The following is a 61,172-nucleotide window of genomic DNA, read 5'->3' on the forward strand; positions in this document are numbered from 1 at the left end:
AAGAAAAGGCCTAAAAGACATGCTCAAAAACTATTATATAATTTAGACAAATGTAATAACAATAAACAAAATAAAAGTCTTAATAGAAAAAGTTAACATATATTAAGTTTATAAAATTGCCTTAAAAATATAAGAAATGAAGTATTAGGAGACGTAATATCTAAAAATTAACATAACATTTTAAAATTGAAACAGGAAACTAAAATTTGAACATTGATTCATTGAAATAAATATACACACAAAGAAGTGCAATAATTCTCAAAATTAATCAACCAGAAAAATGAAACCTAACAATTAAAAATTACACTAACTTGCAATCTAAGAATCAGTGAATATTGTATGTGCTTGATGCCTTGATCCACTGCTTGCTGAGTTGCTGACTTAGCTATTACTAGTCTGCTAAAGAATCAATAGTCTCACAGGTCTACCGAAGAGAGGCGGATGATCTCTCATGGTGCTCATGAAACAAGGGAGGTCGATGGTCTTACACAACTAATTTAGTATGTTGGCTTTTTTTTTTTCTTTTTTTCTTTTCTTTCTTTTTTTTTCCTTAAATTTTATTAAGGAAAATTGATTTTTATTGGTCCTAACTATTTCATTTTCGTCAGCGCTGGTCCCAACTTTCATTTTGGCTGGCAACGGTCCCAACTTTAACATTCGTTTCTTCCACCAGTCCGCGACTGACGGAGTACTAACTCCGTTATGTTTTTGCTGATGTGTCCATCTGAGTTGTCAAAAAAATGTTACGTGACAGCCACCGTGGATATGGATTTATACTTACTTAATACATTCTTATATCATCCCAAATTCTTCAATGGCTCAACGAAATCAAAATCCCCAATTAATGTCCAGAACCTTTGTGAAAGTATTAAACTCGTCTTCGAGTCTGTTCTTCGACTCTTCATTGTCAGTGTCAATGTCTGCAATTGATAAGTCAACGGAGCCCCAATCAGCGCCGTAGAGGACGGAGGTGGGTCTGATGTGGATTAAGATGACGGAGTCGTCGGGACCGAGGTACTGGTTGACGGCCCATTTGACGGCGAAGGCGGACTCGTAGGAGAGGTAGACGGCGATGCCGATGCGTTGGTGGTGGGGGGTGGCGGGAGTGGTGGTGGGACGGTGGTGTGGGGAGGTGGGTTTGAGTTTGATGGCGGCAATGGGTCGGAGGTCGGAGTCCAGTAGGGGTTTCTGATTCTCCGGTTGCATGGTGGGGTTAGGGTTTTGACTGACGGTTGACTTAAGATTGAGAATAAATGATCGTTCAATTTCATATCTACGGTGGCTGCCACGTAACTTTTTTGACAACTAAGATGGAGACATCAGCAAAAACATAACGGAGTTAGTACTCTGTCAGTCACGGACTGGTGGAAGAAACGAATGTTAAAGTTGGGACCATTGTCAGTCAAAATGAAAGTTGGGACCAGCACCGACAAAAATAAAATAATTTTGATCAATAAAAACCAATTTTCCTTTTATTAAATGTAAAAGTTAATGGGTTTAAGAAAAAATAACTAAACAGACCATTTTTTCCCCTTAATTTTGAGTAGATTTTATTTATATGTATCTCATGTCATCACAATCATAACTCTTGTCGTCATAGTTGTAACTTCCACCGGCTCCTAGACATCACCCTATGGCCTTAGGACTATTTCTAGGGCTGTAAACGAACCGAACAAACACGAACAAGACCTTGTTCATGTTTATTTGTTAAGAAAATAATGTGTTCACGGACACTAACCCAACGAGATTTTATGTTTGTGTTCGTTCATTAACGAAATTAATGTGTTCACGAACGGTTCACGAACACAAATAAAATTGGCAGAACCTATAGATTGAGACCAATGTATTCATCAATGTGAATAATGAAAGCCTGTAAACGAATCGAATGAACACGAACAAAGGCATGCTCGTGTTCGTTCATTTAACTTTAAAAGAACACGGACACTTAATCGAACAAATATTTATGTTCATGTTCGTTTATATAAAAAGGGACATTTGTGTTCGTTTGTTTAAAATCTAAACGAGCATAACTGAACAAAGATAAACGAACATAAATGAAAAAATATAAATGAATACAAACAAACATAAATAAACTTAAATGAACGCAAATTAACAAATATAAAAACTTTTAATCAGATTACCTATCTAGATGATATTTAATTATGTTCTATAAATACATAAACAAACATAAACGAATGTTCATGAACATAAATGAACGAACAGAACATGTGTTCATGTTCGTTCGTTTAATTAAACGAACACAAATTAAACGAACACAAATTTTTGTTCATGTTCGTTCGTTTATTAAATAAAAGAACATAAACGAACTTTCCGCCGAACGATTTACAAATAGTTCCCGAATGTTCGGTTCGTTTACATGCCTAACTGTCTCCGTCTCTTGCTGCCAAATAAAGTATAATTTGGACACCGAAGCTAAATTAATAAAAATCAGAAAAGAATCTAATTAGAAATAAATTGTGAATTTTAAAAATTGTAGAAAATAACAGTACCATCTGCTTTTATATGCTCCTTAATTAATTATATTTTTGTTAATAACAAATATAAAGAGTGACATATATATGGGTTGGAGGGTGTTTTATAAGATTGTCATAATCTAGAAAACGTTATTTGATTAGTTTTACTTTATAATTATTAGTATTGTGCTTTGTAACGCATCAATAATGCATAATATGTTATGTAACCTTCATTTTTTCTACATGGCTTAAAGTTATAGGGTTGTTTCCTTCTTTTCTTTTCTTTTTCAAACCTCTATTCGTCGTTTTTACTGTCAGACATTGATTGTCACAAAACATCTTCACGTTCTCTTCTCCCTCTAAACTCACCTTCAAGATACATTGTACACATATATTAAGTAGGTTTTATTTACTTTTCTAGCGTCGTCGTCATCATGTCTTCACAGCCTCACAGGGCAGGGGTGTAGGGGCGCCTCTGATAAGGGGGCATGGTGGTCAACAGTCCCATGGCGAATCATCTAGACAGGCCTGAAAGTTGTAAAAAAGTTATATATTATATATATACATGTATATTTAAAAAACTGTATTTTTAATAAAAGAAACAACACCAACCCATTTTAATAAAAGAAATCACAATTACTATTGTGTTATTTACTTTGTTTATATATAAGTTATCGAATTTATATTTTACTTAAGGCCCAAATGTTTACTCACCTTCTGTTATAATCTTTTTTAACGATTCTCAAGAACGGCTCCGCACAGAATTAACTCAATTTAACGATTCTCAAGAACGGCTCCGCACAGAATTAACTCAAGTTGTCACAGTTGTAGCTCCCATCACCATGGCCCTTGCCACCACCCTATGGACTATATTTGTCTTCGTTGTTTCCTGCCACGAAACAAATTACAATTTAGACACCCAACCTGAATTTTATAAACCTTATATATAAAGAATAAAATAAGCACAAATCCTAAAATTTTAAAAACCATAGTAATTAGCAATACCATCTCCTTTTATTAGTTATATTAATGAATGTATTTGATTTTATTCTATAACATTAAGATCAAGAAAATATTAGCGTTTGTAGTATAAATTACGGTAATCAGAAATATTATTATGATGTACCAATGGGGTGATGGTCCTTTGCTAAAGGTAAGGCCTTTAAACATATGTGCTTGATGAAAAGTTCTTGTGTTCAAGTCCTACACACAACAAAGATTAAAATAAATTCGATGTTTAAAAAAAAATAATATATGATAGCCTATGTTGTCTTCGTTCTTGTACATGGTATTCGGGTTAGATCGTCGCCTCTAGTAGGGATGCTCACATTTCCCAAAGCTGTTCGTTGTCTCTATTAAGGCACCATTCAACACACGTTATATCCTCCTAGCAAACAGTCACACAACTTCCATAACTATTGCTAATAAAGTCGCACAATATATTATCAAGAGAATATGTATATTTTTGTAAACAATATTATAATACTTATCCGAACACGCTAAATTACAATATTTTTCAATGTTCGCGAGACTTAAGCCTTCAATCTTTGAAAATATAAACTCTTATCCAATTTCTTAGTACCACTAGGCAAAGACACATTAATACTTTTTAGTTATAATCTCAATAAATTATATGGATAAGTTATATATGTGGTTACATGAAGAAGTTATTGGTTTTTCTACCAATTAAAGAAAAAAATTGTAAAGGATAATTACATACCAATTTAGAGAAGATATTTGATGTGAATGCAAAATGGATTAGAGCACACAGTAGCTTCCTCATACAGATCTCCTTAGTTCAAAATCATATTTGTCAGTCGTCACTAACTTAAGGCATCTTTAAAACCTTCAATTACCTTCCATGTCTGTTAACAATTTAGTTTTTTAATATTAATTTTTTCATGTTTTATTCTTTTGTGTTTCTTTCGTTTACAAAATTCGCAAAAGTTAGTTCAATGAACAGTGAGGCGTTAATACAAGGAGTGCGATCGAGTTCAAAAATTCATCTTCATTATGAGAAATTACATGGAGAGTCAAGTAAGATATAAACTTAAAATTTTTACTCAATTAAGAATGAGATTTTTTGGGTGATTTGTGTAACTTTGTTGTTGTGGCTGCTCTGGCGACTTGTTGGAAGCTATGCAGTCGATGTCGTCGATATATCACCGATATATCAGTGATATATTGGTTATCGGTCCCTTGGCGATATATAAGTCAAAATATCGGTTCAAAATATCGGTACCGATAATATCAACGGTATTGACCGATATTGGACTAATATTTGACCGATATATTAGCGATATTCCCGATATCAGTGTTTTAAGTCTTAATTATCAACTTTTAGTGTTTAATGTTATTGTTTTAAGTCTTAATCAATTCTTACTTGTTACCATTGTTGGTGTTTTGCAATTTGCAAAAGGTTAATTTGTGTTAAATTGCTAATATATATAGTGTTAAATTGCTATATATATAAATTTTACATGATACTAAAATTACCAATATCCCACCGATATCTCACTGCGATAACCGATATCTCAGATATCGGTCCTTGATCGATATCCGATATTTTTCCGCATTAACTGCTTAGGTTGGAAGTTGGTTAGCCCTTCAAACTCCATAGCATTTCTAAAATTTTATATTTTAAAGTTGAGATGATCATTGTATATTCTTACATATGACAATAGTACTATATGTCTATATGCATATTGGATATCTTTAACAACCTTTTGAACTTCGAAAAAATAAGTCATTCAGTAATAACACTTGTTTACATAGGATAAACATAAACTGCTAGGTAGTCAACAAATTAATTAATGCATTGTTAAGAAATGTGGGTAGACAGCAACTAACAGATTAAACAATTATCTAACAAAAGCATGGATGTAAAAATCTCGCCTAAGCGTTGCTTAATCGCTGATTAATCTCTAGGTGGTACTCACCGACTAATGCCGATTAATCACTATTTGGTCAATATCGGTCAAAATTGAAAATTTTATATATAGAAATTGGTATATCATATATGTATATTTGAAAATTTATAAATATATAAGTTTCAATCTGTTATTAATCCTGATCAAATCGCTAGTCTCCACCCTACCGTCTGACTAGCACCTTAGCAAGCTACCCATAAGACTTTTAAGCCATTAACTAAGGAATAGTATTCTTGGAAGAGTTTTGAGTGGGTGACTTATTATGTGAATAACGTGTGGTAAGCTTTCACATTCACAATTTGTCTAACCTTCTATGCGAAAGGACATAGCAACTCACGGTAGATTTCCATATTGACGGAAGACTATTACTCCAAGATAAACACACTGACTATTACTCCATGTTAAACACACTGACTATTACTCCATGTTAAACACACTGTGTGGTACCATGCATTATCTCCCTTACAAATTTTCAAAAAGAAAAAAAGAGAGATTCTTTTAGACTTTTATTTCCATTGAGTAGTTCTATTAAATATATTTAAACACGTCATGGACTTTGCTTCATAATTCATGCTACATTTGGTCTTAAACTCTTTAACTCATAGGTCTAGAGTTGCACAAATCCGTTAAAAGCCCTACATCAATTCGGGTAGGAAATTAGGAATTGAGCCGGTTTCTAGTAAAATTAGTAAAAACCGGTTTGTAGGTGAAACCGGTTCGGTTTGAAATCGTTTTCATGAGGTTAAGAACTTAAGTTGATGGAACTGCTTAATTCCATGATGGAACCTAAGAACCTGAGAATGAAGGGGGAATTGATAAGGGAATGAAATGGATCATTACCATTTTTTTGTCTTGTTTGGTTAACCTATGGGATTGAAATGAATTATTACTTTATGTTTTTTGGTATTAAAAAATGTATAATGAAATAGAAAAAATAAAAACACTCATATTTCAAAATATTTTTTTACCAAAAAAAAAAAACTTGCAATGGCACCTTCAGTGACGAAAATGGTGGTGGCAGTGGTAACGGTGGGGGGTGGCGGTGGCGGTGGCGGTGGTCATGCAGTGATAGCATTGGTAGTGATGGCAATGGTGGGTGGCGGCGACGGTGGTGGTGGTCAGGCAACGACAGTGGTGGTGGCGGTGATGGTCAGGCGGTGGCGGTGACAATGTTTGCGGTGGTTACGGTGACGATGGTGGCGGCGGCTGTGGTTGCGCTGGTGGTAAGGTGGCGGTGGCGGAGGCGGTGGTGGTGGTGGCGGTGGCGGTCAGGTGTTGGTGGTGGCAATGGTAGTGGTGGTGGTGGTTGTTGTTTGGTGGTGGTGTTGAGAAATTAGAGTGAAGGAGGAATGAAATGAAAAATAAAAGGGGGGGTGGAATGGATGGTTTTGATGGAATGTGTAATGGATGATTTCATTTTGTTGAGCAACCAAACACCACTTTTTTCATTACCATGCAATTAATCATTCCACTCCCCCTATCATTTCTGCGTACCAAAAACTACCTCTAAGGGTTTTTTCGCACCTCTAGTCCACATCCTCCTACGAAGATCCCTAATATCACTACTTCGGCCCAAAGTAACAGTCTTGGGCTTTGATATTAGAGAAGAGAAATCATTCCCATCATTATACAAACCCTTGGCCCACAATAAGATTTCAAGTTTTCAACTAGTTAGTCCAAAATTTAGTTGAGATTTAACTAACTGAGCTGAAAAGTGACTTGGTACATGTTCTAATGCACAAGGTACTAGTTGGGCGCGGCTTCAAGGAACGTTGCAGTTTTGCAACGAGCCGTTTTAGTGTTATCCCACATTAGACATATAACTTCGACCAGATTTAAGGGGGGTTCTCTCTGCTTCACTAAACAAAACAATATTTTCTGCATTTGGCATTTGAACAAATTGGGTTGAGACTTTAAAAGGTTGAGCGTTTTTTACATTTTAAAGAGTTTTTGAGAGATGGATAAGCGGTGTAATCGCACCTAAACATTTAATACCTACTTATACTATGTTAGAGTGTTAAATTGATCAATAACTGGTTTCTAACGGCTAAAAACGAATATATTTCCGTTAGGAAACGATCAAAATGTTTAAACCAAATGTTAACATTAGTAACCAGTTAGCCGTTGATCAACCAAAACATTCAGTTTAGGTTAACTGACTAGTAATTGGTTGAAGTTTAAATATTAATTATTGATTCCCAACCATCAGTACTTACAATTGGTTGGTAACCGGTTTCTTCAATTCCTGTTATCAACATATTTCTTTTTTGGGTTGTTTTGGTTCTGATTTGGTTATCAACAAGAATTTGCACCTCTAATGGCAAATACTTGGTTTTATAGCGGTGGAACGAATAGACATATTTTTCTTACAAAGTAATGCAGACGATGAGAAATGGCGTAGTCAATGGTAATGCACACGTAGCATATCTATCTAAATTAATAAAGATCAAAGGCATCGGATATTGACCAAGAATCTCGATCATCACTCTAAGTGTATAGCAATATATATCTATATTATGGGGGTGTTTGGGATACCTTATTATGCCTCCTCATAAGTTATAAATTTGTAACTTATACCTTATAAAATCTAATTTTTCCAAACACATTATAACTTATAACCCATAAGTTATAAGCTATAAGAAGCTAAAATAAGGAATCCCAAACACCCCTATATATATATATATATATATATATATATATATATATATATATATATATATATATATATATATATGTTACGTTTGAGTTTTTGTGTGATATTAAATTATTTCTATTAATGAATATAGTTTGGACTAAGAGAACAAAACACAAATAATAAAAACAAGTACTTTGATTAAATTATTACTGGGAAAAAAAACACATTTGGACTTACAAACGACTTAACGTTTGAAGCTCAATTATTCATTATTGCACCTGATAGTTCAAGTTTATTTATACGTTACATGATATATTAACCGGCCAACAGCATATATCAAGTAGTCCACTAGTAAGGAGACTGGCCAATGTAGTTACCACGAGGATTATAACTACAAATAACGAACCACCAACCATTATTGGCACATTGCACCCTAGCGCACCCAAGTTGATTAGAATTACGCCACACCACTTGAGTATAGTGCCCACAAACTTTTCCACTAGCACACGTATTGGAATTGTGATCATAATCGGCTTTTTCATTTACCCATGAGTTCACAGCTGCAGTACCCGTGAACGCACCACTACCCGCGGCAAGGTTCTCACCATACGGTCCACCAGAATGGACGAGATTGCAGTCTCGTGCCCTCTGGTTAGCATAGTTTTGAGCATACGCAGCCAAGGTCGTGCTCCATACCATGTTTCCAACACCGACTTGGGCTCGTGCCGCATTATGAGCATTTAAGTAATCTCCTGGGCTGTTTTGTGCATGGGTGCTTTGAAACATAGCTAGAGTACTTAAGAAACAAATTGCAAGTTGAAGTTTGAAAGACCCCATAACTCTTGTTTTGTTTGTTAAACTATTGGTGTTTGAGGATGGAGATGCATGAACCCGAAGTGCCTATTTATAGGATTTTATCGCTAGTGGAATGACAATTTGACAAAGGTCAGTAAGTTAAGCGTGCCATTGTAAGCGAACTTCTAGATAGGCATAATTATGAGAAAATAAATTAAAAAAAACAAAGAAATCTTGGAATAAACCCAAATTAAAACTACATGAAAGCACCTAACATAAGAAATAAATATTGCAACAAACAAACACATGTAACTTTATTCTTTGCCAATGTATTAGAGAGGACAGCGCATCAATATGAGTAGGATGCATTGTTTTATTCCATAACAAAGCTTTGCCACATAAAATTGATTAATTTTTACATTTATTGTACTTGGAGAACTAAAAAACAAATAAAAAGTTCTAGGGTACTTGATGTTACCCGTGAATTCTGGTTTGTGAGTACTTGAGGATAGAAATGAAGTGAAAGTGCAGATTGGACGATGCATGGGTAGTACCCATGAGTGTCCCTTCCACCCTTATAATTTAGACAAATGCAATAACAATAATTAGCAAAATTTTTATAAATTTGACTTAAAAAGATAAAAAAAAAATGAGGTGTTAGAAGACATAATATCATAAAAGTTTTAAAATTGAAACATGAAATTAAAAATTGAAACATTGATTTTTTGAAATAAATATACACATAAACAGGGTCGTCTCTGAAAATTTAAACACCTCAGCCGCAGGCCGAGTTGAAATAAAATGGCCCATAGGCCCTAACAAGTAACGAAATGTATAAGCTAATTCTTCAAACAATGATTAACGTTATTTGTTTATTTAGTTTTCAAATTTAGTTTCCATTAAATTAATGGATTATGAATAAAAACGGTTTTGGGTCCAATATATTTATGATTATTAAGATCATACCTATTTTATATATAAAAAAGATTTAAAACTATATATAAAAAAATTTGACCCCCAAAAATTACATGCCTCGGCCTCAGTCGACCGCCCAGCTTGTCCTACTTAAGGGCCAACCTTGCACATAAACAAGTACAATAATTCTCAAAATTAAATAATCTGAAACATGAAATCTAACGATATATATATTAAAACATGAAATTTAAAAATTACACTAACCTACTATCTAAGAATCGAAAATATATCTCATGCCTTTACTTCATAGCTCTTGTCGTCATAGTTGTAATTCCAGTCACATGCCCCTTGCCACTACCCCAAGGACTGTCTCCGTCTTTTGCCGCCAGAGAAAATAGTTATAACTTGGGCATTGAAGTTTAATTTTTTAAAACGGGAAAAAATCTAATTAGACACGAATCGTGAATTTTAAAAAATGTAGAAAATAACAGTATCGCCAGCTTTTATATATTCCTTAATGAATTATATTTTTATTAATATTAAGAGTGGCAAATATGTGGATTAGAGTTTGTCTCAATAGATTTTCATAATTTAGAAAATATTGTTTGATTAGTTTTATTTTCTAATTATCAGTATTGTACTTTCTAGCACATCAATAATACATAATATTTTATACAACCTTCGTTTTTCTGCATGGCTCAAAGTTAAAAGGGTTTTTGCCCCCTTCTCTTTTTCAAACCTCTACTCGTCGTTTTTACCACCAGATTTTTATTGAAACAAGCCATATTCATGTTCTTTTCTTCTCCCTCTAGACTCACCTTCAAGACACATTCTACCAGGGCCAGTTCCGAGAAAGCAAAAAAACTTTTGGGTCGAAGGCGAAAATCTTTTTGGGCCTTAAGTAAAAAAACTTTTGTATAAAAAATGATTAACATGTCTCAAATGAGGGTAGAACCCACAACCTCTTGATTGTAAGTATTACCCGTTTGCCACTAGATCAAGCAATGGTTATGTAATTGTGTTTAAACATTAAATATACATATTGTTTTTAATAAACATACATATAATTTAAAAAAAAAAAAATTTCGGGCCTAGCAGGGCGTCGGGCCTGTGGTCGTCAACCACCCAGCCACACCCATGGGCCGGCCCTACATTGTACACATATATTGAGTAGGTTCTGTTTATCAGTGTTGAGCTATTCTACAAAGGCTAACAAAAATAAGAATTGTAAGAAGTTATAATTAATGGACATGTGTCAAGTGGAGATCAAGTGATAAGGGCATAAAAGTAATATCATATATTTTCTCTCTTCACATATAAGGCGTATGTCAAATCCCTAATCATTTTAAAACGCTTATAACTTTTTTATATGATATTTTTTTTTAAAAAAACTCCCCTTAATAACAAACTTTTTTTTATTTTTTATATAAGTATGACTTTGTTATAAACATAATCTTCTAGAAAGTCAACAAATAAATTAAAGCATTTTTAAGAAATTTGGGTAGACTTTTAGCAGAACAGATTAAACAATTACCTAACAAGCATGGTTGTAAAATCTTATTTAAGCGTCGATTAATACTCGATTGATCTCTAGTTGGTACCCCACCAACTAGTCGCCCATTAATCGCTATTTGGACAAAGTCAGTCAAAATTAAAAGGTTTTATGTATAAAAATCTATCTATCTATATAAATGGCTACCAAAAAATCATATGTGCCATTCTCTGGTTGCTCTACATCCTCTCTCAAGCCACCAGATTGCTTGATTTATAATTTAAGACTTTTCATGCGTTTGACCCGAATTTGACAGTGTTGGTCTCACCAAACTCGATAGTCCTTAAATGGGTTATAACATCTAATTTATATGTGAAACTCTTTCATAATTAAAAAAATATAATAACTTTCGCGGGTCAATGGTCTAACGAAACCCGGATAACCCTTAACGGGTTATAGCATCTTATTTATTTATGAAACTCTTTCATCATCAAACCCTAATTTAATTTCTCTTCTCTACATATTCTCGATCTGTCGCTGGTCTATCCTCTTCATCATCTGTTAACTTCTTATTACCACCCACCATCATCAACCTCCCCTCTCATGCATCAACCACCATCGCCACCTACATCAACCGCCCATTTTTCATAAGACAAATATTTGTGTTTATGTTTGTTCATTTAGAAAAAATCAACATGTCAGTGTTCGTTTGTTAAAAATCTAAAAAACTACAAATTGCAATTGAAAGAGCCCTAATGTTAAAGAATATAATGAACGCAACACACTAATATAAATGTATTAAATCAAAACAAAACTACGTTAAAAAATAATACAAATCATCACAAAATATAAAATAGCAAAACGATTAAAAACAAAACATAAATAAGCCCCCTTAACACGGGAGACTCAGACTAGTTGTTATATATATATAAAGAGAAAGAAGAGTGTTCAAATAAAAATTAATTATTTTGTGAGAAGTGTGAGAATGCTTTAAATAAAGCATACCAGCTAAATAGAACATTGTACCATGTAAATAGGAAATTATACACTTTTAGCAGCTACTAATGTCAACCACTAGATACTAGATTCAAGTGTCTAGATTTATTCTTATTATTCTTACAAAACTATTGTTTTTTACATTAACCATATATATAAATTTCAATTAGATTAATCCCTATTAATCTGATTAATCGCAGTCTACACCACCGTCCAACTAACGCCTAGCGAGTTTTACAGCAATGCTAACAAGCAGGGGTGTCAATCGTACTTGGTTGGCGGGTTAACGGGTTGAATGTGCAACCCAAACCTGACCAGATTATTCTTATAATTTATTTCAACCCTAACTCGCACACATAAAAATTTGGGTCGACCCAAACACGACGCATTTACCAAAAATAATAATATACTTTAGAGTCGGTAGAGTAAATGAATAACATGAAAATTATAAAATTTTTGAAAATGAATTGAAAATTACAAGTGTATTAGAAAAAACACCAATACAAATATAACTATAAAAGGTTTTTTTAGTATTTAAACGGCTTAACGGGTCAACACATTTTTATACGGGTCAACCTGAAATCGACCCGTTTTTTTAAACAAGTTGTGTTAGTCAACCCGAACCTAACTCGTTTTTTTTTTCTTGAGCGGGCCATGTTAGTTAACCCAAAACCTTTTGCTTGTATCGGGTTCGGCTCGTATCAACAATTACCACCCCAACTAACAAGTGGCCTGTAAGCTAGTCATTAACCAAGGAATAGTATTCCTTTGGAAAAGTTTTGAGTGGCGGACTTATTATGTGAATAACAATTGGTAAGCTTTCACATTCACCATTTGCCTAACCTTCTATGCAAAAAGACATAGAAACTCTTACCGTTTGGTAAATTTCCAAATCAACTAAGACTATTACTCCATGATACAAGACACTGTGTATGTGTGGTACCATGCATTATCTACCTAATAAATCCTTCAAAAGAAAAAAAAAGGAGATATTTTGTAAGACTTTTATTTCCAATGACTACTATTTAATATATTTAAGCACGTCATGGACTTTACGTCACAAATTTATTCTACATTTAGTCTTAGGTATAGTCGTCTAGAGGTGCACAAATCTGTTATAAATCAGACACCAATTCAGGTAAGAACTGAACTGGTTCTCAAAGATGGCTCGTGGGATAACGAAAATAAGTTAGGGTTTTTGTCTCACACTTACTTAAGGCCCCCAAGTCCAAAACAATATTATCTATAGATATATTATAGTAGGTAATATAAACTCAAAGTAATGTATTGGTGTTATGATAGGCTTGGTTGTTGTTACTAAAGCATAGGTTATGAGTTCAAAACTTTTAATAAGCAAAAAATTTTTCTTAACAATTGCCATGAAAAGGCCTCAAAATCTTGTTTCGATTTAGGCCTCCACATTCGTTGAGCCGGCCCTGCTGGTTCCTTGTCAAAACCGGTTTGTGGGTGTAACCGGATTGGTTTAAAACCTTTTTCGCTAGGTTAGCACCTAAATTGATGGAGCTAGTTAGGCTCGGTTGAGGACTGGTTTGTGTATGAACCGGTAAGCATAAAGACATAAATTTCATTTTCATATTATATTTATTTGGTGGTTTTAGAAGTAACAAAAACACATAAGATCATTAAAACAAATAATTTATGAAATTAGATATAAAATGCATTTTTAATATTTTTTCTTTGTCTTTGACGTAGTCGTAGTGTTTAATCTTTGGAGTCGCCCAAAAGTCTAATAAAATCCTACGTGAGATCTTAATTGGAAATTGGGCCCTAAAAATTGAGCTTATTAGTAACCCCGTCTCTCTAGCCCATATCCTCTTATGAAAATCCCTAATGCCACTTCTTCGGCCTAAATTAACATTTTTGGGATTTGATATTATACAAACCCTTGGCCCACAATAAGATTTCAACAAGAGTTTGAATATTTTCAGAAGCCAGAAACGGGTAGAAACCAATTTTGGGTAGAGGTGGAACCGGTTCCCCTGGGTCCGGGTCGAATCCAATATGATTTTACTGAGGAACCGAAAAATGGTTCCTACCCGCGGGTCGGGCAATGTCAATCATCCATACTGATTTGACGCTCCATGCATGACTTGCCTAAAAACACCATCAAGGAGGAAACTTATCACTGTGAAAAACCCTTTTGAGTTAGCTTTTGAACTCTTTAAGATCAAAAGCCCCAACCATCACCTCATGCCATAGTACCTTAAGATTCCCTCCTTGGTGTTTAATGAAAAGTTGGTTCGTATTTTACGAAACAGTTTTTAATAATAATTCATCCAACAATAATATTTGTCAAAACAAAATAACTTGGTAAATAATCTCTAAAATCTAAACACCATTTTGCCTTAAGGTACCATGTTTCCGGTCGCAAAAGGCTTTGGTCGCATAAACAGTCACAAAATGTCTTTCTTTTTTTAACAGCTAAATGTCTAACATGATTTATTCCTTAATCTCATATTTTACACCAAAACCACATTACCCACCAAAGTGGGTTTGACTATTTTTCTTTTTCTACTTTGCAAGTAATTCGGTTCGCGAAAAATCATCAAAACGGATTAGCAATGAGGCTTTGTGGCAATAAATCATACCGTAAGCGTGTGCCACAAAAGACCCTTGGTGAAAAATCTATTACTTGTTTTGTTAGCATTGCACCACCATAGTTGCTTTTCAAGAAAATAATTAGAATAGAACAACGTTATTAAGAAACACGGCATCATAAACAATAATATAAAAATCTTAAGTAATGACTAGAATGAAATCTAATATGAATAACTTTACAAGTTTCCTATATAACTTAATGAAATACCAAAAGGGATGTTGTTGTTGGGTTTGCGGAGGCTCGATTGGTATTGGGCCCGATTTAATTTAGAAGACTAAATTGGTGGCGGGGGATTAAAGGGACATGTGGCCCGATTTATTTAATTTTAGCCCCTTTATTAGTTTTTTTTTTTTTTTTGGAATAAGTAGTTATACCAAATGTTGTCATTATAAATAGCATATCGTGTACTTGTAATTCCTTGTCATGAGTGGTGAGAGGCAGAGCAATAAAGAAGTTTTTGGTTGCAACCGTAAATGTATGTCAGCTTAGACCAAACCACGTTATATCCTCGTGTACTTTTATCGCTTTCGAGTGTTGTGTGTGTGCAAGATCCTAACAGTAGCCAATGTTATCAATGTGTTGAAATTGCATGTTTCCCAAATTGTGAGGGTTTAAGTCTCTTTGATGTTCAGCAGTCAGTGAGTTTGCCGTTCAAAAAAAAGGAAATATATATAAATATATATATGGGATGGTTCAGTGGAGAAATCATATTAGTGTGAGAAGTGAATCATCACCGTTAATTATATTGACCAATGGCCTACATTTATTGTGGCAGTTTTGTAATTAAGTGTGGAGGTTTAATTATTTTTTTTAAAGGAAAAAGGTACAAATGTAAAGTTTTATGAGGATCAAAAGAGGAAAGTATTTAGTTGGTCTTGAATCATGCATGCGTATATCAAGCCACCGTCATAAGACCTCACACCTCCATATCTTCAAAAGAATTATTCAATCAATTAAATCCACCATCATAATACTTCATCTCACTTTAGTATCTTCCAAATCGATCAGCTAATTCAACGAAATCATTCAAGCGATTGCAACAAATCTTCTCAGTTTCTTAAAAGATTTTGGATGCTAGGGCATATAAAATCCCAAATCGTTAGATGAAAACCTACTTTTCGATTGTGAAGATCTGATATTCGTCGACGCTTGACAGAGGTTAGGGTTTGTGTTTGTTCTTTTAATGTTGTTGAATATTGGCATATGATGACCAATTTATGTGTAGGATAAACTTGATTTTGGGATTCCTACATGAAACCCTAAGTTTGTGTATTACGAAATCGTTTTTATATTAAATCGTTATTAAGATGGTTAATAATTGGATAGTAGATAGCAATTTAGAAAGATTAGTTTCTGGTTCCAGTAGTGTGCAGATGCTTTTGTGTGTGTAGGGTTAAAATGTTGGTTATTAGAAAGAATGACAATTTTAGGAACTAATAACAGTAGAATATGTGCAATTATGATGAAGTGTAGATTTTGAAGTATTGAATTTGTTCTCTGTGTAGGTAATCAATGATGAAATGGAATCTATCTGTGAAGGATTAGCTTGTGTTGGAATAACATAAATCAAAAAGCCTTTCTTTACTTTTTATCAATTTATTGTTTTGGTAAGTGTTCTAGTGTAGGATTAATTAGGCAACAGTGTACGAATAAATATAAAGTAGCTAGTGTATGAACAGATTGTTGATGTGCAGGTTTGAATAATAGTTTTACATGATTTCTATGAACCTTTGGTGGTTGTATATAGTAACAGTATATAGTGAACATTGAATTGTGGAGATTTTATTTAGGACGTATGTCTAATATGGTTTTGTTTAGGATGTGTATATTGTTTGTAGGTGTTATCCTTTATGTGTTGCTTTTCTTTTTATGTGTAAGATCTTATCCTATGGTAAACGCTAAAGACATACACACAAAGAATCCTACCATACACTGTTGGGACAAATGCTACACATTGTAACGAATACTACACAAAGGTTCATAGTAATGTAAAATTATAATTCAAACCTGCACATCAACAAATTTTTTCATACGCTAGTTACTTTATATTTATTCCTACACTGTAACTGAAGAGGTAGGTCCCAGCAGAGCCCAGTTGGACCCGCAAGACTCACCTTGAAGAGGGACGTCTGCGCAGAAATCAACTGGATCCGCAGGACCCACCATGCTTAGAGACGTGACGTCCTTACGCGCAGTACGCAAGCTGTTCCCGCAGGAAATGCCTCCCAATGGTGAAGGACTCTGCCTGTTCCCGCAGTTGCGGATACAAGCCATCAGGGAAGGCCACCCGCGCAGCAAGGCTACACGCACAAGGCACTTAGCTCTCAATCATTCAGTGTCACCTGAAGGAATGAGCAAAGCCGGGAACAATCCCGCACAAAGGCGGGAGGGGGAATACTCCCGCCCAACTAAGCCAGTCCGTACGATACGGGAAGATCTTCTGTACTGTACCTGACGAGGTATGGGCAAAAGATCTGACTAAAGATACGACAGCTTATTGACAACAGTATGGCGAGCAGCATGCTCTTGTACTGTATGTCACTATTAGCCGCTGCCTACTCACCAACCCCTGTCATACCACGTGCATAGCCGGCAGTTGGTGGAAAAGGAATAGTACACAGCAGGCCTGGTCACTGTCAGCCGCTGCCTACCCACCAACTACCAGCAGGGCACGTGCGTAGGCCACAGTTGGTAGAACAGGAATACTATTCAGCCGGCCACACCTCCTTGGAAACCTACCTTCGGCTATAAATACCCCAAATGGTATGATCATCTCATCTTATCATATTATCATCATAATATACCTGATATCTGCTCTAGCAATCTCTTAATATACATTTATATTTAAAGAGCAATCTAGTCTGATTCTCACGCCGGAGGGTGGTCACAAGGAGGAACCCCCCCCCCCCCTTCTCAGTGACAAGCTCACGGTGTCTGTTTTGCAGGTTATCAGAAGAACCATCTTTGCCGGGTCCAACCCCTCGTGGGAAACATCTATCTAACCCCCAGGTTACCCGTAATCTGCCCGGGGTCCGGTTAGTGTTTCTTCATTGGCGCCATCCGTGCATAAAAGCTAGAACTTCATTTCTTTTCAGTTTTTTCAAACTTCTGGAAAGATGGTTAAAGAAACTCCGGTAACCACAACCCCAGCTACTGGGGGGAATACCGGCTATACAGTCTTTACAAACACTACCCCGGTTACCCAAGCCGGGGCAAATGAAATAAATTTTACGAACACTACCCCAGTTACCCAAGCTGGGGCAAGTGCAGTAAATAATCGCTCACTGGGATTCACCGATACCCAGTTAGAGAAACGAACAAGACTCCCCCGCCAAACACTAGATGAAGTTAAGGCATGGGCGGAGGCACGTCAGAAGGAATTCCAAGCTGAGTTGGACGAACGCTTGCGTTCCGTCCAACAGGCTGACGAATTCGAAGAATACTTGGACGATGACTCGGAGAAATCCGACACCGACGCGAACCCTCGCCATAGGGCAAAAGGGAAGCGTAAGGAAACGGACTCCCAACCGAGAAGGCGTTTTGGAGAAGCCTTCAAACCAAAAAACACAGGTGGAAGCCCACGTGACTTCTCCAAAACATTTAGACCAACTGTTGCAAATGCGGGAACGTCCAAATTTGCAAGGGACATTGCGGAAGCAATTGCCCCAAGAAATGCCAAACAAATGTCCAACATAGGCACATATGATGGTATATCTGACCCAGATGATCATTTGAACAGATTCATAGCGGGGGAAACCGTCAGCAATTGGACGGAACCTACGTGGTGTTACATGTTCCAAATGACGCTTGTTGGGCCAGCTAGAGCGTGGTTCGATCGTCTACCGGTCAACCACATCTACGACTGGGCAGACTTCCAACAGAAGTTTAGCCAACACTTCAGCCAACAACGAAAGTATACCGAGGAGCAATGGACAATCCTCAAATGCATTCGAGAGGAAGATGAATCTTTGCCAGACTTCATCACTCGCTTCAACTCAAAGAAGCTAAGTCTGGGTAACATTAGCGAAGATCTTGTTCGCGCTGCTTTTATTCAGGGCGCGAACGACCCAGAGCTCATCCGCACCTTAACGGGTAAAGATGGCATGCCATCCACATGGGATGCCATCATGACAGCAGCTAAACGCTTTGCGGAAACTGAGAAGCAACTGGGTAGAGATCTCCACCAGAGCACAAACCTCTACACCCAGAAAACAAGAGAAGACAACGTCCTTACCGCCCGATTAAACAAAAAGCGGAAGCTAGGCATTTGGCAGTCAAGGGTAAACTTTGACACCTCATCCGGCTTGCAACATCGGTTAGGCGGAAGGGATAACGTACGGTCGAACCAGAACTCCAGATGGACGCCACTCACCAAAAGCGTCACCGAGATATTCGCCACTGAGGAGCTCCCATGGCCAAAGGCTCCAATAATCCGACATCGTCCCAACGCTGATCGGAGCAAATACTGTGACTTTCACAGGACAAAAGGCCACAACACTGAAGAATGCACAGACGTAAAGGATATGGTCGAAGCATTTGTCAGAGATGGGACGCTCGCGCACCTCGTGGCGCAATGAACGCTGAGCAGGCTGATGCGTGTAGAACCCCAGTTGGGGAAAACACGAATAAAATTGCAGCTTCAATGTTGGAGACTACATACTGCGCAAACAACGAGATCCCGAACCAGGTGCATATATTGGCTCGATGGCACTCCCATCCCAACAACAGGGAAGGGAGCTCAATTACACAGTTTGCATGTAGATCAATTCCAAATTTGTAAAGAAAAGGCCCAGAGCCACTTCTAATGGAAATGATTCTCCTTAGAACATCGACGCTGATGATTTTACATTTATACTTTATGAACTATCAACACTGATGCCGGTTTTCACCGCATACATAAGTGTGAAAGTCGTTGCATGGGGAATGCGGCAAAACCCGCATAAACCCAAAAAACGACAAACCTTCACGCAGGTCAGTTGAAGGGTAAAGTTCAGTCATCCCACTAAATGAAAGTGCCGGTCTATCCGCATGAATCATGATAGAGGAAACTGAACACTAACCTATTAACAACCGCGCGTCGAACGGTTAATTTATTCAACACGGATATGCCGGTTTTCACCGCATAATTACGTGGAAAGTCGTTGCGTGAGGAAGGCGGCAAAACCCGCATAAACCCAAAAAACAGCAAACCTTCACGCAGGTCAGTCATAGGTAAACTTTGGTCATCCAACTAAATGAAAGTGCCGGTCCTAACCGCACAAATCATGAGAGGAAACCAAACCTATTGACAACCGCGCGTCGAACGGTTAACTTATTCAAGAGAATTTCTAACAAAAGGATGAGGAAAACCTACACGCAGGTCAGATATAGGTAAAGTTTAGCCATCCTACTAAGTGCAAGTGACGGTCCTACCCGCACAATCACGAAAGAGGAAGCAAAACTTCAACCTATTATCTACCACGTTCAAAGGTTAACTTATCCTAAACACTTAGAAATTTCAAAAGAGATGAGGAAAACCTCCACGCAGGTCAGATGTAGGTAAAGTTTAGCCATCCTACTAAGTGCAAGTGACGGTCCTACCCGCACAATCACGAAAGAGGAAGCAAAACTTCAACCTATTATCTACCACGTTCAAAGGTTAACTTATCCTAAACACTTAGAAATTTCAAAAAAGATGAGGAAAACCTCCACGCAGGTCAGATGTAGGTAAAGTTTAGCCATCCTACTAAGTGCAAGTGACGGTCCTACCCGCACAATCACGAAAGAGGAAGCAAAACTTCAACCTATTATCTACCACGTTCAAAGGTTAACTTATTCTAAACACTTGGAAAATTGCTAATTTAAACTAAAGTATGCAAGTCATATAACGTTTATAAAGCAAGGAATCCAGAGAAAGTAGCGGTCTTACCCGCACAAAGATTTATATTTCATAATATTCATTACAAGAATGGCCGGGTAACTACCCGCCTACAAGAATATAAATCTATACAAGCTAAATCTATCCTAGCAGTGGGAAGGGATCTTCAGGATCAAGCTTCAGGGCCACTTCCACTTGGACCAGCACCATCAGTAGAGCGTGGCAGTTCAAGGAAAGCTTTAAGGATAGCTAGCCCATCATCAGCAGCAGCAACTTCGTTTACCTTCTCCACCACCGGATGCGGGAAGGCGGCATACTGATTCACTGCTTGGTCGTATACAGCTTCAGTATCAACATTATACAAAGGGAAGTTGGAAGGCGGGATGCCTTTCTCAACGAACCCTAGACCAAGCAGGAAGCCGGCCTTTTCCCCATCCTCGTGAGAAGCGTTGAGGGCTGCGCTCATAGCATCGTCATAAGACGTCTCCGTGAAGACCCGATGCTCAACCTACAAGAAAATATACAAGTATCAGAACCTTTTCTATTTACAAAGAAAAGCGTAAAGACATGAAAAGCATACCTGAGACAACGCTTCTCGAAGAAGCCATTCCTTGGCAACCAGAGCCTCCTGGAGGGCAGCTTGAGCTTCGTTACGGGCGCGTTCGGCTTCACTCTTGTTGAGGTTGGCAAGCAACACTTCTTTAGCCGCAGCCTCTTCGACGCCCTTTAGCTTCCGCTCAGTGTGGTCAAGCACCCCCCTCTGGTCCAAGATCTCTTGGAGCTTTTTGGCGTCTTCCATCGCCAAGGCATCATGAGCCTGCTGGAGAGCCTCTAATTTGGCTTTAAGCTCTTCATTCTCCACGCGTAGAGGCTCAGCAACAGCTTCAGCCTTGGTGCCCCTCTCGGTTGCGTTCCTTGCAGTTTCCTTAGCCAGCCGAAGCTGTTCGTTAACAGCTTGGGCAGCCTTGGAACGGGCCTGAACTTCAACCTCGAGAGCCTTGAAGGCCTTCTCCTTCTCCGCAGCAGCCGCGGAGAGCCTCCTATTCTCTTCCCGGACAGCCCGCGCCTGAGCTCCTTCTTTAATGCGAGCTGCTTTTAACTTGTCGTTTTCACGACAAAGCAGCTCGACGCGCGGCTGCATCCGAGCCAGGAGAACCCGAAGCTCATTGGTTAGCCTACCCTCCTGGTAGCTAGCCATGGCTTCCCCCAACGCAGCACTGGGAGCAGCGTGACGAGCCCACTCCACGCACTCCACAGGTGTACGAAGGGTTGTTCCTCGGCGGATGTTCCATCGTGGAACATACACTTCATTGGAATCCGACACTGCAAAAAACAAAAAGCAGTTAGGAAAAGATGATAAAAAAATATATAAAATAGGCCAAAAGAACCTTACGCACCTGTAGGGTCAATAACAGGCCGATAGCCGCCAAACCCATCACCTGAACCCAAGGGAAATCCATCCAAGAGGTCAGGCAGATGGGAAGGAGGCAGAGGTTGGCGATAAGCCCCATGCATACCTGAAGGATCGGCCGTCGTTGCCGATGACGGAGGAGGCATGGTAACAGCCGCTGCGGTCGCCGCTGCGGAATCCGCAGCAAAAGTAACCGCCGGCTCAGTGAAAGATGCGGTAAAAATGGCACTGACAGCCGGCGGTGATGTCATCACAGCTGGAACAGTCGGCTCAACGGAGTGAGCAACTGAACCAGCGGAAGCAGGCGCAGGCGCTGCCGCCTGGGTCGTCGCCTCAGGTAGGCTGACCAAGCCTACCGTCATGGGCGGAGGGGTACTCCTCTGCGCTCCACCCTGGAATGCGTCAACATCCACGCCTGCACAAAGAAGATAAGTGTTAATGATATTAAGCTATGAAGTTAAAAACAAAGTTTGTACTTACGGGTTTTCTTGAGCCTGAAAGTGCGGACAGGCGGGGACGAACCCGATGGAGCCGGCCTTTTTGCGCCGCTCACCGTCGTCATCCGGGGCTCTCCGGAGGTGACAGTCGCAGCCTCCGGAGCGGTGGTCTTATCACCACCGGGGTTCCCCGCCACCTCCTCGCTCTCGGCCTCTGAGTCAGACCGAGGCACCGGATCGGCAGTGGAGGCCACCTTCTCCTTCCCCTTCCCGCCGGCAGCCTTCTTCTTCCGCACCAACGGAGGACCATCTGCGGATTCCTCATCAGAACATACGATTAGAGGAATTCCAGCAGAGGTTTCAACATTGAGGGGTCGAGGGTTGAATAGCGCCTTACCTGGCCGCCTGGCGCTCAGGATCTCGTGGCCTAGCGGGTAGACCTCCACGAACCGATCCGCCGTTTGTTCTAGGATGGGCAACTCGTTCTCGTCTAGAGCGCGAGTACCCATCCGAGCGGGACTGTCAGCCTCCCGCGGGTACATGAGCGACTGCAAGTCGTTCCCCTCTGAAATAAACAGGAAAGAAGTTAGAAGAGATTCTAAATCAACAAAAAGAAACAGAGCATACCGTAAGGAACAGAGTTCGAACCGTAATCGAGGACGATTGGGATCTTTTGCGCATCTACATCCTTCCACACCCGGCTCATCCCGAGCATCACCATTCCGGACTCCGCAAACCGGTAAACCGGAGATTGGACTCGGGATATCTTCGAGAACCATTCCGCCTCCTTGTAGTTGGAGGCGTGAAGGCTGGGAAGTGCTTGCCCATTCTTGAATTTCATGGCAAGGGGGATGGCGCGAGCGGAGATGTAGAAGAACTCCCGCTTCCACGAGCGAAGACTGCGCTCGGTTGCGCAAATCTTCAAACCCTTAATCCGGGTTATCAGCGTATACCACCCCTGGATGCACCTCCAAGAGTAGAAGGTCATCAGGCGGTCAACATAGGGCTCAATGCCCAGAATCCGGCACACCCACTCGAAGTGGCGAATCTTCGCGATCGCCATCGGGTGCACCTCGGTCAGGTGTACACCGTGCCTCTCAAGGACACGGTAAACAAACTTTGTCAATGGGAACCTAAGATTCCCATAGACAAAGAATGCAGCATATACCCCGATCTTGCCTCTGGGGGCATCATACACCGTCTGATGGGGTTCAGGAAACTCAGGCTCGAGAGACTCGAGCATGAACTTCCTGACGATGTACTGATACAGATCGACAAGCAGAGCACACTGGCACTCGCCAGCAGTACTCTTGTCATCGGCAAACACCCCAGCCTCCTGGGCTGTAGATTCGAGATCACGAGAAGACATCTTGCAGATGAAAGAAGAAAACGATTTCAAGAGAATGCTCGACTGAAAGGTGAGTATTCGCCGGAAATCGTTTTGAAGATGAAGAGAAAGGTGAAAGTGTGGATTACAAAGAACCCTCTCCCCCTTTATATACTAATCGCAATTAATGCGATGAATTTAATGCGGAAGAGAGAGAAATCGAAGGTGCAATGAAACTATGACACGTGGCAAAAAGCAAGCTGGCAACAGCTGTTGAAAGGACGCGTACCGTTAATTTCGCGGCCACGCGCCCGAAAAATCGCGCCCACGCGCCTGAAAAAGCGTCTGGAATGACCAAGTACTGTCACGTCACCATAACTTCCTGCACGTCATGACACAGTCAGAAGAAACCGTCGCACGACGTTTCAGAGGTTTGGACTGTTCTTATCCTTTCACCAACTCTTCGAATTTCAAAAATTCAAAAAGATTCAAAAGTAAGCGGGAAAATACCACTTACCTTGGCAACCAAGTAACCATAAGACGGGTGCGGGTACAGTGTTAAGGCAAAACCCTTCACATACTTAGCACCTGCAGGGAATTGAAGCCTAGAATACCTCGGCAACCAAGTAACCATAAGACGGGTGCGGGTACAGTGTTAAGGCAAAACCCTTCACATACCTAGCACCCGCAGGGAATTGAAGCCAAGAATACCTCGGCAACCAAGTAACTATAAGACGGGTGCGGGTACAGTGTTAAGGCAAAACCCTTCACATACCTAGTACCCGCAGGGAATTGACGCCAGGAATACCTTGGAAGTAAAGTAACCGTAAGACGAGCGCGGGTACAGTGTCAAGGAAAAACCCTTCACATACCTAGCGCTCCGCAGGGAATTGAAACCAAGAAGGATCTTCTGGGCAATGCTTGCGGAAACGGAAATAACATCCCCGCATAGCGGGAACGTCGAGAACTACATTGTTCGAAGCTCCAGGATGGAATTGGTGGTTTTAACATAGTTGATCACTATGTTCAAAACTACCAAAACCTCATGGAGAATCCACACAAGTGGGACTCAACGCTCCTGACTTGCGAGGAGGTTACAGACCTACCCGCATCATACCCAAAGATCAAGCAGGAAAGTCGGGAATTTCTGCAAGTGACAAGGACTTCCGCGGGAAGAATCCCCATGGAAAACCTTAAAAAACCCTTTTCAAAACCCTTTTCTTAAGTCCAAAAGTTCACCTCACTTTATTAAACATTCATGAGAAGAACATTGGACTGGGGGGACTTGAAGAGGTAGGTCCCAGCAGAGCCCAGTTGGACCCGCAAGACTCACCTTGAAGAGGGACGTCTGCGCAGAAACCAACTGGATCCGCAGGACCCACCATGCTCAGAGACGTGACGTCCTTACGCGCAGTACGCAAGCTGTTCCCGCAGGAAATGCCTCCCAATGGTGAAGGACTCTGCCTGTTCCCACAGTTGCGGATACAAGCCATCAGGGAAGGCCACCCGCGCAGCAAGGCTACACGCACAAGGCACTTAGCTCTCAATCATTCAGTGTCACCTGAAGGAAACAATCCCGCACAAAGGCGGGAGGGGGAATACTCCCGCCCAACTAAGCCAGTCCGTACGATACGGGAAGATCTTCTGTACTGTACCTGACGAGGTATGGGCAAAAGATCTGACTAAAGATACGACAGCTTATTGACAACAGTATGGCGAGCAGCATGCTCTTGTACTGTATGTCACTATTAGCCGCTGCCTACTCACCAACTCCTGTCATACCACGTGCATAGCCGGCAGTTGGTGGAAAAGGAATAGTACACAGCAGGCCTGGTCACTGTCAGCCGCTGCCTACCCACCAACTACCAGCAGGGCACGTGCGTAGGCCACAGTTGGTAGAACAGGAATACTATTCAGCCGGCCACACCTCCTTGGAAACCTACCTTCGGCTATAAATACCCCAAATGGTATGATCATCTCATCTTATCATATTATCATCATAATATACCTGATATCTGCTCTAGCAATCTCTTAATATACATTTATATTTAAAGAGCAATCTAGTCTGATTCTCACGCCGGAGGGTGGTCACAAGGAGGAACCCCCCCCCCCCTTCTCAGTGACAAGCTCACGGTGTCTGTTTTGCAGGTTATCAGAAGAACCATCTTTGCCGGGTCCAACCCCTCGTGGGAAACATCTATCTAACCCCCAGGTTACCCGTAATCTGCCCGGGGTCCGGTTAGTGTTTCTTCAGTAACCTAATTAATGCTACATTAAAACACATACCAAAACAATATGTTGATAAAAAGTAAACAAAGGTTTTTTGCTTTATGTTATTCTAACACAACTTAATCTAGCTAATTCTACACTAGTACATATGTCTAGAAGTATCTACACAGCCATTAAAGAAATTAAGTTCTTGCACACTGTTACGCTAAAAGCTTGCACACAAGATTATTTTATAGGATTATGTTGTATGAGAGGGTGTGTACTTCTGTGTATGTTTTATATCAAATGTGTAGGTATGATTATAAAGTTGCAATTATGTAGGTTTTCGGTGCAATATGTGGTATATGAATGGCTATGTAGTTTCAGTATACAAAACTATTTGTTTACATACGTTTGCATGTGTGTAGGGACGTGAATGATCGTGTTGGGATATATTGGCTGCATATTTGTAGCCTGACTAATTTTCTAGTTAGTGTAGTGATCTGTACGTGCATATGTCTAGAAATATCCCTACACAACCATTACTGAATTAAAGAGAGTAATAACTATATTATGAAAAATAATAATAATAATAATAATATTTTGAAAATTTTAAGAATTTGACTTAAGTACATGTATATGTGTAATTTGAGAAATGTAATCTATGTGTGGTTATATAATAACATGAGTAGGTGTTTTACATGTATGTTTATATTCTTTGATAGTAATATGTTTAAGATGGAAAGTAGTTACATTGTTAATATTTAATGTTTATTTAAATTTGGTTTTATTTTATTGTGGAAATAATGACAGAATTTCGACATTCGAAGGTTACTCGGAAAAAGGGTGAAGCTCAATTCATATGTATACCGTAAAAAATAATACATTTTGGAGCTTTTCAGATTGGGCTTACTATTTTGAAGACAAAGGAATATGCTGAGAATGACTAGTTTGTTTATTGGTTTTAATCCGTTTATGGGACGTAGTGTTTAGCTTAAAATAAGTTGTCGGGAGCCTGATGTTTTGTTATTTGGTTTTGATCCGTTTATGTAATTTAGAAAAGTTTGATATCTCAAGTACCATGCAATTTTTTTGAATTAATGAAATTTGTTTATCTATTTGGCAAAATCGTAGATATGTAATTTGTTTCTAGTTTGTACAAATGATTAAATTATTACGTATTCATGGATTGATAATCTTTATATGTAATTATTTTTTCTAGATTTGGTTGAATGCTAATAATGATTGTAATAGGAATGTTGCATAATTAGTTATCGAGTTTTGAGTTGTGTAGGCAATATGTTTTTGTTGATCAATCTGTGTAGGATTGCTTACTTTGTTATCATATTTCTTAATCAAATATATTTGGTTTTTTTAATGTATAACTCATAAGTTGTACATATATAATAAATGTAAATAATTGAATAATAAATAAATAGATGAATTTTAAGTGAAAATAAAGAACTTAAGGAAAAAAAAATCTTCATGGATAAAGTAATAATGAGATTTAAGCAAAACAATGTTAACGTTTTCTTATTTTTATAATTAATAATCACATAAAATAATTGATTAGCAAAACTGAAACTTCCTAATTACCATATAAAAACAATTAAGATGTTTACCATTATACCCTTATATTTAAGTAAATGAGAAAAAGAAAAGAAAAAATATGATTTGTTCAAAGGATTTCTCCAACTTCTCACACTAATATGATTTCTCCATTGAACTCAACCCTATATATATATATATATATATATATATATAAGAGATGCACACATATAGTTGCATAGTTGCACATGCACACCTCTAATTAGGAAAGATCACTTGGGAATGTATTTGATTTGAGGTATCGGATAATGCCCCATACAAGGCCGTCTCCAAGGATTTAAATACCTTGACCGAGCCGAAATAAAACCGTCCTTATGTGTTATTTTGGAGTTTTTGTGTGATATTAAATTATTACTAAAAAGAACAACATTTGGTGATATGAATATGAATATGAATATGATATATGTACTTATAAAGAGCTTAACGTTATTATTGCACCTGATCATTATTCATACATTTACATAAGTCACTGATCATTAACTGGCTAACATGTATCAAGTAGTTCACTAGTAAGGAGACTCGCCAATGTGGTTACCAGGAGGATGATAACTACACATAACGAACCACCTTCCATTATCGGCGCACTGCACCCTGCTGCACCCAAGATGAACAGAATTACGCCACACCACTTGAGTATAGAGCCTACAATCGTGTCCTCTAGCACATGTATTGGTAGTATGATCATAATATGCTTCTTCACTTGCCCAAAAATTCACAGCTACGGTACCTGTAAGCGCCTTGCTACCCTTGGCAAGGTTCTCACCATATGGTCCACCAGAAAGAACGAGATTGCAGTCTCGTATCCTCTTGTTAGCATAACTTTGAGCATAGTCAGCCACGGTCGTGTTCCATACCATGTTTCCAACACCCACCCGGGCTCTTGCCGCATTATGAGCATTTAAGTAATCTCTTGGGGTGTTTTGTGCATGGGTGCTTTGAAACATGGCAAGACTTAAGAAACAAATAAATGCAAATTGAAGTTGGATAGACCCCATAACTCTAGCTGCTTTGTTAAACTATTGGTGTTTTGAGGATGGACACATGAGCCCCAAGTGCCTATTTGTAGAATGTTATGGCTAGTGGTGGCTAGTGGAATGACAATTTGACAAAGTTCAATAAGTTAAAGTGTGAAAGCACTTAAGATATATTATAAATGCATGTAACTTTTTTTAAAGAATCACACACTTAACCTACTCCTAATCCATAGTCTAATATGGAATTAGAACTCTTAATCACTTTAATATTTTTGTAATGTTGCTGCTGCTATACTTTACATCAATAAATCTAAATCACTTTTATTGTCCAGGTTCGAATACGGGACCTCCCCTTTAAAAGCCATGTCTTTACAAGTGGGCTAACCCCAGTGGCTCTTAATCACTTGAACAACTTTGTTCACTGGAACCACTACTCCACTATGCTATATGTTACAAGCACTTTAGTAATCAACGCATGCAATTAGCCAATATTTGTGGTGCTTAATTGTCGTACTTGATTATTAGTTTTGCTTTATGAGTTGAAAGGCATGAAAAAAACGCAAAACTAATTTCACTGACAATTCTGTTAGGGGGGGAAGGCCGGGCACCCTTGGTAACATGAAATCGGGTATGGTACCACCATAGTCAGCACCGCCGCCTTCACATTAACTTTGAATTTGGGTACCAAAAGGGGTACTGTTACCCGATGAAAATGAAGTGAGAGAGGGGGGGGGGGGGGGCATGCGTGAGTGTAGAGGAGAGAGAGGGGGTAGTTTAGTGGAGTCACGGAGTGTTGCCTTTGGTTTAAATGGGTTTGGGTAGTATATGGGATAAATGAGATGACATTATGGAATTGGTGGATATTGGGGTAGTATAGTGGAGCACCCCGACAATGAAGAGTCAAATACATAATCAACCAACAATACCGCATTGACATAACTTAATAAATCGCTAGCCAGATTAGCATACACGATGGAAGAGGTTATAAGTCACTATCAGCAGTAGGACTCATATGACAGGAGGATCTTCAAGATGGTGATATTAAGTGGCCTCTATAAGGGACCATTATTACCTGTGGCATCATTGTGGATTTGATTAATATGTGTGTATACAGTGTAAACTTGTAAAAAGTCATTCATGATCCGTTGCCTACGTGTTTGCTCCATTGTGACCGATTGGTCCAGTTCAACCGGGAACCAGCGTATCCAGTGGTTCGTTTTGCACTATATGACACGTTTTTAAATAATCACCCGGTTTTAATTGGACCAGATTGAACCAGAGCTCCGGTAACCATTTGAATGTGACTTAGTGTTTGGGATTCCTTATTTATCTTCTTACAAAGTTGTAACTTATCACTAATACACTCATAAAATCAAACTTTTTCAAACACCTTATAACCTATAAGTTATAAGCTATAAAGAGATAAAACAAGGAATCCCAAACACCCCCTTCTTGATTTATTGCGAATAAGCTAACTAGTGGCCTATGAGTCATTAACCACAAGGAATATTATTCCTTGGAAGAGTGAGTGGTTGACTTATTATGTGAAAAGTCATAGATATTCTTTACCGTTTTGTAAAATTCGACATATATTGACGAAGACAATTACTTCATGATAAAAGACACTTTGTGGTGCGCCATGCACTCTCTCCCTAATAAATTTTCAAAAGAAAAAAAAGAGAGATTTATAAGACTTTTATTTCCAATGCGTGTCGCCATGGACTTTGCGTCACAAATTCATTTTACATTTGGTCTTAGGTCTAGAGATGTACAAATCGGTTAAAAACCCTAAATTGGTTCGGGTATGTTCATGTTGAGTTTTCGACAAAAAAATGTGACTTATCCTGCCAAAAACGTTTTTCTAGTGACTTGCAAGTAACAGCGTTGTGATTCTGTAAGTCGCAGACCATCAGGAACAAATACGTTAAAAGATAGGGCCGTCAGCAGCCTATTCATTAGTTGGGATCGGCACTCCGGCAGCGACCAAAAGATGATAGTTGGGATATATAAATTTACACTTTAACATATTTTTATATTTAAATCTATCTATATAAATACCTACCAAAAATCCTGTGTTACTTTCTGGTTGCTCCCCACGACCTCACCCCCTTTCAAGCCACCAGGTTGTTTGATTTCTTGATTTGAGATTTCTCATGTGTTTGACCCGAATTTGCAGGTATGGATCTCACCACCCAGATATTCCTTAAATGGGTTATAACATCTCATTTATTTGTAAAATTCTTCCCTAATCAAATAATAATTTTTGCATTCATGGGTCTCACCAAACTCAGATAACCTTTAAACGGGTTATAACATCTAATTTATTTGTAAAATAGCCACTTAATCATCAAAAAATAATTTTTACGGATCATGGATCTTACCAAACTCAAATAGCTCTTAATGGGTTATAATTTATAGCATATCTTTTATTTCTGAAACATTTTCATCATCAAAGTATCAAACTCTTTTGCTTATTTTTCGTCAAAGTATCAAACATTTTCAACAAACAAACAAACAAGCAGGTTTTAAAAGCTCACCTAAGCACCTCCTTAATTTTTCTCCTTTACATATTCTCCGTCGCCACTTTATTCTATTCATCACAGGTTAACTTTTGATTAACACCCACCATCACCAACCTCCCCTCTCATGCATCAACCGCCATTCACATACGTCAACCTCCCCTTTTTCATAAGACTAATATTTGTGTCAATGTTTGTTCATTTAAAAAATCAACACATTCATGTTTGTTTATGATCATTTGTTAAAAATCTAAAAACCCTACACATCTCAATTGAAATAGCTCAAATGTTAAAGAAATACAATAAACGTAACAAACTAATATATATGTATTAAATCAAAACAAAACTACGTTAAAAAAAATCATTACAAAATATAAAATAGCAAAACGATTAAAAAACAAAAACCTAAATACCCCCCTCCCCCACCCCCCTGGGTAACACAAACACAGAGGCCCAAACTAGTATAATATAAATGTAGTAGGAATTGTGGAATCTAAAAACCTAGTTTTAAACTGTAAACTAAAAATCAGTTGCCATTGAAGTCTGCGTTATCTGAATATGAAAAAGAAAATATTGTTTAACGATTAAAAAATATATAAAAAAGAGGTTAGATGAGCACATGTATATGTATTCTCTCACTTGATCCTGGAAAAATTTAATTGTTCCTTGAATCTATCAAAACCATTTTCCAATGAATAACTTATAACTTGTATTTTTAGTTAACAATATTATCATTAGGTGGCGGAGGAGGAGGAGCTGGGGCGGCTTGCCGCCGTTGCCGTTCACGAAGGTAAAGAACCGTCAAGAGACATACAAAGAGGGTGACAATTGTTGCGTTCCCTTCCTCCAATACTACATTCTTTATCCACTCGTCTGCTTTGGGGTAAATATGCGGTAACGAATCTATTAAATCAACCTGTAAAAAATAACACGAGTTACAAATAAGATAATATTATTAAAAAAAAACAAGAATAAATGATACACAAATTGTGAACAAGTTAAATGAAATTTAGCTTAAAAAGAAAACGTATTAAAATTCACCCAGTGTTTATGACAGTAGCATTTATTTAAAAACTAGAAAATTACTAGAAAAAGTGTTTCGAACGAACCCAACCCGTATAAAAGTTCCCTACGATCATGGGCGGACCTTATTAAGGGTGGGGAGGGGTTATAGCCCCCCCCCCCCCGGTTTTTCCGTTAAGAAGTAGAATATATAACCCATGACTTTGTAATTGTGCTTTGTTTTATATCTTTTGTCCCTCCTATCCGAAAGCTCATATTCATTTATGTGAAAGAACATGTTATTTTTTTGGGATTTATACTCTTTATTTGATGAAAAAAAAATTTTGGTTGCTTTATATGTATCAACTTATGACTAGTTTAAAATTTTTGGCCCCTCCAATGCAATTCTTCAAGTTCCGCCACTGCCTACTATCAAACCCACCAACTTCGTTTTCCACTTACGAACGGTCAACTCGGTTATCTCTAACAAAAGCCAATAAAAAGAACAGCTTAAAAGCAAACGGGTCAAAAGTAAGCCAATAGCAAAAACCTGTTGTATTCTTAAAAGGTTAAATATAACTAACACACTAAATTCTTAAATTCGTATTCTTAAAAAATAATATATTACTAATACACTACCTGTGTCGACCCCTTATAAAAAAACAGTAGTGAGCTTAGTGTTCAAAAACCAAACCGATCCAAACAAGAAACGTGTCTAACCGAACCGAATTTAACTGATTAGACAAATTTATTCGGTTTGTTCAGTTCAGTTATCCGATTCAACAGGCTATTTTTCGGTTTATCCGATTGAATTCGGTTCGATTGTCCGAATAAGCAAGATTTGTGAAACCAATAGCTGAACTGCATTCAACCAATTAAACCAATCTATTGGTTTATTCGGTTCGGCTATCCGATTAAACTGGCTATTATTCAGTTTATTCAATTCAATTCGGTTTGGTTATCCAAAAAAGCAAGATTTTGAGAAACCGATAAGCAAACCAAATTCTCAACCAATTAAACTAGTCTATTCGATTTGTATGGTTCGATTATCCTATTAATCCAGTTTTCAATTGATTTCAGTTCGGTAATCTGAATAAGCAAGATTCGTGAAACCGAAAACCAAATCGAACAAAAACCGAATCCACAATTCGGTTTGATTTTTTCCGATTACAGATACAGTTCGGTTTTTGAGTATTTTTGGTTTATTCGCAGACATTATCGAATCTGCTCGGTTTGAAAAGTTAGAAAAATGTTGGCATAAGAAAACAAACTTACAAGGAAAGTGTTAGCGTAATTTACTCGGACCCACAAGCTAGCAAGAGCCAGCATTACAGGCAATTTAGCAGCAGAATCAAGTTCTAGGGCTTGATCATAATACCGTTTAGCAAGATGAAGATCCAAAGGCAGACCTTGACCATGCTCATGCATGTATCCCAAATTAAACATAGCTTGAGCATTTAATTGGGATTTTGCATGCATATACGCATCTGCTGCTCGATCATAATCTCGTTCAGTACCCTGTACAAAAAAATAAGATACTGCATGTTAAAACCATATATAAAGGGGAGTGTGAAATAAAAAACTAATTTCAAGTGGGTAAAACCGTATATAAAGGGGAGTGTATAATAACTAGTACAAGGGTTAACGAAATTCTCAACATACTATTGGCTATCAAATGAACGCCACTATATTGATTTTAAACGTGTGCATCAAGAGCGGATATGTATAAAAACTAGTACAAGGGTTAACCCAATTCTCAACATGCTATAAGCTATCAAATGAGCGCCCTTATCTTGATTTAAAAACGCATGCATCAAGAGCGCATAATGTATAATAACTAGTACAAGGGTTAACGCAATTCTCAACATAATATTAGCTATCAAGTGAACGCTCTGTATTGATTCTAAATGCGTGCATCAAGAGAGCATAATGTGTGATGCGCTGATGATGAGCGTGATTCCATGATGCGCTGATGATGAGCGTGATTCCATGATGCGCATGTGATGCAAGTTATGCAACTAATTCGGTCTGATGTAAACTGATGCATGACGCGGTCTGACGCGATGCATTATGTAGTTGACCAATATTTGAACAGATTAGAGTATTAGACCAACAATTGCAGCGGATCTGAGTTTTACAAATCTGACCATCAATGAGCAATGGGTTCGAGTATTTGAACAAACTAGACCATCGATTGAACATATTTAACAAGAGATGATGGGAATATCTTATATTTTAGTGTTTAGAAGTTAACAATTTAAAATATTAACTACAAATAGTTTTTAGTGTTTCTTTTTCTAATAGCGGACACCTCGCATACATGATGTGTCCGCATCACGCATTGTGCGTCCAGCGTCACATAACGGCTTTTGATATCAAAACGCGTTGGAGCTCCACGTGCTTTTAAAAAACCAAGGTCGGGTGTATACACACACACGTATGTTTTATGATTGTACGTTGTCAAACTTGCATATTTAGACTTTAATTAGTAAAATAAGCAATGATGGTAAATTAAAAATCAAAATGCTTGGATGATAACACTTCCATAACTAGATATCAGTACCATATCCATAAGACCATGACTAAGGTGTTCGAGATTAGAAATGAATATATAGCATATTTTTAAGGACAAGGGTTTGGATAACCTATAAAACAATGAATACTCTAAACCTACATAAAGGGTGAGTTTCAGAAATAAATTCCTCAAACCAAATCCTAAATACATAATCATCCCAATAACAAACCAAAAACCATCCTAAAGAACTGCATAGTGCATACACATGGTTATAAAATATAGTTTGTTATTAGTGCTTAAATTATTAACCTAGGTTTGAAGTTTGAATTGAACGTCATGAACAGAGATAGCAATATTGGCCATTTACTCATGAATGTGTCAATCTGGATGGTGTTTTCTATTCAAATAGGCCATACTAGTAAACTTTAAAAACTAACAGTTCAAAAGTGTTGAAAATAACCAAGGTCTATTTATAATACACAACCTCCTGAATCGCTTTATTCGAAGTTAAATTGATATTATTGTAATAATATTTTTTGTGTAGTATCATATTAGCACATTAGGTATTAATATAAAATAAGTGCTGCAACTAAACCTAGACCATATGCCCATTTTGACATGTGCTAAAAACATGTTTCCCCCAAAACAGTTTCGACCCTTGTGACCCATTATATAGCACAGTATGACCCATATGACCAAATTACGACCTGATATTTATTTGTAAGCATAATTGTGCATTAACTACTTAAAAGAAAGTACATGTCCTAATAAAATGACATGTTTCAATGTTTCAACCCAAACCCCTTTTGACCCATTACCTAACAACGTGTATCATCAACACTTCCTTTATTATTAATAAAAATACAACTTTGATGAAAATAACATACCCGTCCATAATAATATGCATCTCCAATTAACAAAGCAGCATGTTCATTACCCTGCTCAGAAGCTTGCCACCATAAAGAATGTGCGCGTTGATGCCTTTCTGCATCTGTGCATAACCCTGATTCACCCATGCACATGCTCGCTTCACCATACTTATCAAGAATCCATGCAGCATTACTTTGTGCCACCTCATACCCTAATTCTGCCATTCGCGAGTATAATAAGAAAGCCTTCCCGATTTCACCTTTTAAATATGATTCTAAGGCCCATCTAGATAAAGAAATCCATGGTCCCCTTTCTGCTACTAGTTTGTACAATGATGTTGCCTGAAATTGAAGATTGTTAATAATAATAAGGATGTACCTTTTCTAGAGATGTAAATTAACTAAACATTCAGCGAACTGTTCGGTGGAAAGTTCGTTTGCATTCATTCGTTTACTAAACAAACAAACATGAACAAAGAATTTTGTTCGATTAATTAAATGAATGAGCATAAATACAAGTCATGTCCGTTCACTTATGTTCATGAACGTTCGGTAGCGTGCTCATCTACGTTCGTTTATGTTTGTTAATGTTCGCTCCTTTTCATTCGTTCACGGTTCATGTTTATTCATTAAAGGCTTTTGAATTTTATGTTTTTTAGTTTTTTATCCAAACATTTAAACTTTTATGTATATTTTAATTTTTATTATTTTCCTAACTTAACACACTAGCCCTAAATTCAGCTCTCTCACAATCTCGTTTCTTCTCATTTTCAAATTATTATAGGTCCGTTCGTTTATGTTTGGTTAAGTTCGTTTAAAAAGTTAACAAACAAACACAAACAAATTCATTTCCCTAACAAACGGGCAGTCACACGAAATTCTGTCTGGTTATGTGTTCGTGAACCGTCCGCTTGTCTAATAAAAGCTAGTGAACGAACACATACAAGGCCATGTTCGGTTAGGTTCTGTTTGTTAACAGCCCTAACCTTTCCTAACGATAATTTTTTAGCTGCATACTAAATAGTGGTGGCAAGTTGGGTAACACGTTATAGCAGATATTGGTTGCATAGAATCATAATTAAGGACAGATCCAAGTGGGCCAGGCCAGGTTAAAGCACAAAAAGTTTTTGTCCTGAATTAGAACATTCAGAAGCTAATAGGTTAATTATGATTACAAGAGCTATAATTAAAACAAAATTGAACCAACTTAGTAGACTGTGTGCATTATACTTGGAATAACTTATGACCTGTTTGACCAGTTACCTGATTTGAACCATTTTAGATCAAATACAAACTTACTTTACCCACTATTTAGAATATCTGTTGAAATTGCCACTTGTATCTAAATCAATTAACTTCATACTCAATGATCCACACACACAATCTTAACCCAAAACAAGTTAAATCGGTAATCTAGTAAAACTTTATGGGAATAGTCAAATAGTATAGTATGTATTCAGGCTTGTTCATACTTGCATGTTAACTTTTAAACAAACAGAAAACTGTTCTAAATTTTATATAATAAGCAGGTAGAAGCAAAAATCAGATGAAAAGATAATATATGAAGAAATTAATGTGCACCAAGTTGAACACATACCATTGGGAGATTCTTTTTTAGGCCTATACCAGTGTGGAACATTTTTGCCAGCTGGTAAAAGGCTTTTGGTTGACCAGCATTTGCAGCTACTATGAAATAGTTGCAAGCTGCCTTGATATCTTTCTTCACCCCAATTCCTTTAAGATACATTACACCCAAGTTGTAATGCCCACCAGCTTCCTTGTGTTCAGCAGCCTTCTCAAAATATTCTTTTGCCTGCAATAATAATAATGAAAAACAAAATTACAACTACCAATTGTTAGTAAAATAATACATTAATATTTGAATTATGTAGAACAAAAGAAACAAGCCACACAAAAGCAAAATATATTGTACTGCAATACATAAGTACATGCACTTCATTCAATAATAAGTAAACTAGATTTCGCTTAAGAAAAATTGATAGATTCGATATTACGGTCACAATAGTTGTGATTCAAAGCATTACTGAAAATTTTGGCAATTGAATTAAACTTAATGGCAAGTATTACTATTAGTATTACCAACCGAAATTCGATTAATTTCATATATACCCTTACAAACTTGAAAGTATTCATGTATGCCCAACCAAAACTAACAATATCATATATATACCCAACTTTAATGCATTTTTACTTGAAGATCATTCTAGCCTTTCCATCATATTCGTTTAAACCCTATTTTTTATTTGAATTTTGATCGACACCGATGAAAGATAATCAAGCAATCGAATCTGTTTGTCGAATTAGATAATCAAACTAAAATCAGATAATTGAACTAGAATCAGATAACTGAACCAACAATAATCGCATGATTATGTTTGTTCATCTATGTGCAGTTATGTTCATTACTTCATTCATTTACGTTTGTGAAATGTTCGTTTAGCCTAGTAGCAAACGAACAGACACATTTTCTTAATGAACAGACACAAACAACCCTGTTCGTCTAATTGTTGGTATTCGATCGTTTGTTCAGTTAAAGTTAAATAAACAAACATAAACGAACACACACACGTTTTCTTAATGAACATACACGAACAACCCCGTTCTTCTAATTGTTCGTGTTCGATCGTTTTTCGATTAAAATTAAATGAACGAACATAAACAAACATACTCTGTTCGTGTTCGTTCGATTCATTTAAAGATCTAAACATATGCTGTATTAGAGAAAGCAAAAAGACATGATCTTTCAGTCCCAATTGTCCAACTTTTGAATATAAAAAACATGCTCCATTCGTGTTTGTTTGGTTCGTTTACAGACCTAAACATATGCATTACTATAGCAAGCAAAAAAGCATGCCTTTCAGACCCAATTGTCCAGCTTTTTAGTCTCTACCTGGTTTGTCCCAAAAAGAATGTTTTACTTCCAATACAATCTATCAAGTTTCTATCTACTATATATTAGACTCTATCTTGAAAACCGCATTAAATGTACTATATTTATAACAGTTTCAGCAAACTTACTTTAGTGTAATTCTTCTGTTCAACTCCATAACCTTTGACGTACAAATATCCCATCCCATTATAAGCTGAATACAGTTGGTGTTTGGATGCTAAAGTTAGCCATTCAAGAGCCGTTGTATAGTTCCTTTTGACTCCATCACCTCTTGCATATATCTCACCAAGAAGTTCCATTGATCTTGGTTCACCCTTTTCAACAGCTTTTGAAAACCACGAAAATGCTTTGGAATGATCACGCCTAACACCTCTTAATCCAAAATAATAAAATATTCCAATTTTATACATCGCTGCAGCATTTCCTTTCTGTGCCTGGTATTCCAAGATCTGAAAATCCTCATCTTCTTCACCTCTGGATTTCCTCAGAGCATCTTTGTTCTCTTCTGCGCCGTTATGAATTCTAACTGGTTCAATCACTGGTGAGTCTTTTGAGATAAGAAAACTATTAACCGCAGTTTCAGCCAGTTCAGCATACAATACAACTGCCTTTTCATGTAACTACAAGTAGAAAACAGCTCAACACAATTAAATATATAAACAGACAGATATATGTACATACAAAACATATATGATGTGTGTGTCAACTGTTAACAGGGATCTCAACACAATCAGATAAATATGCAGAAAGATATATACATACAGAACATATGTAATGTGTGTGTTAACTGTTAACAGACATCTCAACAATCAGATTAATATACAGACAGATGCATACGTACAATACAGATATAGTGTGTCATTATTAATTGTTAACAGGCAGCTCAACACAATCAGATATATATGCAGACAGATATACACATACAAAACATATATGATGTGTGCTAACGGTTAACAGGCATCTCAACACAACCAGATATATATACAGAAATATAAATGCATACAAAACAGATATAATGTGTCCGTTAACTGTTAACAGACATCTCACAACAATCAGATTATACAGACAGATATATAAATACACCACAGACACAATGTGTGTGTATTAGCTGTTAACAAGCAGCTCAACACAATCGGATAGCTTATACAGACAGATGTATACAACCATAACAGATATAATGTGTGTGTTAGCTGTTAACAAACAGCTCAACACAATAAGATAACCATACAAACAGATGTATACATACAGAACAGATATGATGTGTGTGTGTGTGTTAATTGTTAACAGGCAGCTCAACACAATCAGATAAACATACAAACACATATATATACATACAACACATTTAACTATTGACAGGCAGATTACCTCCTGACGAGTATACGTATACGCACGCGCCAATTTCGAATGCGTATTACCAGAGTCCGCAGCAAAATGATGATACATAAACGACTTGGCGCCATTACGCTCTCTCGCCATCCCTAAATTATACAACAACCCTAACAACGACTGCGCGTGCGGATTACCAGACGCTGCAACCGATTCAATCTCGGAAGCAACATCCTGCATCGATCTACCGCCATCACTAACAGAATCCACCAATTTCCTGACGCTAGAGTAATACTCCTCCAACTGAGGGTTGATTACGGAGTCCGAACCGGAATTGGAGTCGTCCGGTTCGAAAATAGGGCGCCAGGAGCCAGGATCGAGCTCTTCGTCGGACCGGGAGTCTGATTCGCCGAACTCGTCCCAGTCGGCGACGGAGGAAGGATCGTCGGGAGTGTCGTCGATGGGACCGTCTTTGAGGTCGTCTTGAGAGAGGACGAGGACGAATGGACGGGCGGAGGTTTGTAATAGGAGGAGGGAGGATAGGAGGAGTGTGAGTAGGTAGGTGGTGGACGGTGGGTTACGACGGTGGTGCATCTTTCCGGTGAGGTGATTTGTGACGTGTGAAATGATGGGAGGAAGGTGTTTTGTTGGGTTAAAATCAAAAGTGACGTGGTGGTGGATTGGTTGTGAGCGCTGATTGGTCCGATGATGTGTAATTAGATTTGAAATATTTAAATAAATAGTTCATCATTGATTTAGACGATTTAGTGTAAATGAAAGTGTCAAAACAGTAATACTGAATTTTTGGGTTTAAATTACAAGAAAAAGAAATAATAAAGGGAAGAAAGGAAAAGAAATTATATGCTTAAAATACATTCTTGAGTTAAAATAAAAGAAAAGAAAGTGTTAATTACATTTTTGAGTTAGATAGGAAGAAAAGGATAGGGAAAAAATTTGTAACTTTACAATTATGCCCTCATTCTTGAGTTAGATGATATGGAAAAGATGGATAAATTAGTAATATATAAACTTTCCTTCATAATCCGCCCATATTTGGCAGGAAAGTTTTGAAAGAAAAAATGTCTAATTTTTCTTTCCATTCTCTTTCTTTTCTTCTAATAAAAAAAACTCAAGAATGAAACAGTAAAAATTTTTCTATCTTTTCTTTTCCAAACTCTTAAATAAAAAATTCAAGAATGCACCGTAAGTTTGGTCGTTTTTTGACTTTAATTTTAATAGTTTTTTTCTCAACAATTGACCAGTTGTTGTTATGTCGTTTAAACCGTTAACGCTAACTATTTTTGTCGTTAAATCAGGGTTAGATCCGTGCTAATTTTTATCAATCATGTGCTTTAAAGAATTGCAAAAATAGCTACCAATGGTAAGAGGTTGAGGATAGAATGAAGATGAAGACTTACTTGAAATGTAGGGGTGTTGATCGGTGGCGAAGTTTGGACAAAAACGTCAGGGTGATCGGACTTAATACGTATAAAAAGTTCACAAACAGAGGTGACCAAACTCAAACGGAAATAGGTAAATTTACACAGTGTGTAAAAATTTCTGGCGAAAATGCATAAATTTATACTATTGAGCAAAAAAACGAAGATGGCAGGAGTCATCCCGAACAACAATACTAGCTTCATCCTTGGTGTAGATGGTAGGAAACTTAGCAACATGGAGACAAGCAACCTTGGTGAACTTTACCAAAAAGAAATAGGAGAAAAGGCCTTTGATACAACCTATATTAAAGTTTGGGCCTGTTTATTTAACCTTTGAATAAGTCTGAATGGCGAATCATAACTTCAGATTGTTTATTTCATTAACAATCAGCATCTGTATGGTTCAGCACAGGTCTGAATGATTCAGCTTTGAGACATCGCTAAATGGTTTAGCACATCCACACGGATCTTCACCATCCTTCCCCATCACTATCACAGCACATCCACCATCGTTCTTCAGCACGATTTTCATCATTGTTCTTCACCTTATCACCATCGACCACCACTGTTCCTCACCGCCAATCTTCACCGCCGTTATTCACCTTCCCGCCGCTGACCACCACATCCACACACTGAGCGAACGCCATAGATAACGATTCTTGATTCTTCATGTACTCAATATGTCACACCCTCAAAATCCACTAACGGAGTTTTACCGTCAGAGGGTGTGAACTAACAGGATCGGAATCATCAGTTATAATCAAACCATAAAATAAAGTTTCAAAACCATGAAAACGTTTACGAGTAAATAAATGCGGAAGCGTAAAAACCTTTAATCCAAAAGTTGCGTCACGCAGGACGACTTAAAACCAATGATAACCGTTAAAAATAAGTTTGCATAACAAAAGCGTTTTCAATCAATGCATGTTCCTAAACCGCGCGTCCGCCTCGGCTACCTGAGAATAACATACTAAAAGTGTCAACACAAGGTTGGTGAGTTCACAAGTTATATAGAAATAAAGTGATTAGCGTTTGCGTTCAGCGCGTTGCGTTACAGCGTTTTGCGTTACAGCGTTTTGCGTTACCAGATAGTGTTACGTCAATTATATATCGATAGGTAGCTAGTCTATACAACAAGTATTACTAAGTGTTCAACACCGAAGCTGACTCGTTTATTAAGTGCCTTGTCACCAGGTCATCCAGACCATGGTACGTGTTAGCCAAAATTACACCCGCTCGACCTCCAGTCGAGTTTAGCGTTGGGTGGGGTTTGTCAAACCCAGTAGTACTACTCAACAGTGACTCGCTATTCCAAATATTAACCGATTCGATGTGTAGGACTTCAATTGTTTCGTTTGCCACTTAGCCTTTACAAGTGATATATAATTTACTAACAAAATCTTAAAATGCGTTGTGGAGTATGTTATCTCCCTCAAAAGAAAAGCGTTTAAAACAGTTTAAAAAGGGGAAAGTGAAACTCACTGTTTGCGAAGAATTTCCCAAATTAAATCACCAAGATGCGCGTCACCGGAAAACTCTCTCTAGCGTTCTAAAACAATAAAGAGATTTTTCTAAGTGTCGGAATATTATCGAGTCTCTAGACCCGGCATATAATACCTATGCACATAACATGTTTCGTGTTTCGTTTGTGAATCGTGTGTGACTTTAACAAGTGTTTTTGTGACACATTACATGTGTAAGCAATCATATACGTGTCATGTATTCATAAAGTACATCACTATCAATTATTCCCCGTAAGGGCATTTTGGTCAACAAATAACAATTAACTAGCCATTATTCCCCATGAGGGCAATTTGGTCAAATCATGGCAATCAATTAGCAATTATTCCCCGCAAGGGTATTTTGGTCAAAACATAACAATTATATAGCAAGTATCATGTTTCATGCATTTTTACACAACTCAGCAGCTAGTTTCACCGAGACAGAAATCCTACTAGAAAGATTGTACTATTTCACCGATCATAGCATCTCAATTAATTTACCAAAAATCATCACAGAAGCACATATGTCTTAGGTTTCCAGAACATATTTAATTATATTTTTATTCCACATAGTTTTCTCACAATCATCAAATCATTACAGCAAACTCATAACAGTCAAATTCATGCGCAACAGAATGTTATTTGCAATTCCCGTTAAACGAAAAATGCAATAAATGCAAGACCACTTGGGTTAGGTTCCTAACTCAATAAGTCAACTTCCAGAAGTGGAACCAACCCAACTGGTCTCGTAGTTCCTGAGATATAACATTTACAAAACAACCTAACAGCAGGTCTAACAGCTCAGCTTTGCACAACGTTTTTGTAAAATCATAAAAGTTAACCTTTACTTGTCCAAAAATTACAAATTTATACTATATAGAAACTAGACTCAACCTAGTTTACTGTAGTACCAATAATCTCAACCAATTTTCACGTTTACACTTCGTTACAGTCACTTAAACATCAAATACACATTCTGTCCAGAAACTGTTTGCATCCAAACTCAATATATTAACAACCTATGAACTATCATGCATTCATATAACACTCTAGACTCCATAAACACCATCCATGCACATCAATTACCCATTACATACATGATTAGGGTTTTTGTTTGAACTCAAATCAAAGACACAACAATCAACATGCAACAATATTCAATCTAGTTATCAAATCATCATCAATCAACAACAAACATATTAACTTCATACATACATGAAAAATCGGCAGCTAGGGTTTTCAATTAACCCATTAAACATCAAAATCAAGTAACAAGGATGCATAGGATAATCAATTATACCTTCCTAGCACCTAGTTCTTCAATCAAAGGCTTGATTTCTTGGTGTTATGTGTGTGTATAGTGGACGGCAGCCAAGAGAGCAAAGGGGAAGGAGGCCGATCGGAAGTAGGGAGAAAGAAATAAGAGTTAAGGTTTAGTTGTTAATGATATATTTATAGAATACTAAATTACACTCAAGTCCCTCCACTATCAATTGTTGTTTTTCTAACTTAACTAACTAGTTTACATCTTGAGTTAACGTTTATAACCATGTTATAACATAACACATAAGTCTAACACATAATTATCACATAATTACTGTTTTGACGTTTTTTGTTTATTCATCAATCGTTTGCGTCAACTCGTTTGCGTTTCGGTGCAATTCCCGAAAGACTACACATGTAGTAAGTGTTAAGCGTCATTTAAACCCTAGTTTAAATGTAATGAAGTGTGTGTTATAGATTCAACGATCTTAAGTTTGAATTGACGGAGTTGAGTTAACGGAGTTAACCTGAAATTGACGATTGTCACACAATAAAATGTGGTGATGAATAAAGAGGATTGAAATTAAATAATTAATTATGAATGTAAGTGATAATGATAGTGAAATTGGATGTGAAATAAATGGATGGAGTCATACAAGTGCTAATGGATATGATTTTGGCAATTAGTTGCAACAAGGTTGAAATTAATAAGGGTGACCATAAATTTGAGTTTGCTCACAAGGTGTTTGATGAAATGCATGAACCGGTTAGAACATAGAAGTGAGAAAAAAACATATGGTTCAGAGGTCTAATCAAACAGCACTAGCACTTATTGGTTAGGGGGCTCTTAACCAGTCAAACCTCTTATTGATTCAGCACTTAACGGTTCAGCATTTGCCAAACAGCCCCTTTGTTGCAGTGAAAAAGAGCCCAAAATCCATTGATGATTGGTTTGAGTGCTTGCAATATTAAGAATATCAAGATACAAGATAAGGAAGATGATGAGAATCAACCAAAATACACCATTATTACAAAAACCAAGGGCACTTAGTAGATAACCGGTTTAGCTATAAAGATATACGTTAGTTATGAAGCAATCATTTAAAGTCCGTTCTGACACTGCAATAGTCTAACACGTTGTTGGCCGTTACCCACAATCTGCTATTAAGACAAGAGACAAGTCTACATCGTTTCAAAATCAAAAGTTGTTTTTTCATTTTCAACTGTTCCTGATAAAAGTTGAAATAGAGTTTCATGGATGAACATGCTTATCATGAATTGATAGTTTGTATTGGTTTTAGACATTAAGGTCAACTATTGTTTTTATTTTATCTCCATATGATAGTTCTTAGAGCTCTGTAGTATAAATTGTCTCCATTGTAATTTGGGGATGTAAGAGAGTGTGTGCGCGTTTGGTAACATTATGAATCATTTGCTATATTAACTATACTTTGGTGCTTGAAAGTGAATTGTATTGTTTTGTGTAAATTATGCTATATAATTATGATATACAATTTCTTAGCAAGGTTTGAGTAGCATTGTTAAGACTAACTCCGTCAATCTTAACAATTAACATAAGCTTAACGCTTATGTTATAAGGGAATAGCCCAAATCTAACAGTAAATAAACTAAACACACTTGAAATTCATATAATTTCTTTTATGCTATATGTTATATTTTATTGAAAAGTATATTTTTCTTATTTCTCAATTACAATGTATCACAAAAAGGTACTTATATTGAAATTTTAATTTATCACATTATAAGTACCTTTTTGTCAAAATAAAATAAAAAAATATCCGTCTCATACTTGACCCTAAAGTTACATGAATCGAATTATTCGCCAAACTACTTCGAGTTCAGTCAACGTAAGTCAAAACCGGTTTAGCCCAGTTTATAAAATAAATAATCCGAACCAATAGAAACCCGTTCGAGTGATTAAACCGCCGGATCAGATCGGATACCGTCTTATAAAATGGACTCGTGGCCTCAACAAGCAACAGAGAAAGGATACGGTCCTCTTTGACGACGAATCTTCTAAATAAGCAATCAATCAAACAAACAATCTTCAATTTGTGGATAACCTAAATCGCCGATGGTTATCTGAAAGATTAATTACTAATCAATCTAATGATGCATCATCCGTCAAGATCGTTGGTTCAGCGTGTGACTCCTATTTTCGCTGCTCGAATTCGTCACAATTCACGCCTTCTTAGCTCGGCTTCATCGTCTGTTCTCGCTAAAGATCCTCAATTATCTTCTTCTTCTTCCGCCAATGAATCCGTTCACTTGTCTGATAATTGCGTACGGGTAAGTTCTATTTCTCTGTTGATTCTTATCAATTTGAATGATTGATTGAATCCCTAGCCACCGTCCCCAATTTAAAGCTGAAAGTAAACCCTAGGGCTTGTTTTTAACATTAATCAGGTATTAAACCTTATAGGTTCTGAAATCCTTTATTTGTTTTTACTCAATTTGCCTCATAATAATTGATGTATAAAATTAAACAATCTGATTCAAAAGTATTAGATTGTTAATGAAACAATATATGTGTATTTCGGTTTAACGAGTTACTTGGCGTGCAAGGTTAGCTTAATTTTGGAGTGGATAATTATGAATAATTAAATGTGTTTATGATTTAATTATTAGGAATAATTATCATGTCGTAGGTTAAATTAGTTGTAGTAATCTAGCATCCTATACGAGTTAGATTTGGATTTTTAAGGGATAACTATATGGACAATTCTAGTCATAGTCTAATACGCTTGTTTAGCTCTACATATACCGTGGTGTGGGTATAAGGATTGTAATTGATTTTTGTGAAGTTTCTCAATAATAAATGTGTTTGGGTGTTTAGCCATATATGTGTTCGTGTTCGATTAATACTTGGTATCAATTACTTTAGTTTTGTGTTAGTATTGGACACATTTGTGTTATATATGCATATAAGTTAAAGAATTAGGAACAAAAAGGGTTTTAGCCTTTTAGGTTAACCAAAGACCAGTACAAAGTTGGAAATGCTCGATTTGACATATCACCTGATCTACCATGTTTGCCACCTCAATACGAATCCACGATGTATTCTGATGATGGATCATGTATTTTATCCTTGCCTAGGTTTTAAAATTCGTGATGCCCTCCAATGCGTCTTGATCAAATAATCGATGCGTGATGCGCACACATCGTGTATGTGAGGCAATTCTTATTAAAAAAATACTAAAAAAATATTTATAGATAGTATTTTAACTTGTTAACTTCTAAACACTAGAAAACAAGAGATTAAAATATATTAGTTAAAAAAAATAGATTGCCACCAATTCACCAAAGAAGTTTTATGTATAACCAAATTAAGTCTTAAACTCGATGTATGCAAGTAGTCTATGTGTAAGGGACAAGTAACCTATATAGGAACTCACTTAAACTCAGAAATGTGCGCATCAGACCACATCGCGCATTATTCGATTTAGAGCGCATCATTCCCTCGTCATGGAATCGCAGCGCATTGCGCATTATGCGCTTTTCATCATCATCATCATCATCATCATCGTACTCGGTATATCCCACCAATAGCAAAGCTATGGTAGGGTCTGAGGAGGGTAAGATGTAGGCAGCCTTACCTCTACCCCATAGGGATAGAGAGGCTGCTTCCGGTGAGACCCCCGGCTCGATAGTAGTTTTGCATCAAGCCTTAGACATAAGGCACATAGCACTCAATCATCGGGACACCGGCTGATCGGTGCATGTACCCTTATCTTTCAGCTATCAACGCCACTACATGATGCCTGATTAACCGTCCGTCACCTTTAACGTTATTTTCACGAGATTAGTAAAATAACGTCAAAATTAGTGCAATTTCACTTTTGCCCACCCGAGGGTTCACACATATATACATCATATGTGCGCACCGCATTATGCGCTTTTGATGCACGCATATTAAAACGAAGATCCTTGCCGGTTCACTACATATCCCAAAGACACGTTAAACTTACTTTTGTATTTCACTTGGTTTTTTTTTTATTTTACTGTAACTATTCAAAAGTCCATACCTTTCAACACATATATGTATGTTTATATATGCATATGTGTGGTTTTTTTTTTAAAATTGGCATTTGAATTTCTCATAGTAATAAATTACTTGGAATAAACTGTTCTAAATCCTACTTAACGGTCATAGAAAAAAATGAAAATTATGTCTTTTTGTGTTTGCACGTTCTTTTTACGTGTTTAGAATTGTCTTGTATATTTTTATTCATTCTCTATATCACTATATGCTATAACTAGATATATAAATTTGGTAATAAATTGTTATAGCAATTAGCAACTACTTTGCACTTTGAAGAATGCATTGTTTTGTTCATCAATTATAACAATTTATAGAAGCAGAAGTTGATATCTTTCACACATGTAATATTCATTTCATTTCTTGTATCATCTTTTTAAATCATACAGAGGATGAAAGAATTGCAAGCTGATGAATCTAAAGAGAAAATGCTTCGATTAAGCATAGAGGCAGGTGGTTGCTCTGGTTTTCAATACAACTTTGCACTTGAAGAAAAACATAATGATGATGACAGGTTTGCTAATCATGATTTATGTAAATAGTTGTATATGATTACTACAATATTATATACTAAGCGTGTGTTTAATTTGTATAGGATTTTTGAGAGGGATGGTGTTAAATTGGTGGTTGATACAATATCATTAGGTTTTGTAAAAGGTGCAACAGTTGATTATGTTGAAGAGTTGATCCGTTCTGGATTTCAGGTAATTCGTACATGAATCACTTTATCACGTGTTGCTAATTAATGATGTCATCATTTAGTCTAACCAGGCATATTTTTGGCATGTACTGATGATGCCACCTTTCTAGTTTATCTATTGGCTTTAATTAAATTACTCGAATTCCCTCGCACGATGCGGCGGGAATTCAATTTTGATCAGTATCGGTTAGGTTCGCTACAGTCACTCAGTATAGCAACAGGAAGAAAAAACCAATGAAATGTAGTTGTGATATGCCTAAAAGGATGGAGATATGTGTTTTACATCGATCAAAAATCATAGAAACAAATAAAGTAGTGATATGCCCAAAAGGATACTTCCAACAATATTATTTTACTAGTGTGAACTGTTCATTCTCCGATATACACATTCGCTTATTCTAATCTCAAGCTAAATTTATAAAACCCAAGTTTGTTAGTTGGGAATGAGAGAGAAATATACAAAAACAGTTAAAATAACATAAAAAATTACAAGAATGCTTTATATGAATCAGAGTAATTGATTGTTTGAATTGTTACTAAGTCACTAGTAATGACTCATATTCGTAAATGAACATAAAACAGGTCGACCCGAACATGACATGATTCAAAGTGGGTTCAATAGACACAACATGAGTAAGTATGAGGGTTGTGTGTTGGTGACATTGTACTCTAGATGGAACAAGTCAGAAGTTTTAGTTGATAAGTTAGCTATTATGATTTGAATAATCATTTCCACAAGAATACATCAAGATTAAAATTAAGACAACTTTCTGGCTTTCATTTTCAGGTAGCAGAAAATCCAAGTGCAGTTGGTGGTTGTAGCTGTAAAAGTTCATTCATGGTGAAATAGTTTCCAGACCATCAAATATGACCCGTATACAATCTTAACACACTATCCAGAGACCATATTTATTGATCAAACTCCGAATTTTGTATGTGGATTTCATGTTTTTTATGGAACTTTAAACTTATCTAGTTATTCTTTTCGTATATTTGATACTAGTTGGCAGCTCGTGTTTTTGGACAATTGCGTGCATTCTTTGTGTCCAAATAACATAAATAAATCGGTTATTTTCAACCTATGATTGTTGTTTCTTGTGTATTTTCTAGTAGTATATGGATTTGATGGCGCATCTATGTATATGGGTAATTTGGTCACGTCAAAATTAATGTCTCGGGGCTTTTGAAGTATGTATATGCTTTTTTGTCTAACGTCTCTTCGAATGCTACATGCTCTGTGCAAGCTATGCTTTATGTGATCTTATTACTTATTAGTATTTTGATAGGATCTTTAAGTTTTTTGATAGGTGTTTCCTCACTATTAGATATAGCATTTGAGTAAAACAATTGCTAGTCGAACATATAAAAAAATCTGAATTTAAAATCTATTAATTAAAATGTTACAGTTTTTTTTATTAACCAGAGGATGTCAAGGCGCGTTGTGTTGTAGGCGTCTAATGTTTTTTTTTAATCTCGGGTTCCAAACATAGATAAAAATACTTAAATCTTAACGGTACATTCTAAAAAAAAGAACTTAAGAAATGAAGGAGAAAATTAAAAAAAAAAAAAACTATTAAAGTTTGTGGACCATAGAGTACCTTTATTAAAGTTTAGGCACACCATGTAAATTAGTTTAAAGTTAGAAGTGTTATTAAAACATTTCCACTTTAATAAAAATGACCCCCCTGAAAACCGGCCTCGCTTAGAGCCAACCCACGTCGGCCACAACCCAACAATCTTACCACCACACCACTTGCACTTATTGTTTAAACAATTCTTTATACTTCCATGTAAGTGTATAACTTAAATCATTGTTTGGAAAAACAAAACAATAAAAAGTTAGTGGATGTCATGTGACATTCACTGATTGGTCATCGGCCTTCCTCCAGTAATCATCAGCCTTCCTCCAACAATCACAAGCTTGCACCGTAGTAAATGGTTGTGCTATTATATTATATATAGTATATCGATAAAAAGAGGTGTTGAATCTACCCAATTCATTACAATAAACATTTAAGAAAATATTTATACCTACTAAAAGTATTTGTAACTACTAAAAAATATTATATACTTTAGACTTTTAGGACAAGTGCAAGCGTGCAAAATATCTATCTTTTGAGGTTAGCCAACAATTACAAATAGTGAGAAACAAATATTCTCAAAAAAGCATGCGGGGTAGAGTTTAAGTTGTAACCTATTAGTTAGGTTTGAAAGGGGATCCACACCTAATACTGACACACATATATACCCTCATATTTACGGATTCTAACTACATTACCAACCTCAGGAGTCACATCCACCATCACCCTTTATTTTCTTCCATTCTTTTTTCATATGTTATGCTTGGTTTTGAATTTTGTTTATATAGTATATAAAATATCCGGTACATGACACATCTGTTTTTGGACCGGCTAGTAATCTTATACGTACTCCGCTGCTTTAATGATCTGAACACACTATTTTAATCTCACAATTCATCCACACGTTGACATGGACAACTTGTTGGACGTCATCGTTGTTATGTTAGACACATTGTTTTTGAAGCTTGTTCAATTTAGTGTATGCCATATATGAGACTATTCAAAAAATATTATTCATATGCGAATTAAACCACCGGTGCGCCATTATTGAAAATGTGAAATCCTCTCCATAAAAGTCAGAATGGTAAGTGAAAAAAATCAAAGGTAGAGACTTTATTTACAAAGAGAATTAATTCGCACCAAAATTGAAACCCAAAAAAAAAAAAAACCAAAAGTAACAAATTCAAATGTCATATTGCAGCTAAGTGTTTACTCCTACATTTTTTCCTGGTCTCGTTCATACCGAATTCACTTTTATTGCAAAATAAATCGTATGTGATAATATGGCTAGTATGAAAGATGTAATTAAAAATTAAAATCAATTCATTGTAGGACAATTGTTTTAAGAAACAATGAGGCTGATTATTGTCGACTAACGTCGCCGACGTTAGATGCCACGTCAGCCCTTTAACACTGGCTACACCACGCCACGGCATTGAGGAGGCATTTTCAAAGGGACGATAATGTGTTAACAAGCGTTACGAACTTACGATAGAATAATTGTGGAGTCCACTAACTAACAACCGATCAATTTTTTTTCTTTTTTGTGTTATTTCACTGATCTCATCATAACTAGCTAGTTAAAACTAGTTAAGATATCTTTGTCTACGTGACAGTGACATGATAGTTTAATAAGTATATGCTAATTAGATGTGCTTGTAGGTGTGATAATTTTAAGCAAAAAAATAGATTAATAAATGTGGAACTAATGAAGCGATAATAGAAAAAAAATAATATAAAATTATTTTAATAAAATCGTTTAAGCAGAGTGATCTGCATGTTATAGATGAATTTGTTCTTATGTTTATTTAAAATGGTAAAAACATACATGTTAGAAAAAGTAAAAAATCGTTACCAACTAATACATATAATCATATAAAATAATAATGGTTATTAATCATATATTTAATTTAACAAAGGTGGCTTATAAGTAGACATTCTAGGTTTGAAACTTGGAAAGACGTTGAAATGAGAACGAAATACATTCCACCAACCAACCTTCCACCTATCTTAATTTCTCTCACTCCGAATATATATAAAAACACCTTAAGTATATGTATTTATAAATAAAACATTGAGCGAATTAAATATCAAAATAGCATATAATATGTTGTAAGAAAATCATAGAGAATGAGTAAACCATGATGATTTAGATACCTTAGTATATGTTGTGATTGTTTAACTGGTGATAAATTTACTGGAACACACTTTGCAAAGGTAGCTAGTGTCCGACCTTGAGAGAGTAACATACTAGCTAGATTACGCCAAAAATTTGTCGATATCTGACCGGTTTAGAGAATAAAGGGTTGTCTCTAAGAGAGAAGACTTGTGAGGTACTGCTCATCAAATAGGATACCAGGCTTGGAGTCCGAAAGATTGGCTCATCAAAGAATCTAAGAGATGAATTTTCGTGGAGACAACAAAATATTCCGACCTTGGTGTTCAAAGACAATCCCAAGTGTTACTGGATGACTTTGTTGACGGCTGTGGTGTTGCAAGCAGTGACGATTAGGGTTCAGGCCCGTCTCCGAGAATTCAAATGCCTCGGCCGAGCTGAAATGAAAAGGCCCTTAGGCTAGAGGTGCACATAAAATCCAAACCCAGAACCGGGTTTTTTATACCTGGGTTTTTAATACCCGAACCCATACCCGACCCTACCCTTAGGGTACAACATTTCAGTATCAAAACCCCTAGCTGAACTTGGCCCGATTTGTACCCAGCAATACCCGAAAACCGGAACCGGTTCCATACCCGGAACCGGGTTTTTCCAATACCCGAAATCGGGTTTCTCAAATACCCGAAATTACCCGAAAAATACCCTTAAAAGTGCAGCGCCTTAAAAAATCCAATCTATACCCTAAAAATAGCAGGAAAAAGCCCGAAAAAAAAACCGAAAATAGGGTTTTTCAATACCCGGAAATAGGGTATTTAAATGCCCGGTTCTATACCGACCTGAACCCGATGCATAGGGTATGGTTTTTAGAGACAATACCCGTACCCGAACCCGATCAAGGTATTGCCAAAACCCGATTTTCTAATACCCGGTAATACCCGAACCCGGTTTCATACTCGGAACCAGTATTTAAAAAAATCCGATTTATGCACCTTTACCTTAGGCCCTAACGAGTAATGAAATAAAAAGAGTTATAGGCCCACATCTCAAATGAGTTATTGGTAAAAAAGATTGGGCCTGATATCTAATAAAAGGATCAATATTTTTACCTATTTTATAAAGAAAATTTTAAAAAATATATAAAAATATACATATATAAAAATATTTTGTGCCCCAAAAAATTAAGTGCCTTGGCCGGTCGCCCGGGTTACCCAACCCAAGAGCCGGCATTGTTAGGGTTGTTCGGCCAGCCGTAACATTTAAAGTGGCCTTCATTTGGTATATCCACATTAATGCATGCATCGACCCTGACAGGTTAACGCTTATAATTGTAGCTTAATGAATCTTTTTGTCATTTTCACACGAATTTACGTTATGAAATAGGAAGGATAGATTGCGAACCTATGATCATTTGTAAGCAGTATTTATATCACGTTAACTTTCTTACTTTTTTTTTATTATTAAGCGTTATGCATGTTTTGTATGTCTTAGCTAATTAATTACCAAAAAATGCTTCATAGATTATAGATAACAGTAGTAATAGTTGAAGAAAATATCCATTTAGTCGTTTGTCAGGGTGTATGAGCAACATGTATTTAATTTCATGATCTCCTAACTAGTTGGTTTAGTAAAACCTTCTTCACATAAATATATCAGTTAAATAATGACTTAAATAACGTATATTTATTAACAAGACTAAAAATAAAATTAATATTTATGTATGTGTGTGGTAGTGAATAGATGTACCAACATGCATAGAAAATATGGTAATTTTAGTTAGCCTAAACGTTTGCATCATTTCTGGTACAATATTTCTTAACAGAAACCAACTTCCGCCTTATATATATTCCACTCACTATCGAACACCTCCCCTCGATCTCCTTCATTCACACGCTTAATTTCTTCTCAACCGCCACCTACCTCCGTCACCGATCAACCCATGTGCAGCCGTGGTCATTGGAGGCCGTCTGAGGACCAAAAGCTCCGACAACTCGTCCACCAGTATGGACCTCATAACTGGAACGCCATAGCCGAAAAGCTCCAAAGCAGATCAGGTTGAGTTCCGTCTCTAATCTTTGAAATACAAAGCTTAATTATTTGCAAGGCTGTCTCCGAGATTTCGGTTGTCCTAAATGAGTATTAAACATCAGCCCTTATAGATGAGTTTTTGGTGGATTTAGCTAAAGTTTGATGGTTTCTAGGGGTGCATATTGTAACTTAAATTAATGTTTTTGGTGATTCCGTAGTCTGAGATAGCGGATCCCACCCAAGCTTGTCACGTGTCCACCATGAGACATACAAGGTGGCTGGTGAGAAAAGACATGTTCGGCTTTCTTAGATAGCGGAATCCCAAAAACACTTCACACTCGATTTGGACCACCATAAACAATTTTCTTTTGGCTAAACCAACGAGACCACCAAAAAACTCCTTTTATATATGTGTGTGTATACACACATATAGAAATCTGTCTTTGTGGTCTTTCTTGTTGGCGTACTTCTCGCTTGATGATTTTAGCTTTACCTTTTAAGGTTTGATGTTATTGTATTGTTGTATTGATATGAACTATATTAATTAATGTTTTCATGCAGGCAAAAGTTGCAGGCTAAGATGGTTCAACCAGCTAGATCCAAAGATCAATCGAAGTCCATTCACCGAAGAGGAAGAGGAACGACTTCTAGCATACCATCGCGAATATGGAAACCGATGGGCTAACATTGCCAAGTTTTTCCCAGGTCGAACCGATAACGCAGTTAAGAACCATTGGCATGTGATGATGGCTCGAAGTGTCCGTGAAACGTCCACCAAGATGTCCCACAACAGAAAAACTGGTATTGTTGATCATGCATTTACACAAAGATATAGATACACATTTCCGTATGAGTTTTCAAGAAACCTAGCATCACATCTACACCTCTCTAAAGATTCAGTTCATGAATTCAAGATTAATAAAGGTATAAGATCGACATATAGTTTGAAATTCATTCGAATATTCATCATCAGACTAGAACTCTCAAGCACTTCATAATAAATACTTTACTACACACCTCGATACTGCTAGACTGCCAGCCTTTGGTATTGCAAGTTAGGGTTTTTTTTTTCAAAGTGGATATCATGTTATTTCATAAAAAGGGCGGCTCTACTTAACGGTTTAATCGTTTATGAGCGAATATGTTATGATCGTTGGTGATATCAAGCTTCACAGAATTTAAGTTCATAATTATGATGTATTAATGTTCGGTTATTAATCATCTTTTTTGGGATTTAGATGTAGAAAATCGAAATTTGGAGTTCTGCAATTTTCTTCCTATAAAAACGGACTCTAGCGTGAGTGAAGTAATCGACCATCAAAGAAAAGACGAGGTTGAGGTGGAGCAAGTAAGAACGCAACAAGAGACGGGCGTTGCAGTGCCTTTCATAGATTTCTTTTCGGTCGACTAAGATTCACTAAAAGAGACAACATTTAAGATGACTAACCGTGACCTTCATAACTTGTAGTTTACATAACACTATACTTTACATTGAATATACACGACATATGTAGCAAAACACTACTTATGTATGATGTGTAGGTTGTTAGTCGGGTCTTTAGATAGACATGATTGTCGCTGTTTGGTGAAGAAGCCAAATAGATGTGAACAATCCATGGATTAACTGTCTCGAGGTCGAAACTAGAAGGGTTTGGCTCGCCCTTCATGTAACAACTTTTTTTTATTACTAGAGGTATCCAGTGTCGTCACTTTCTTATTATATCTGAACCTCTCCCTCAGTTTTCATTAGTAGAGTAGTTAAGTCGGATGTAAAAGTAAATATATTGTAACTAGCTTCACCACTTTATACAAAACAAAAGATTATTACTTGTAACATTCGATTTTATTAGTGTTGCATCATGGACAATAACTTCATGACTCTATGCCCCTCTTTTGTGTTAATACACATAATTGATTAGGTGATATAAGAATCTAGTAAAGCTACAATCATGCCCTCGGATTTAATTGTGCTTTCATGATGAAGATGATTACGTTGGTGGCTTGATATTTGTGGGATTTGGTAATCTTATTTTCGTGTTGAATAACATGAGCATGTCTTAGTTATTTATAGATGCCAATAAACCGATAAACGCGTTTATTTGATGATCTCGTTGAGTCATTGGTAGCTCGACCACGAGTATGTCTCCCCTACCTGTGATATAACTTTGGCCTCACTGTGATGACTATGGGATTATACTTTATACCCACCCACAATTATGTGTTTGCATATTGACATAGTCATGGCCTAGCTCTTCTGAACATAGAACTAGTACGTAGTGCATTAACCGTGTGCCATACTTCACTACACGGCCATGGACTAATCCTTGTGCGTGTACATATTTATGCATATTTTATACCGAGCAAATCCAGGAGTCAGAAAATTAGTTCTGGCGAATAGGTGTTAAAATCACCCGTTTAAGCGTTCATTTTCAAATTTCCCCAGTGTAATTGTAACACCCCGACCAAAGGCGGATTATACATCGGGGCGCTACATATTGTTTCATTACTCGTGACACTATTGGGTGTCAATATTTAATAAATACATTCATTCGTGCACGCGCAAAGTAGACAGAAGATAACATAAATCAACATAATTCAATATATTATAAATCATAATATTCGAACAGTAAAAACTTGTCTTGATACATTTTAATCTAGGTCCAAAATAAAGAAAACTTCCTATGTGTCCACAAGCTCCAAAACAGCTACTGCAAACCTGAACATGTGTTAAAATAAACGTCAAACACTTGCGTGTTGGTGAGAAATCAAGTTTAATACAATACATAGATAACAATAAATCTGCGCGCAACATGTGTATGTCTGGTTTTCAACAAGGGTGTAATCTGATCGGGACCAACTCTAAGATTCATAGACTGCCAGTGCTCACAATTGAGCTCACAAACAAGACAAACTGTGCATGTGTAAACAAAAGAGAAAATCATAAACGATAGTTCTCCCGTGTTCATCTAATGGTACCATGAGAACTGCGGAATAGACCGACAAGACGGTTAATGATCCACACATACAAATAAACAGCCAAGTCTACGTCCTCAACACATGGGATACTGCGCGACTAAAGTTCATAAACAAGTTTAAGACTCTAAGTTTGTATGAACACATGAACATCCCAAAACATTAAAAGCAAAAAGGGATTAGGTACGAGATTACTCACTTGATAAACGATGCGGTGTAAGATAAAGCAAGAACCAACTTTAAACAAGCACAAGTTAACCTATAAATAAGATTATTGTTTTAACGATCTGTTTTAAGTCTTGATTATAAGTTTGCATAAGTAAATTATTATATATAATATATATATATTACCGGAAGAGCAGGACAGAACAGGGAGGAAGACGGAGGCAGAGAGGAAGGCGGCAGAGAGAGCAAGGAGAACAGGAGAGATTAAGTGTTTTGTGTGTGTAGTGTTAGGAAAAATAATACTATTATTTATAGGGAAACCCTAGGAGACATGAATCCAGAAAAAGGGGAAAAGATTCCAAGACAAACAGAACAAGACAAAACAAAAGATAACAAAAGATATCAAAAGCAAGTAAAAGATATCAAGAGATATGGCAGCAGGGAAAAAGAGAAAAAGGCTGACAGGGAACAGTAAAAAAAAAGCATGGGCCGGTCAGTTAAAGGTACTGGTCAGGCATGGAAAAAGCAGATCTCAAAAGATAATGTCAGTCACTTTTTCTGCCAACCAATGGGGTTGGTGCGCATGCTGCGCCGAAAGTAACTTTTCAGACATAAAACAGATTAGGTCAACAGCTCAAAAGATAAGACAACACAAAAGCAAACGGCTAGATTCAACAGAAGAAAACTCAAAGGGTTTAGCGCGAGAAGGCTAAGGCGCGCCGCGGGAAGAATCACATTTCTTAGCGCGCCGCGGGAGGAACTATAATTCCTAGCGCGCCGCGGGAAGAACTATAATTCTTCGCGCGTCGAGGGATGAACTACGATTCTTAGCGCGCTGCGAGAAGAACTACAAATCCTTAGCGCGTCGCGGGAAGAACTACCGTTCTTCGCGCGCTGCGAGAAGAATTACAATTCTTAGCGCGCTGCGAGAAGAGTTCGTCTCGCGTATCGCTGGAACAGATGGTCTTCACGCAGGCTTCCTTGAAAGGAGTCTGGCGTGTGGAGCTGCGCAGACATCCTTAGGCGGGAAGGAACAAAGGACAAGCAAAGAGAGGGAAACAAGGCGTAAGGGCGGGACGGCGACAAGAGGGAAAAGAAGGCGGAAAGAGAGAAGGAGAGGGACGGGACGGCGGAAAGAAAGAGAGAGAAAGAAGCGGGAAGGAAAATATATTATTATTATTAAAAGTAAAATATAAGTATAAATAAATATTAAATCATAAAAGAGAGAGATCGGATATGAGAAACGGGTACCTGGGTCGGGTCGGATCGGGGCAGATGTTACAGTCTCCCCTACTTTAAGAAATTTCGTCCCGAAATTTATCTCGAAGTAGGTTGCGCAGAGAACAGGTGCGGGTACTTGATCTTCATTTGATCTTCCCTTTCCCATGTAAACTCGGCTCCGCGCTTGGACTCCCAACGAACTTTCACGATAGGGATACGACTGCGCTTGGTTTGCTTTACCTCGCGATCCATAATCTCAACAGGCTTCTCAATGAAATGCATAGTTTCATCAACTTGAACTTCATCAAGTGGAATGTGAAGGTTCTCGTCAGCTAAACACTTCTTGAGATTGGATACATGGAACGTTGGATGCACATTACTGAGCGCGGGCGGCAGGTCAAGTCTGTAGGCAACTTTTCCCACACGCGCGAGAATCTTAAATGGTCCAACATATCGAGGGGCAAGCTTACCTTTCTTCCCAAAGCGGACAACACCTTTCCAAGGCGACACTTTGAGGAGAACAAGATCACCAACTTGAAATTCGAGAGGCTTTCGCCTGCGATCTGCGTAACTCTTCTGTCGGCTTCTGGCAGTCAGCAGATGATCACGGATCTTGGCGATTTTATCGGTTGTCTCTTGAACAAGTTCGGGTCCTGTGATTTGAGTTTCACCCACTTCGCTCCAACAAATCGGGGAGCGGCACTTACGACCGTAAAGTGCTTCAAATGGGGCCATACCAATACTGGAATGATAGCTGTTATTATAAGAGAACTCGATCAAAGGCAGGTGCGAATCCCAATTACCTCCAAAATCAAGAACACAAGATCGGAGCATATCCTCAAGAGTTTGAATAGTTCGCTCAGACTGACCGTCAGTCTGGGGATGATATGCCGTACTCATGTCCAAGCGAGTTCCTAGCGCAGATTGGAGAGATTTCCAAAAGCGGGATATAAAACGGCCATCGCGATCGGATATGATGCTCAAAGGAGTACCATGGCGGCAGACAATTTCCTTGACATAAAGCTGCGCGAGTTGCTCAACACGGTAGTTTTCACGAATGGGCAGAAAGTGAGCAGACTTAGTCAAACGATCCACTATTACCCAAATGCTATCATGTTTGCTTGCTGTCAAAGGTAACTTGGTAATAAAGTCCATCGCTACACATTCCCATTTCCACGTAGGAATTTCTGGTTGTTCGAGCAAACCAGATGGGCGTTGGTGTTCAGCTTTCACTTTAGAACAAGTCAGACATTTAGCTACGAACACAGCAATATCCTTTTTCATACCGGGCCACCAATAAGTAATGCGCAAATCCTTGTACATCTTATCAGCGCCAGGATGAATAGAATACCGAGATTTATGCGCTTCACTCAGGATATCAGCGCGAAGATTCTCATCACAAGGAATCCAGATGCGATTAAGATAGCAGAGAATTCCACTCAGATTAGGGACAAAGTGCGCTTCCGCGCCACACGCTAACTCGGCGCGAAGGTTACCATTACTGATGGATGCGCGCTGCGCGTCACGAATACGCGATTCAAGGTTGCTTTGAATCGGCGCAAAGTGAAGATGCGTGCGCGGCAAAATACAATTAAGCTGGCAGGGTTTTCGGCTGAGCGCATCGGCTACCACATTAGCCTTACCAGGATGATACCGGATCTCACAATCGTAATCGCTGATGAGTTCGTTCCATCGGCGTTGCCTCATGTTGAGTTCCTTCTGATCAAAGATATGCTGAAGGCTTTTATGGTCAGTGTAGAGGATACACTTAGTACCATAAAGGTAGTGTCTCCAGATCTTCAAGGCAAAAACAACTGCGCCTAGTTCGAGGTCGTGAGTTGTATAATTCTTTTCATGAACCTTAAGTTGCCTTGATGCGTAAGCGATAACCTTGCCTCGTTGCATAAGAACACAACCGAGACCTTGGTTGGAGGCATCGCAGTACACGACAAAATCATCATTACCCTCAGGTAGTGCAAGAAAACAGGAGCTTCACACAACAATTGCTTGAGCGATAGAAAGGCTTCTTCTTGCTTCGAGCCCCAAATATACGGTTTACCTTTGTGCGTTAGAGCTGTTAAAGGCAATGCGATCTTTGAGAAGTTCGAAATGAAACGCCGGTAATAACCAGCTAAGCCCAGAAAGGAACGGATCTCAGAAGGAGTGGATGGCGTAATCCAGTTCTTGATTGCTTCAATTTTGGATGGGTCGACATGAATACCCATCTTGTTCACAACATGGCCAAGAAACTGTACTTCATCAGACCAAAATTCACACTTGGAAAGCTTAGCATAGAGCTGCTCGGTT

General features: G+C 37.4%; 6 protein-coding genes across 6 annotated transcripts; 2 read left to right on the forward strand and 4 right to left on the reverse strand.

Moving 5' to 3' along the window:
* Positions 1 to 828: 828 nt before the first annotated feature.
* On the reverse strand, positions 829 to 1,206 carry LOC143627451 (universal stress protein PHOS34-like). The gene has a single exon (XM_077097269.1). The coding sequence runs from the start codon at positions 1,204 to 1,206 to the stop codon at positions 829 to 831; it is 378 nt and encodes a 125-aa protein (XP_076953384.1).
* Positions 1,207 to 8,279: 7,073 nt separating this feature from the next.
* LOC143627405 (pathogenesis-related leaf protein 4-like) lies at positions 8,280 to 8,889 on the reverse strand. The gene has a single exon (XM_077097233.1). The coding sequence runs from the start codon at positions 8,874 to 8,876 to the stop codon at positions 8,388 to 8,390; it is 489 nt and encodes a 162-aa protein (XP_076953348.1). The 5' UTR covers positions 8,877 to 8,889; the 3' UTR covers positions 8,280 to 8,387.
* A 19,322-nt stretch (positions 8,890 to 28,211) lies between these two features.
* Positions 28,212 to 28,798, reverse strand: LOC143627406 (pathogenesis-related leaf protein 6-like). Its single transcript, XM_077097234.1, has one exon. The coding sequence runs from the start codon at positions 28,698 to 28,700 to the stop codon at positions 28,212 to 28,214; it is 489 nt and encodes a 162-aa protein (XP_076953349.1). The 5' UTR covers positions 28,701 to 28,798.
* A 3,115-nt stretch (positions 28,799 to 31,913) lies between these two features.
* Positions 31,914 to 40,415, reverse strand: LOC143627452 (ERAD-associated E3 ubiquitin-protein ligase component HRD3A-like). The gene is made up of 6 exons (XM_077097270.1): positions 39,861 to 40,415; positions 38,624 to 39,115; positions 37,182 to 37,397; positions 35,603 to 35,926; positions 33,476 to 33,718; positions 31,914 to 32,114 (listed from the first exon to the last, which is right to left on the reverse strand). The coding sequence occupies exons 1-6, from the start codon at positions 40,413 to 40,415 to the stop codon at positions 31,914 to 31,916; spliced, it is 2,031 nt and encodes a 676-aa protein (XP_076953385.1).
* Positions 40,416 to 46,155: 5,740 nt separating this feature from the next.
* Positions 46,156 to 49,871, forward strand: LOC143627407 (iron-sulfur assembly protein IscA-like 2, mitochondrial). Its single transcript, XM_077097235.1, has 4 exons — positions 46,156 to 46,335; positions 48,475 to 48,599; positions 48,681 to 48,789; positions 49,573 to 49,871. Exons 1-4 carry the CDS (start codon positions 46,156 to 46,158, stop codon positions 49,633 to 49,635), a joined length of 477 nt encoding a protein of 158 aa, XP_076953350.1. The 3' UTR covers positions 49,636 to 49,871.
* Positions 49,872 to 54,415: 4,544 nt separating this feature from the next.
* Positions 54,416 to 56,150, forward strand: LOC143627409 (transcription factor MYB52-like). Its single transcript, XM_077097236.1, has 3 exons — positions 54,416 to 54,532; positions 55,068 to 55,430; positions 55,751 to 56,150. Exons 1-3 carry the CDS (start codon positions 54,418 to 54,420, stop codon positions 55,915 to 55,917), a joined length of 645 nt encoding a protein of 214 aa, XP_076953351.1. The 5' UTR covers positions 54,416 to 54,417; the 3' UTR covers positions 55,918 to 56,150.
* The last annotated feature ends 5,022 nt before the right edge of the window (positions 56,151 to 61,172 follow it).

This window comes from Bidens hawaiensis, unplaced genomic scaffold (genome assembly GCF_021521415.1).
Source record: "Bidens hawaiensis isolate Kalapana, Puna unplaced genomic scaffold, B.hawaiensis_p1.1 tig00004682_1, whole genome shotgun sequence".
Taxonomy (NCBI): Eukaryota; Viridiplantae; Streptophyta; class Magnoliopsida; order Asterales; family Asteraceae; genus Bidens; species Bidens hawaiensis.

Coding starts and splice junctions, on each gene's coding strand:
- LOC143627451 (XM_077097269.1), bottom strand. CDS start 1,206: ATGCAACCGGAGAATCAGAAACCCCTACTGGACTCCGACCTCCGACCC.
- LOC143627405 (XM_077097233.1), bottom strand. CDS start 8,876: ATGGGGTCTTTCAAACTTCAACTTGCAATTTGTTTCTTAAGTACTCTA.
- LOC143627406 (XM_077097234.1), bottom strand. CDS start 28,700: ATGGGGTCTATCCAACTTCAATTTGCATTTATTTGTTTCTTAAGTCTT.
- LOC143627452 (XM_077097270.1), bottom strand. CDS start 40,415: ATGCACCACCGTCGTAACCCACCGTCCACCACCTACCTACTCACACTC. Junction 39,116..39,860: donor ATACGTATACTCGTCAGGAG/GTAATCTGCCTG, acceptor TTCTACTTGTAG/TTACATGAAAAGGCAGTTGT. Junction 37,398..38,623: donor AACAGAAGAATTACACTAAA/GTAAGTTTGCTG, acceptor TTATTATTGCAG/GCAAAAGAATATTTTGAGAA.
- LOC143627407 (XM_077097235.1), top strand. CDS start 46,156: ATGATGCATCATCCGTCAAGATCGTTGGTTCAGCGTGTGACTCCTATT. Junction 48,600..48,680: donor AAACATAATGATGATGACAG/GTTTGCTAATCA, acceptor TAATTTGTATAG/GATTTTTGAGAGGGATGGTG. Junction 48,790..49,572: donor TGATCCGTTCTGGATTTCAG/GTAATTCGTACA, acceptor TTTCATTTTCAG/GTAGCAGAAAATCCAAGTGC.
- LOC143627409 (XM_077097236.1), top strand. CDS start 54,418: ATGTGCAGCCGTGGTCATTGGAGGCCGTCTGAGGACCAAAAGCTCCGA. Junction 54,533..55,067: donor AAAGCTCCAAAGCAGATCAG/GTTGAGTTCCGT, acceptor GTTTTCATGCAG/GCAAAAGTTGCAGGCTAAGA. Junction 55,431..55,750: donor TGAATTCAAGATTAATAAAG/GTATAAGATCGA, acceptor ATTTAGATGTAG/AAAATCGAAATTTGGAGTTC.